At 41.9% G+C, this 72,089-nt stretch overlaps 2 long non-coding RNA genes across 2 annotated transcripts; both read left to right on the top strand.

Annotated features, from left to right (window-relative positions):
* Positions 1–18,790: 18,790 nt before the first annotated feature.
* On the top strand, positions 18,791–29,886 carry LOC134634984 (uncharacterized). The gene is made up of 4 exons (XR_010573835.1): positions 18,791–19,039; positions 20,600–20,705; positions 26,679–27,275; positions 27,514–29,886. It is a non-coding gene; the product is annotated as an uncharacterized LOC134634984 (long non-coding RNA).
* A 16,303-nt stretch (positions 29,887–46,189) lies between these two features.
* On the top strand, positions 46,190–55,411 carry LOC134635003 (uncharacterized). The gene is made up of 3 exons (XR_010094919.1): positions 46,190–46,446; positions 47,859–47,964; positions 52,560–55,411. It is a non-coding gene; the product is annotated as an uncharacterized LOC134635003 (long non-coding RNA).
* Positions 55,412–72,089: the final 16,678 nt, after the last annotated feature.

Raw genomic sequence — 72,089 nt, 5'->3', positions numbered from 1 at the left:
TTTTTTTTATTTAGACCTAGTTTAATTCTGGTATAGTTTAATATTTGTATATAATCCCCGCAGCTGTCAGACTCTATAACAGGGGTCACCAGCCTTTCTTAAAACTGAGAGCTAGATAAAATTGTAAACAGTTTGGTTCATCTTTAGTTATATCGCTCTATCTAGCACATTTTACCTTGATATGCTATGTCTTATCACAGGTTAATTTTTCAAAAATATTAAAAATGATTTAAGTAAGGAAAGGGCTACATGTCAACATACAACTCTTTATTTCTATTAATGTCTTACTTCATTCCTACCTGATTGACATGTTCAGGAATTTTGAGTGATTGGCACACTCTAGTGGTAAAAGTTGCTACCAATCAAATTATGATATGTTAAAGTTAAAACAAAACACAACTGACTGTTTTATATTATATCTAATATATATATTATGTAATTATCCTTATAATTACAAAATGTTTTATGTAATGATTTATGTTTTGTAATTTAAATCTGACATCACAAAAGTATTTTGGAATTTGAATAATGTATTTTGCAACTGCAGAACACATAATACTAATTTTGAACAATTTTGTCCAGGTTCCTTGCCACCGGGGACTCCTTCAGGACCATCGCGTTCAGTTTCAGAGTCGGTGTGTCCACGGTGTGCCAGATCACCGACCAGGTAGCGACGGCCATCTGGGACTGTCTAGTGGACGACTTCATGGCAGTGCCTTCACCTGGAGACTGGTGGTCCATCACAGAGGGATTCCAGGAGCGCTGGAACTTCTCTCTCTGCTGTGGAGCTCTGGATGGGAAGCACGCCCAGACAATGGCTCCCCATATATCATATAGGAGACACACACATTGATATACACTAAATATTTATTTCTAGGGATGCACCGATACCACTTTTTTGTAAAATGAGTACAAGTACGAGTACTTGCATTTCAGTACTCGCCGATACCGAGTACTTAATAAAAACATGATTTAAATTTACAGGTAACAGCTTTAGTCATATCATTTAACAAAAAACAAACAAACAAGGGATTAGTTTGGAATTAAGAACATTTATTTAAAATGAAAAGAATGTTGTATGCAACATATTACAGAATAAATAATTATGAAAAAAAAATTTTAAACAGTGACAGTGCAACTCAAGTATTTTTTTCAGTTTGTTGTAAACTCTGCCGCTTTGAACAACAGAAGGGGCATTAATAAACATCTTTGCTATTTAGTGCACAATATTTGAATAAACTAACAACATCCACCAACATAGAACTGTGGCAGTCAGTGCAACTGAGGTAGGTATTAACATCAAGTCTAAGACAACTCACTTAATGGAGCCTATTTAGAAAAAGTGAGTGGCAGGTTTTTTTTTTAAGAAAAGTAGCTTTTCTGCATTACCAGCAGTCAGACTGTTTTTGTTTTCATCTATAATATGTGACACTGAGCTAAAAAGCCTTTCACTTTCCACACTGCTACATGGGGCTGAGAGGTATTTACGGGCTATTTTAGCCAAAGTGGGAAACCTGATTTTGTTGACACCCCAGTACTTCAGAGGACTGTCTTCACGAGGGCTTGGGGCCTCTCCGAGGTATGTGTCGAGCTCAATAGCAGCACCTGCTGCCAGCGGCTGTGCTGCCTGGGACTGCTCCTTAGCGATTTCGTCAAATACAGTGTCCAGACTGCTGCTAGTGCTGGCCTGGGCCTTGAGGAACAGTTTAGCAGGAGGTTCTGCAGCTTCTGCCCGACTCCCCTCTGCCTCAGCTCTGGACATCATCTGCAGCTCCTGCTTCAGGTGCAGCTTGGCCTCCGGAGCAGTGTTGTTGGAGTAGAAGCGATCTTTATACCTGGACAAAATTCATGAATGTATTAATATGTGGAAAAATAGGACTGATTTTAGTTTCCCCTAACCAACTGTCACAAAGGCCAGCCATTTGACTTTCTGGTAGTACTAAGGGAAATATATTTCACATTGCATACATTCGTATTTGTGTATTTTAGTTACAAAAATGTGATATAATATTTTTAGATGGAAAATAATCTTACATTTAGTACTGTAGTTTATCATTGAATACCTATAGCACACAGACTTTACCTTGGGTCAAGTATGGTGGAGATGAAGTACAGTGGGTTGGTCTCGACGTCACTGAAGTGCTTCTTGACAGCTGCCAGTAAGGTTGCTTTCATTGTCTTGATGCCGTGGTTTCTCTGTTTAGAAGTCTCACTAGCACAGTCACAGCTGGGATGACATCAGAGGCTAGTGTGTCGTAGCTGCTCACTTTTTTAGGTAGTTCCTCAAAGGGGGCGAGGATGGCAACAGTCTTCTCCATAAGAACCCATTGGTGAGCAGTGAGATAGTCAGGGAGTTCATGCTCGGACACATACACCCCCAGCACTCGCTTTTGCTCTATGAGGGACTGGAGCATGTAATACGTGCTGTTCCAACAAAAAAGAAACCAGCCCCCACCGGGAAGGATGACGGGCGGATTATCCCAGCTGCCAGAGAGTCATTGATGTATTTCTCCATGGTTTCTCTTTCGGGCTGGGTAAGGCTGTAGAGGCGACCAGAGGGCAGAGGCGCCCCAGGGAGAAGATAGATGGCGAAGTCATAGGGCCGGTGTGGTGGGAGAGAGCTCGCCTCATCCTTACTAAAGACTGCAGCGAGGTCATGATAGACGGGAGGAACTGAAGATAACTCTGGCACTTTCGAAGGCTTCCCGGGGAGGGGTGAAGGGACAGATGGAGTGGCAGCCCGAAGGCAGTTCATGTGGCAGTCCGTACTCCACCCCATAATTTGCTCTTTCTTCCAATTAATGTGTGGGTTGTGTTGTGAAAGCCATGGATAACCTAGTACGAGCAGGGTCACTGGTGCCTTAAACACACAGAGACAAATGTTCTCAACGTGGTTACCAGAGAGGGTGAGTGAGACGGGTAAGGTGACGTGCGTTATGTCTGGCAAACGCTGACCCGACAGGGCAGACACACGGAGGGGATGAGGCAGTGGCCGGGTGCTAAACTTGGTGACTAGAGACGTATCAATGAAATTCTGTTCTGCACCAGAGTCAATTAACACAGAGAGGGAATTTGACGTCGACTGGATGGTGAGTTTAGCAGACAGCAAGAGACGGGCAAGAGGGTTTTTGCCAGACAGATCGCCCACCAGTACCCTCTCAATACTGGCGGGGGCGCCCCGTTTTGCCAGCGCCGGGCAAGCTGAGATGACCCCAGCTGCATGGGTACCTCGTCCTCTGTTCCAAAAGCTCTAGCCTCCCTTGCGTCAGGCTAGGGGTCCCGAGGAGCCAGGGGCTCTCGAAACGGTTGCCTTTGTCAGCTCTGGCGCGCCCGCAGGCGATCATCCACCTGAATACATAGGGACATTAGAGAAGCGGGAAGCTCACGCATCATTATCTCATCCTTGAGCTCTTCACGGATATTATTTAATAAGGTGGTCCTCAGAGCTTCAGGGCCCCACTCAGTCTGTGCAGCTAGCGTCCAGAAATCAACAGAAAAGTCAGCCATGCTTCCCCTACCTTGCTTCAGATTAATCAAATGATAGCTGGCAGCCTTCGTACTTGAGCCTTGTCAAACACAGACTTGAAGCGAAACAGGAAGTCATCGTCAGATATTCCAGGGCAAGCCTGCAGCTGGGCCTGGGCCCAGGCTAGGGCTCAATCTCGTAGTAGCTGGGTGACGTAAGCAATCTTAACCCAGTCAGTATCAAACACATGCGGTAATAATTGAAACTGCATGGAACACTGCAACAAAAATCCTACACATTTTCCCATCTCCCCAGAAAAAGCCTCAGGTAGGCAAAAGTTTATCCAGCGACACCGCGGAAGCTACTGAGGCTACCGCGCTAGCATGATAAATTTGGCAAGCGCAGGAGACACGACATGGAGGAGATTTATCAATTAGGCTGCAGAATGCAATGCTGTACTGTGCAATAAAAAAATCAGCGAAAAAGCGAGGCAGTGACGGATGAACAGCGGGACGACAGTGTGCTGTTTATTAATAAACAATAAAATATATTCCTATATGACAACATGCATAAAAGCAGAATGGTATTAGTACATCAGTGGAAAAATAGCGGTGGCTTGCTAGCTTTTGTGGGGCTTCCCCAGGTCAGTGAACAATTTCAAAAGAGAAATGAATGAACTTACCAGGTTGCCCGATCTCTTCACATATCTTTCTCCATGCTAGGTCCTTTATATTCCTGTCTCGGCACAGAAAGCAGCTGGTGTCGTACAGCTCCGGTTTGTTTGCTACGGCGTTGATTAGCCTTTCCTCCACATTGAATAAAGTATGAAGGGCTTTGGCTGGATCTGCCCCTTTGACCTAGGTCCGAGCCACGTCACCAGGCTCCTGATTGGTTGTCGGGGCGTGAATTGACACTGGAGTTCAGATTTTTTTCAACTCGAGCGGTAGACGCAATACGCGCGTATGCACAAAATGCAACACAAAAACTGACGCGCGTGGTTTTATTCGCGAGTCAAACGCGTGAGACGCGCTGCTGTGACGCGCGTTTCACGCGTTTTTGCGACACAAATCTGCTTCCGAATTTTCACGGGACCCGCAATCGCGCATTATCGCGCTTCTACATTGACTTTACATGTAAACCTGACGCTCATGTCGCGTCTATCGCATTCGGTGTGAACACACCGTTACAACAGGAGCTTTATCGCTCCTCTTTTCCACCCGCAGACTGTGTTTACATTGCAATCTGCCTTTATGACAGTCATTAGTGCCCTCACTGACACACAAAACAAAACAATGACTACAAAACAGACTAACTACACAAGACAACACAACACAACTCAATTGCTCTGTCTCTCTGCCGTCACTAAGATGAGCACTCAGCTGTCGGGGTTCGTTTAGCTAACCTGTGCAGGTGAATGAATTTACCCTGACTAAAGAAATCAAAAGAAACGGCCCAGGCTACTCAGTCACTAATTACTGTTACTCTACTTTTATTACAAGTATTATACTGTAAAGCTAACAGGCTGCACTCTGCGTCAGCTACTGTGCAGAGCTGATTAGTAAATATGTGCAAACAACAGCATGTTTTCAGTCTCTTGCCACATCTGTAAAGACAGTAACATCTTTTTCTTTTTTTTAAGAAGAGCCTGTACTTCAATTACTCCTCATTAATCAGTAACTATGGATTAAAATACTGTAGTGTACTGTAATATTGAAAAAAAATGTAAGAGAAGAACTTCAGATCCTGAGTATGTGAGGACAGAGAAGGATCAGCTTTATTTCAACTTTGAAGGATAAAATTTATATTTCAGTTTATGATGATTCTGTTCTCAGCCCCACCCAGTGACAGCAGACAGATCATCCAACATGTTACCATGTTAACTGCAAAATTAACTGATGAAAGCAGTACAAAGGTTTAAGTACCACATGTGCTGTCAGTGAAAGCTGCAGCTGTTTTATTGATAAATGTAGAGGCTAAGCCTACGCTTGAAGCCACTGAGGTGGTCGTTAATGGGGGTGACGCGATGTCACTGGTATGTATGAATTAGTTAAACAGTCCAATAACTCCAGCAGTACTTATCTTGTCCTTTTTGGTCTTTATTTCGCTGATCCTTAACATAACAGCGCAGCGGTCACAAACTGTTTGCCTTCTTACAATTAACGACACACTTGACACCAATTACGTGCGTCTACCTTAAATACCTTTATGTGAACAAACCAGACCAAAACAGAAAAGGGTGACCTCTAGCGGGCACATAAGGTATTAACCCCAAAATGGCTCCTACAATAAAGTTAAAGACAAAAAGTCAAAAGGATTAATCACCCCTGTAACTGTGTCACTATATATCAGCATTAGCAGGACCACAGTTTGGTGTTTCAGAGAGCTGCTGATCTCAGACCTGCACAGCTTCCGGTTTAAACACTTGATGTACTCAGCTGCATGAAGAGCATGTTTGAGTTTCTCTAACACAATTAAATAAAACCTGATGAAGGTCAAAGGTCGTCATTTGTATGTTGAACTACAAACTTGTGATCTGGAGTTCTTTCAGTTTTTTGCAGATAGTGTGTTATTTACCATAAAGTAATTCAGAGTTATTCATACCAGAGTAACCAGAGCATTATATATTTTTAAATATATAACTTTCTACAGGACTGAATATAATATCTTTATGTAAAAGTCTAGAGCCTCTGGGGAGTATCTGAGTATTTATAACATTACACAAACCAAAGGTCTCATCACAGTTCTCATGAAATGCTGGGTTTATCCATCTCTTGGGGCGGGCCTACAGAGGAGTGCTGAAGATTTCCCTGTGAGGGAGCTGCTGGTGAAGATCATGAGTCCTGCTCGATCAATGCAATGAGGTTCAGTCTTCCTGGTGTTTCTTAAATGAAGCCTCTGTCAGTGGTTCAGCAGAACATGGGCACAGGACAGCTGTGATGAAAGAAAGGGAAGAAGTTTCTCCAAAACTCTGGACCCAGAAAACTCAGCTTGGTCCTGATGGTCTCCCTCACTAGTTTCTCTCCAGGGTGAATGTAGCTGTTGATAAAATATGGACTCTATTATTAAATGAAAAGAACAAATTAGTCTACAATACTGAAACCTTCTGTTGATGTTTTTAAAGTTTCCATGATATCAGGATGTAGACGGCTCTGAAGATTTAAACAGTTTTAGATCCATTATACTCACAGTCTTAAATGTTAATATCTCAAAGGACAGCATTACATTTTTAATATTAATAGTAACTCTGGGTGTCGGTCAAGTGTGCAGATGATCTCATCGCTGTCTAAAAATGGATTAAAAAACCCTAAGAAGTGCTGAATCCTTCAATAATACAGACTATTAGAATAACAGGTGTGTAGCATCCCTAACTAGCTAGCAACAAGCCTCCAACACATTGCGTATGCTAGCGGCTAATCTAGCAAACAAATTAATAACAGAGTGATTTTAGAACTGTAAGATGATAAGCTGTGTGTCTTTTTTTATGTTATGTTGGTATTTACCTTATATTCACTGTTCACTGTAACTAGGCTCAAACTGTTAATTGCTATCTTATTTTAATAAACAACATAGTAATATGCAAAATAGGGTGGCACTTGGGGTGGCAAGAGATCATTTTAGTGTGGCACATGCCACCCCATGCCACCCTTCTAGATCCGCCCCTGATGGATAGCTATCTCAAAGGCTGTATCCCAATTCAGGGTCTGCAGCTTTAAAGGCCGCATTTTAAGGCCAATTACATCACAGCGACGCACCGAAGGCTGTCCCAATTCAAAGGTTGTTCAAAATGCGGCCCTCAAATGCGTCCTTCATTTCCCTGAATTTTAAGGATGTGGCGGTGTAGACTTCGTGGCCCAACATATCCCACAATTCATAGCGCGTGTAACAGTTGGTGAAATGTTAGTATTTGACCACTAGGCGGAGCTCTTGTAATGATAATGTAATTAACGCATTTTATTTTGTATATTTTATTTTTATGTTGAGCATGTTAACATTTTGCTTTTTTGCATACCGGATTGGTGTAAAGTTAATTTGATACATGGAAAATAACTGGTTAATTTTGTAAGTATAAGGTAAGGGCAGAGGTCACTTCCTGTTTTGGGAAGTAAGGTCAGAGAAGCTGCTCATGGTGACGGTCTAGCCGTGTAAAAGTCAAGCTAAGAAAGAAGAAATAAGTCCTAAGTTCCAATTACACCGGTTTGTCTACTTGCAGGCCAAAGTGGTATGTTTGTTTATATTTTGTGAATTTTATATTGCAATGTGTTTTAATGCTGAAATATAATTTACTTGTACATTTGTATTCACCAGTTCTACGGTGTACCTGTGTACGTTAAAGAAGCACAGTAAACATCAGTAAAGAAGAACTCTTGTGTCTCTCGTGTATGTGTACAAGCCGGCATAGCGCGGCAGTCGGTGTGGATAATTTTGCCGCAGACGGCAGAAGCGGAGCGGCCCAAGAGTAAACTGTCAAAAGTAAGTACTGAATAATATGTCACTTATTTATGCGCAAATGTTTAATAATGAGGAACATTAAAACATTACTGTTGGCCACATGTCGGCAAAGTTATTTGCCATTAGCGATGTTTTTACTTTCAGCGTTTACTTGGTTTTAAAGCTTTTAAAATATAATAATACAATAGTTGACCTTAATCTTACAGAGAATGATTTTAGTCATGATTTTATGGATAATTAAAGTCAGTCATATATCCACAAAGACAACAAGCTGAAAGTCAGTGAATGCTGCTCGGTTTGCAGTCCTGAATATCAGGGCACACCTGTCTGGTGGCCACCTGTCTCCACTGGAGGGTCCAAGGGGCCGCTTCAGCCACCTGTCTCCGATTGCCTGCAGCAGCCTCGCCTGGTGCAGCTTCAGCTTCGCCTTCGCCTGGTCCAGCTTCAACTTTGCCTGGTCCCGCCTCGTCTGGTCCTGCGGTTGCTACGCCACCATCCAATGTACGTACAGCCCCTCAACATCGCCGGCCGCCTTCCAGGCCACTGGCTGGGCGTCGTCGCCATCGTGGCCTCCAGACCAGCTCTGTCGCCACAATTTTTTTTAAATTAACCCACAGGGAGCATATAAATTGAGAAGAGAACTGGGCCGTGAATGGACCCCTTTGGGTCCCCACAAGAAAGTGAGGTTTTTGAGGATGATGAGCTACGGTATCAAAGGCAGCACTGAGGCCTAATAGATTAAAAGGGCAGAATCTCAAAGTCAATAAATGTTTAAAGGTCATTAAAAACTTTTAAAAGAGCAGTTTCAGTGGTGTGGTGTGCTTTAAAACCAGACTGAAATGGACTAATGCCATTTTTATCTAGAAATGTCTCGAGCTGAAGAAGAAAAACGAAATGGCAATTTTGAAATTGGTCTGTAGTTGGATAAAACTGCTGGATACAGGTTTTGTTTTTTAGGAATAGGTTCCACCACAGCATGTTTGAAGTCAGCAGGGACACACACAGACTGAAGACTGCTGCTGACAACTGAAGGCAAACACATACCCACAGTGTTAAAACATCCTTCAGTAAATGAGATGGAACAACATCCAGAGTACATCTTGTGGGTTTCAAGTTGTTGACTACTTCATTCAGTAATGGGGCACAAGTATTATAGTTACAAGTATAGTTACAAGTATTATACTAGTAGTAATATAGCATCCACCATCTCCTGCTTGCATATTTCTGAAAACATCTTAGTGGTGTGGCAGCCGTGCAAACCATGTGGATGGATGATTCAGTGGACAGTGGGAGGAAGCATTCTAAAGCTCTCTTTGCAGACCACCCTGTGTGATTCTCCACTCGCCGACCAGAAGGGACAAACTCCAACTCTCAGTCACAGCACCCCATCCATGTCTGATCTTGCTTCGGCAGATTCAGCAACACTGCCAGAGACTTCCTGTAATCTATTACAGTTTTGAAAGAAACGGTCCAGGAACAGGTCACTCAGGTTAATCCTGTGTAAACAACTGTAAATGTTGTTTTTTCTGCAGTGGGGTGACTGTCCCCTGCAGGCCCATCTTCTCCACAGTTGTCCTGATCATAGACAAAAAATAAGGGAAGAGGGAAAACCATGGCAACTTTGTTAATCCCTAAATCCAAACATCCAGACAAATACAGAATACTGGACATCACAGGATCTATACGGCATCAGCAACAGGTTAATGACCTAATATGGGATCCGGATCCACCAAGTTAAGATGGCCAAGTTAAGGGCCATGGCGTGGACTGTGGCACACGCTCCACCATGTGGCCAAAGGGAGAACTCAATCTTTGACTCGATGGTAAAAAATGAAGAATAGAAGGCATGAAGTAAATTTCAAGAAAGAAAAAGAAATGTTGACAAAGAAAGGGGTTAAGGCAGTTGATGTGAATTAGATGAATGGTGAAGAGAGATGTTTGAAAGTGTGGGTGGAGAGAAGAGAAAGCAGCTTTGAAAGGAAAAAAATTGGGAAAAAAGTGAGAAAGGAGGAGAGATGGAGAAAGCTGACATATGGCCCCATTACAGAAAGCTGAAGCTGACCTGGACTCCTGCTCTCCCCTCTACCCTCTTCAACGTGACCCTGACCCTGACCGTGACCCTGGCTGAAGCAGCTGGACCCACCACAACAGCATGAAAATGCCAACAGAGCTGCAGGAGGTGGACCTCAACCAGCAGAGATGGAGGGCTCTGAACCCAAGGCCTCCTCTCACTACACGGAAGGAAATCCCCAGACAGGCCAGACAGAGCTGTGACGTCTTGCCCAAAAGAGAGGCAGAGCAACACAATGCTGACATCTACAACGCTGCATTAAAGCTGTACAAGGCCCTCCAAAGTATGGAGGCCTATCTCCCCTCACCACACTCCCTGCCGGTGACTAATGCCCTCAGGGGTCGGTGCATTGGTGGTTCTTGGTGTCCGGGGCTGGGCGCTCAGGTATGTACCGGCTCACTCCCGGTGGCTACTTGGCGGGGCCTGGCGCCTGTTGCTCGGTCAGGCCTCTTCCGGGGCGCGGGGGGTCCTCGGGCCTCCGGCCTCTGGGCCTGCGGCTCAGTTCACTCTGGCACAGCTGGCTGCTGGCAGAGCTGGCGGGCACGCCAGTGCAGCCCCCTCTGGCCTCTGCTCTGTGGCTACTGGGTGACCACCCAGTAGCCACAGAGCAGAAGCCTCTTCTGGGGATCTCCTCAGCTCTTCGCAGGAGGGTGGCACGGATGCCCCTCCGGTTGTCCTACTTGGGCTCTTGCACTCTGGGGCCTCTGGATGTCTGGAGCCTGGATCTCCTCCATGTCTGCTTCATGCCCTGGGGGACGGGGCTATGGTCCTCTAAGATAAGATAAGATAACCTTTATTAGTCCCACACGTGGGAAATTTGTTTTGTCACAGCAGGAAGTGGACAGTGCAAAAGTTATATAGCAAAATTAGAATACAATAAGAATAGAATAGAATAGAAATAAGAATACTGTACACAACTGTAAAGAATAGAATAAAATAAAATAAAATACTATATACAGTAGAATAAATAGAATAAAATATACAATAGGATAAAATTAGAATGCAAATGCTTTATACAACTGAGTAAAAAATACAACTTTTTCAGAAAAAGAGTATTGCACTTAGTGTTATTGCACATGTGTGTGTTAGATCAGTTGAAGTCTTTGTTGTGGAGTCTGACAGCAGTGGGGAGGAAAGACCTGCGAAGTCTCTCCGTCCCACACCGTGGGTGACGCAGCCTGCCACTGAAGGAGCTGCTCAGTGCATTCACAGTCTTCTGCATGGGCTGGGAGATGTTGTCCATCAGGGATGACAGCTTAGCCACCATTCTCCTGTCACTCACCACCTCCACTGGGTCCAGAGGGCATCCTAGAACAGAGCTGGCCCTTCTGATCAGCCTGTTCAGTCTCTTCCTGTACCCAGCAGAGATGCTGCCACCTCAGCAGACCACACCGTAAAAGATGGCTGAGGCCACCACAGAGTCATAGAAGGTCTTCAGGAGTGGGCCCTCCACTCCAAACGACCTGAGTCTCCGCAGCAGGTACAGCCTGCTCTGCCCTTTCCTGTAGAGGGCGTCTGAGTTATGAGTCCAGTCCAGTTTGCTGTTCAGATGAACACCAAGGTACCTGTAGCTGTCCACAGCCTCAATGTCCATACCTTGGATGTTCAGTGGTTGCAGTGGAGGATGCTTGTGCCTGCGGAAGTCTACCACCAGCTCCTTGGTTTTACTGGCGTTGATCTGGAGGTAGTTCAGCTGGCACCAGTCCACAAAGTCTTGAGTCAGTCCTCTGTACTCCTTGTCGTCCTCATCAGTGATGAGGCCGACTATTGCAGAGTCATCAGAGAACCTTTGCAGGAAGCACTGGGTGGAGTTGTGGGAGAAGTCTGCAGTGTAGATGGTGAAGAGGAACAGAGCCAGAACCGTTCCCTGTGGGGCCCCCGTACTGCAGACGACCTTGTCCGACACACAGCCCTGAGTCCTCACATACTGTGGTCGGTCGGTGAGGTAGTCCAGTATCCATGCTGTGAGGTGATGGTCCACTCCTGAGTTTTCCAGCTTGTCCTTCAAGACCATGGGAAGAATAGTGTTGAAGGCACTGGAGAAATCAAAGAACATGATTCTCACAGTGCTCCCAGTGGTCTCCAGGTGAGCGAGGGAACGATGTAGGAGGTGAATGACGGCATCATCCTCTCCAATGCCAGGCTGGTAGGCAAACTGAAGTGGGTCCAGTGATGAGCTCACCAGGTGCCGAAGCTGAGCCAGGACCAGCCGCTCCAGGGTCTTCATCAGGTGGGATGTTAGAGCCACCGGCCTGTAGCTGTTGAGGTCCTTGGGGCGTGATGTCTTTGGCACTGGTACAACACAGGAGGTTTTCCAGAGCTGTGGGACTCTCCCCAGCCTCAGGCTCAGGTTGAAGAGGTGCTCCATCACACCACACAGTTGGTCCGCGCAGGACCTGACGACCCTTGAGCTGATGCCATCTGGACCCGCTGCTTTCTTGGCTTTAATCCTCCTCAGTTCCCTCCTAACCTGGGTGGTTGAGAGAGACAGGCTGGAGCCTTGTGTTGAGTGTGTATTGGATGCTGTTGTTGGGGGTGGCAAGGAGTGAGCAGGATGAGTAGAGGAGGTGTGAAGTGTCTGAGGTGTCAGAGGTGGAACAGCAGCAGTGGGGGTGGGTGAGTCTGCAGCCGATGTTGGAGACTGCCTCATGGCTGAATCAAATCTGTTGAAGAAATGATTCAGTTCATTTGCCCACCTCACATCCCTCCCAGGCAGAGAGTTCTGATGTTTGTGGCCCGAGATGGTTCTGAGGCCTCTCCAGACTTCACCAACGTTATTTTGCTGAAGCTGGTTCTCCATCTTCTGCCTGTAGCTGTCCTTCCCATTCCTTATCAGTCCCCTCAGCTCTCTCTGCACCCTTTTCAACTCCTCTTTGTCTTTGGATTTGAAGGCCCTCCTCTTCTGCTTGAGGACGGCTTTAATTTCTGGGGTAATCCAAGGTTTGTTGTTGGAGAAACACCGTACAGTCCTGGTGGGTGCGGTGTTATCCACACAGAAATTAATATAGTCAGTAATGCATGTAGTAAGGCTGTCGATGTCCTCTCCGTGGTCATCACAGATCACCTCCCACACAGTCGACTCAAAACAGTCCTTAAGAGCCTCCTCGCTCTCCTCCGACCATCTCTGTACTGTGCGGGTGGCTGGTGGCTCCCTGCGCACTAAGGGCTCATACACAGGGACAAGGTGCACCAGGTTGTGATCAGATCTGCCCAGGGGAGGGAGAGGTGATGAACTGTATGCCTCTTCTGCATTGGCATACAGTAAGTCCAGTGTTTTATTGTCTCTGGTTGGGCATGTCACATACCCTCTAGCAGACCGTTACATGGGGAAACCTTTTGAACACAAGCTCACTGATCCCCACAGGTGTGCACACGGGTGTTCACTGTTCGCAGACATAAACTACACCTTTCTTAGCTGCTACTTCAAAGCACATTGTGCGCTGTCTGTCCTGCGTGCTGCACAACAACATTCAATATTTAGTATTTACTGCTGTTTACACTTAGCTAGATTAATGCGATGGTGTTGTGTTTAGTATGTTGCTTTGTTTTTTTTTTTGCTTGTTTTCTATTCTTTTTCTCTCAACAGGTGATCCAGGAGATTTTTTCTTTCTTTCTCTTTTTAAGTGCCCTTTCTCACTGTCCCTCTTCCCTTCTGTTTTTCTTTTCCTTCCTCTCTTTCTTTCTCCCTTTCCTATCCCCCAGTCATGTCTGTCCCGTCTGTAACAACTGAAAATAAAATAAAATAAATAATAACAACAAAGGTCGATCAAATGGACCAATACGGCAAGGCCATGATGATCCATTTGACAAAATAAATCCATTGGGTATCCTTGTTAGTCTTCAGACAACAATTCTGATGGCTAAAGAACCAAAAAAAAAAGCTGTACAAGGCTGTGGCAAACCAGCACGGAGGATCGAGGCGATCGTGGCTCAAGAGTTGGGAGTTCGCCTTGTAATCGGAAGGTTGCCGGTTCGAGCCCCGGCTTGGACAGTCTCAGTCGTTGTGTCCTTGGGCAAGACACTTCACCCGTTGCCTACTGGTGGTGGTCAGAGGGCCCGGTGGCGCCAGTGTCCGGCAGCCTCGCCTCTGTCAGTACGCCCCAGGGCGGCTGTGGCTACAATGTAGCTTGCCATCACCAGTGTGTGAATGTGTTTGTGAATGGGTGGATGACTGGTTGTGTAAAGCGCTTTGGGGTCCTTAGGGACTAGTAAAGCGCTATACAAATACAGGCCATTTACCATTTACCATCGAGCAGCAGAGGGAAAGGGCGTGGCAGAGGCAGAAGAAGCAATTGAGGTCAAAAGCTTCCTCAAAACTGACAAAACACAGACCAAGACGTATGTTTCACCTGCAGCCAGCATGGACACTGGAGAAAGGACTGCCCCAATCACGGTCAGAACTGGGGTGGACTGCTCAGTGAGCAGAGGCAGGACCCCAGGGGACGCTTCAGATGGCTGTTTGCCCAAGACACCAGAACAGGGACGTGATGCACAAACACACACACATCCCCACACACACAGAGACTCAGTATGAAGTGATGCACACACAAACACATGCTCACACAGACAGACACCAGTGAAAATAAAGCAGGATGTGCAGTGATCACAGAACATCTTAACGTTGAGCTCATTATTATTTCACTATTTATCTCAAGTTGCTGAGCCGATAACACTGAAACAAGTGAGTGACATTACTTAAGACCAGTCACTATTTACAGTAATTCTGAATAAACATGTCAATGATTTGGGCATATTATGGAAACAATGTTTTTTTTCTACTATTTCAGGAAAATCTATTGCACATGACAAACTTGTGGCTGCTGTGCTGGATGCCTTAGTACTCCTCTGACCTACAATTATTTGTAAATGTGAAGTTTATATTAACTCAAAGATTCTGTTTCTAGGGTTAGGGTTTCTAGGCAATGACAGAGCAGATATGGTGGCGAAACCAGGAGTTAAGCAGACCTAACATGAAAACCACACTAATTTCATTTCCTAGCACAGATGTATAGGCCCGGAGCAAAGCTACTCCAGAGGAGAAGCCCTGATGTCGTCTAAGAAATAGTGTACCTGACCTTTTCCTTTTCCTCATTCTCCTAATTATGGTAAATTGCCACATGGACCACGTATCAAAAAGAGGGAATCCAGGTTTACTCTAAAACTATCTGGTGATTTTTCTACAGTTTTCTACAATTTTCAATAATTTTTCTATGATTTGTGTGACTCACAATTCATGTACAGGTATTAAACCCCCACAGGTGGTACAGATAAGTTTTTGATAACCTACAAGTAAAGTTCAATGAACAGAAAGTAAAATGCTGATTGATGATGGTTGATATGTTTTCAAAACAGTTAGAAGTTTTTCCTTCTAGTAAGGAAATACAGGTGCAGTAGCCAGAGTATTGCTGGGAGAAATCATCCCAAGGGTGGAAGCTCCAGACCGAGACTGGGTGCTGATCAGAAATCTCCAGAGAACCAGCGGGAAGCAGGGACCAGTCCGAGCACAGCTGACAGCCCAGACAGCGGTCAAGGTCCAGAGTTGTGTCGTTTGGGGTCCTGCTGCTCATCACAAGAAGATTCTAGAGCCACAGCAATAACCACAAAGGTTAAGAAAGATCCCTGCGTTAAGACGCTGAGGAAGACAACAAGGGTGTACGACGTGCTCTGCCCTTTCAACCCACAGCTGCGTTGCAATGAGAGAGTGAGGGGTGAAAAAGCGCCCTCCTCCAACAAGAGTGTGCCAACCTTTCAACACAGGAAAGGTGTATATGAATTGCTTGGTTTCAAACTTTTTCTAGTCCTGATGCGATTAAAAGTGACTAGGGTAAATATAATACACAAAGTTTGCAGCTATTTGACTAACAATGACTTGTGCACGCTCTGCATGACAGGTAGACTGCTTTGTGGGGTGATGCCAGTCCCTGACACGTAAGAAAGATGTCCATTAGATCCTAAATACCACAGTAAATATATCAACAACTGTTTGTTAAACAGTAGCTCCTTTGACATATCTAATTAGTCCTGACACATTATCTGACACCCTAAATAGGATTTTGGGGTTATTACACTTTGCTTGAGCATCTAGAGAATGAACTTGTTCTTTCAGAGCTAAATGTGATTGATTTGTTTTGTTTTCCCCAATAGCATCACTGATGTGGGGACAGTAAATGATAACAGTAAACTGTATAGATAAAAAAATACAGATCTATCACTCTGCTTTAAGAAAACAATTGATCAGAAGTGTTTGATGTATGGTGGCTGTTAGGGTGGGGAAAAATGTTAGACTTTTTTTTTTTCAAGTATTAGATAAAGCTGTTTTGTTATATACACAATGCAAATGTGCTCATAACTGAGTCGGTGCTCCGTATTTTGAGAGTTAAGAGCTTCATACAGCGTTACTGTCTGTATTGATATATTGCAGGATGACGTAGAGTGCAGAGGGTTTTTTGCAGCATGCTTACACATACACATGATAATGGGTAGAATAGACTCAGGGTCAGGCAGTCTGAACAAAATGTCCTGAACTAGCAGTAGGATAATATTAAATAATCAAAGCTAGAAGAGAGATGTTTTTCTTTTCTGTCTCTCACAGAGGAGGGGCAGACACGAGACAAGGTCAGGACGTGGACAGAAGAGGATTTGCAGCTGTGTGGAAACACATGGCTACTTGTGGTGTTACCTTAGACCAGGGGTCGGCAAACTCTCTGATGATGAGTGCCATCTAAAATTTCCTCAGAGGTCAATGTGCCATATGATTGCATTAGCAATTAATTTAATAACGCTTTATATTAATGATTACACACTATAAAGAACAACTTATCAGTGAATAGTTATCAGCTATTTTGAAACAAAAAAAACACATTTTATCCATAACAGCAATTGAACTGTACAACAGAAAATGCAAATGCTATTTATGGTCTCCTCACAACAATGATAAGAAAAATAAACTGGGCCAATATGGCATGTTTGTTAATACAGAGACACACATGTTAATGTGATCTCTGGTCTCCCACTCAGAGACACAGGTCTCCCAGTGTCCAGCATTCAGACGGCTACCTGAGGACACTCTTCATGTGAGAGAAAATATGCTCACACAGATATGTAGAGCCAAATACTGTCAATAAGGCCTCTGCAATGTTCTGAAGACAGTTAAACTTGTCAGGTAGTGATGTGCAGCAAGTGAAAATGCAAGCTCCATGAACACGCACAGCTGTGGATTCCAGCTGCGTCTGTAGTTCTGCAAACTTTGACCCCCACAGAGTCGAGCTTTTCATTTCAATCAGCTGCATTTCAATGTTCAATGATGGACAGTTTACAGTGTAGCCACTGTGAGTACAAGAAAACAATTATTACAATATAATGTGTTAAATTTGCTTAGATGAGAGTGTCCACCAGTAGATCAGAGCAATAGGGAAGGATTTTTCTGTGTGTTTTAATTTGGCTTAGCTGTAGGCCTGAGAGTGTGTGTAATTTTGTAGAGGGAAAGAAATTTATTGACACTGGGGGTCTGCCTGTCATAAAAGGAGACTGGAAGCTACAGTGGGGGATGCGGATGCTGATGCTTTAACCTGAATCTAATAAACGGTCGTAAGTGTTATAAACTTAGAAGTAGGTTTGCAGGAGACTCTCGACCTTATCTGTAAATGTAAGACAACAAGAGGCCAATGGCCCAGTGGATGAAGAGTGGGGGTCTCAGTGTTTGTAATATGTTAACTGTGTTTTGTGTGTTGTCTAAAGGAATTTGGTGTAGCTTGGGTGAGGAGATTACTTTTATGACCGGCAGGAAGTCACAGATACAGACACACACACACACACACAGTGCTTTGACTATTACAACGCACCCACACCTACACGCACACTCACTCACGTGCACTCACACATAGACACAGGTACGTGCACACACAGGCACTCACGTGCTCGTGCATACACACACAGACACAGAGTTTGCAGCACACCATGGGGGTTTTATGATGGGGTCACTTCTATAAAGCTGACTGTAACAAACAAAGGAGTGCAAGATCTGCAGAGGGACACCGGCCTTGCACGTCTCCCCTTCTAGAAGATGCATGCTTAACTGAAGATGAATAAAGGTTTTGTGAAATGACTACTGAGTCCGGTGCCGTCTCTGGATGCCTCGAGGAATAAAAAAGAACCGGGGTGAAACTGTTTCGTAACACCACTCAGAAAGTAGAGCAGATGTACTAACAGAGGAAGCCACAACACATGGGGTACTTGACCACCCTGACATGCTTTGCGGCAGGGCTGTCTGTGAGCAGTTCTACTCCTAGCTGCTGCAACCTCTGTTGCGCTGTTATAACCCATGCCAGATATACGTTCAATAAAGCAGCATCATAAGAAAACTACCGAGTGGTTATTCTACAGGGACGATGGTTGTACATGATTCAGAAGAGAGAAGGAGAAATGAGAAGCATAAGAAGGAGAGGAAGAGAGGGGAGGTGGTCATATCTAGAATAAGATTTGGACATACTGGTTTGAACTCTACACTATTCATGACAGGGAAATATAATACATGGAAATGTGATTCCTGTGGAGAAGAGGAAACTACAGAACATGATATATTACACGGATCCAAAACCTCAGTAGCATAAAAATGAAACTGGATCTTATTGATTTACTGCAAAGAGACTCAAGAAGTGAAAGTGATCAGGCCTTATTCCAGGTTTTAAAGGAGAGTAAATTGTTGCTGGTCGACGTTCCAGTTCAATCTCCACACCAGTTGGTGGCGGTAAGGAACCATTTTGTTATTTGCCAACAATATAAAGAAGAAGAGGAAGCATGCTCAGTGGTGACATGCCGTACACAGTTTGCACAGACGGAGCTACTTTTTCATCCAAAGCGAATAAACTAGTGAACTTAGAGGAGAAAACAAACTAAAGTATCGATCATAAACCACTACCAACGTTTGGATCGATATCGGCATCGATCTGCCCACCCTTGTCTCCTGGATCGTAGCTGAGATCAGCGTTTCCTGTGTTTGGAAAGAGTTCCAGCTTCATCACCGAGTTTCTCTCGGTTTGTGGGCTCATCTAAAGGTAAGCACCGAGCTAACTTTACTGTGAGTTCAGTTCATGTTGAGTTTAGCTCCTGAATGAGGTCTTCTGCTGCTCTCCTCGGTGTCTGTTCACAGTTTATTGTGAACACGTTGAGAGAAGAGTGAGAGAGTGTTTGGAGAAAAACACCAACTAATCATTAACTCAACATGCTACTGGTGTCAACCAGTTTCTGCAGTTTGAGAATTACAGTCAAGTCAGCCTCCACCATGTTTTGTGTTTCCTTTGTATTCTAAGTATTACGGCAAGATACACGGACACCTGATTTCAATCTAAAGACCAGCTTCGACTGAATTAACAGATATGTTAAGAACATAAAAAATATTATTTAGTCTTTGGTCAGCTGCTGTGGATGAACACATGAGAGGAAGTGAACTCCTACAAAGTCTCATTTTAATGAGTCTGGCTGCTGTAAAGTGATGCACAGGAAGATGTTAACAAAAACTAATGAAACAGAGATGAAAGTAAACAGTGTTCATATTTGAAAGAACAGAGAATAAAAATATATTGTGCTGGTTAATGTGCAGCTCTTGGTGATTTGGGAGAAAAATGTTTTTAATCATGTTGTGGATTGAATGTTGGGTTTTATTTATTTTGTCTACAGAAGTTTTTCCACTTGTGATCGTTCAGATTGATTTTTTTGGGTTGACTTGAATCATGTGAAGGTTTAAAGCTGCACTTCCCCCAAAAAGAAGGAAGTATAATCATGAAGAATGTAATAATGTCTTCCTGTGTCAAACACAGCTACAGTCAAAGCCAGGAAGGAAAGCAATGAAACCACTGATCAATGACCACGAGTACTGTGGGAAATATAAATGTTCAATAAATTAAATAAGTGCCATATTAATCAAGAGGCGATAGAAGGTTTAAACTGGAAGACATTTAAAGTAGTGTTTTGCTTGTAACTGCATACGTGCCTGCGCAGATTAGAACAGGATGGACTCAGGATGTGTCATATACGATCATGGGGCCTCACAACGAGAAACAGGAAACAGATGGAGGTGAGAGAGTGTTGAAACCGTTAGTGAGGAACAAACATCAATACTATAAAAGGAGTTGCAGACAGCTGTCACTCACCGTCACTGGCGCATGTTATGTTATCTGTTTACGCATGAAGGGGCGTGAACCCTGACATATAAAACTGTGTATCGAAGTGCTTCCTCTTTGAGATCTACTGGACTACGCTGAGGGTGGTGTCGTGTACATCTCCCACATATGTGCTTACAGCCTTACCTGTATCATAACAAAGTATATAAACCCCAATCCACCTTTAACATGGTCCTTCTCCCAAACCTTCAAATATGACTTTCTGGCCCTGTCATAGTAAAGGGCTGCTTAGAATATTAGAGCCAATGTCACAAAGTTCCTCCTGAAGTATAAGTGAGTGAGAGAGTTTCCTCACTTTGCAGCACAACACGTCTCACAAGATTTCTACAAGCAATCAGAGTGAAATTTGTACTTTGTGTTGTCAGATGAACATATGAGACACTTTGACTCTTCAGTGCAGTGTGGAGCCTAACAAAGATCTGTTTTGTGTCCCAGCTGATCAGCAGGAGGAGAAGAGTCTGACGGAGCAGCAGAGGAACATTTTCAGCCATCTGGACTCAGCTGAGTCACTACAGAGGAAACAATGAGCTCAACACAGAAGGTGAGGAAAATATCACAGTTTCACCAAATAATCAGTCACGTCTAAAACTCTCATACTCCCAACCTGTTATATGACTGTGTTGTATTTTATTATATATTATGTTGTTTTTTAGAGACCACACCACAGCACATGTTAAAATAAGGAAGGTTTATTCATCAAAATTAATAATATTCAAATGGACATAACAGTTTTACCCCTGATACTGCTGGATAAACAGAAACTCACTCAGGAACGAGGTCACACAGAGCTCAAGTTTTCACTCGCGAGGGGGAAGCAGTTGTCTCCAACCCACTTCAACTTGCTTTCCCCCTGCAGGTTGTTTTTATTCGTTACACACATGAATATTCATAAAGCTTGTTGCTGTATTACCTATGAGAAACTACTATAACTGGTTACAAAGTGATTGTACTGTGCAAGCGTGATTGTGCTGTGCAAGCATGATTATACATTGTGTGTGGTTATATGATGGGAGTGCAGCTCTCCCAGATTGTTGTTGGTAGAATCTGTTCTTCTCAAGGCTGCTTGTTCCACTTATCAATGTCATGCACGTAGTCATATGCGTAGGTTACCTAGATAGCAAACAGAAGCATTCTAGCTTTCTAAATGGCAACCTGTAACACATACATTAAACCTAACAGTTTTTTCATCACCCCAAACAATACACATTCAAAGCACCACAACAGCAGCCTGATATCAGACAGAACTGTCACATGATATTAAACAGAAGCTGTCAGCTGAGCTCTGTAGAGTGGGCAATTATAATAAAGCTCTTTATTATAATTTGTAGATTCAAGCTGCTCTTCATATTTTTGGCCAGCAGATGTCACCAAAGAGGACTGTGTTGAAAAGCTTTGAGTAATGAACCTTTTTCAATACAAGCTTCAGTGTTTCAGAAAGCTTCATTTGGCCATCACTGATATAAATAATATTATAGAAATTATCAGAGGAGGCAAAAGTACATTTACTCTATACTTAAGTGGAAGTACAGATATTAGTGTTAAAAATACTTCAGTAAAAGTATTCATTCACCTTCTTTACTCAAGCTAAAGTGAAAAAGTACAGGCTCTGAAATGTCCTCTGAGTAAAAAAGTAAAAGTAGCTCCTTGATGAACATTTTTACCACCTAATTTTATCCAAAGCTAACTGAACCTTGTGCTTTATTAATGTAATAATAAAATAAGATTAGTAAATGAAATACAAACTATTTATTTCTAATAAAGGTACTCTGTTTGAATCAGTTAAATGAAGGAAAATAAAACATGTGTATTTTCTGTTGCCTACACTGTAGAGGGTGACTTTGCCTCTAAACAGGAACATGAGCAGGGAAGAGGTTAAAGTGGGATTGAGCAGGTGGGAACCCTAAAATCAGCTGTAGTGGCTCAGCGTGGTGAAAAGAATCACAGCTCACAATAATTTCTATTGAGAGCTCCAGTAGATTTTCTTAAAGTACAGGCTGTGATCAGCTGACCCGCTGCTCTCTGTGGATGTACACAACTGAATTCAACCAGATGTCAGCAGATGTTTCATGAGCTGTCCTGGCTGATTTCCATCCTCTACACTGACAGTACACTGTCTTTATATTAGACACTATATAAAGACAGACACTATATTAGACACTCTTCCAACAACTGCTCACACTGTCTAGCAAATACACCGGACAATTACATCCACGCTCTTTGGTTCTGTCCACCAGTTCAGAAGTTTTGGCGTGAGATATGTGAAGACTTATCAAAGTGTCTGAAATGTAACATTCCAGCCTCCCCTTTAGTGTGCTTGCTGAGCAACTTGGATGAGGTCACTGCAGAAATAAACACAGCCCACATTGTTTTTACAGCCCTATGCATTGCCAAGAAAACGGTCCTCCTTAACTGGAAAAATAAAAATAATCTTAATTCTAATCAATATAAAAACCATCAAATAGATCACATTAGTCTTGATACAGCCTCTGCCACCACTTTTGATCAATCCCTTTGGGCTCCTTTGATCGGCTTCATCACCTAGTGGGGGTGGGGGGTCATGGTTTGGTCCTGCCTTCGCTATTGTGGTTGATATGGGGGTAGGGACGGCCTTAGGGCATCTGGGGAGTCCCTAGGGACGTTTTCCCTGGAGGGCCTAACCCGGGGGAGGTGGCCATGACCTGGTTAGGGGCTCTGATGGCTCCTAGATGGTGTTTTCCTTGTGGCTGCGTACAGCGGAGATGGGGGAGGGTCTGTACTGGCGGACGTTGGTTACTGGCCTGGTGGCCTGGTTGCCCCTGGGTGGGTCCGGGACGGGCGTGGAGGCTTGGGGGTCTGGGGGTGCTCCGCCCCCGGTCTGGGGTGCTGGCAGGGCCTTGGGGGCTTGGGTCCTGGCTGTTGTGTCGCCGGGGCTGTGGGTGGGTGCAGGGGGGCTCAGCCCCAGTGCAGGGGACCTCTGGTGCATCAGCCCAACTAGGGGGCTCTCTAACTGGTGGGGAGGCTGTTATATCTTTGCAGGTGGTCTCCTCTCTACAGGAGCTCACTTTGCAGGTGGGGGAGAGATATAGGAGAGGTAGAGAATGAACTCAACCTGGGTGTCTATTGTCTTGTGTAGTTTGGGAGATGATTGGATGATGGGGTGGGTGCAGTTTTCTCTGCGGTGGAGTCGGGTGGGCTACCCCGGACTCTGTAGGGCTGGGCGGTGCTGCTGCTGTGGGCCCCGGTCCGGATGGGCCTGGGCCCCCTTGCCCTGGTGGGTTCCAGAGTTGGGGGTGCCTACTGGGGTCAGCGGGGGAGCTGGCCCCAGGGAGGGGCCGCTTGCCCCTCCCTTTCTTCCCTCCCCATCCTCAGCTACCTCCCTCTTCCCGCTCTACCACACCCACCCACACACGCAGGGCTTGGGGTGCAGATATGTCACCAGGGTGCAGGGGAGGCACTCCCCCTCTGTCCCCTTCTGGCCACCTGTGCCTCAATTTTATTCTGCAACCTAGACATCCACATTACTCACACTCTCACATAACACATACATATAGGGCCTTGGGGGTGGGCACATTTTACAGCATCCAGAGGATGGTTGGTGTATTCCAACCCACCTCTGGCGCTGGTGCCCTACCCTCAATTTTAATGCATATAGACACTGAGGGTTTTCGGGAGGAGCCGTGCTGCTCTCTGGCAGGAAGCACCATGCCCTCCTGTGTTTTAAATGCACTTTAGAACAGCACACAGCAACACTACATATGAGCGGGCGGAGGGAGGTTTGGGGTCTTCACTCACCCCGGTTCTGTTAGCCGTCAGGGCTGGGGGGCTGGGAGGAGGTGCTGGCCGTCAGATTGGGGTCTGTGATGCGGGGCCTCCCTACTACTGCAGATAAGGAGGCGGTCCGCTTGCCTCCACCCCAGAGAGAAGGGTTACACCTCCTGGGTCTAGGTGCGGCTTGCCCCTCTGGGGGCGGGGGTACCTGGACCTGGGATATAGAGTATGTTTGGGGAGTGTGATTGTCTGTGCAGTGTCTATTTGTGTCTGTCTACACGTTGGGTAAGTGCCGAGTATTTGGTTGTGTATATGGGGGTGGGAATACACGTTTGAGTCTGCGTGCGCCTGTTCGTCTGTGTCTATATGTCAGGTTGGGTCTTAGACTCCACCTCTCTGGGAACATCTCAGGCCCTCCAAAGTACGGAGGCCTATCTCCCCTCACCACACTCCCTGCCGGTGGCTGATGCCCTCAGACGTTGGTGTGCTGGTGGTTCTTGTCGACTGGGGCTGGGCACTCATGTATGTACCGGCTCACTCCTGGTGGCCGATTGGCGGGGCCTGGCGCCTGTGGCCCGGCTGGGCCCCTTCCGGGGGGCGGGGTGTCCTCAGGCCTCTGGCCTCTGGGCCTGAAGCTCGGTCCTCTCTGGCGCAGCTGGCTGCCGGCAGAGCCCGCGGGCACGCCACTGCAACCCCCTCTGGCCTCTGCTCTGTGGCTGCTGGGTGACCTCTCGTTTGGGGCTCTACTCAGCTCTTCCCAGGAGGGTGGCACTGTTCCCCCCCTTTGGTGGTCCTCCTTGGGTCCTCGTACTCTGGGGCCTCTGGATGTCTGGGGCCTGGATCTCCTCCATACCTGCTTCATGCCCTGGGGGACGGGGCTATGGCTCCCCACACTCCCTAGCAGATCGTTACATGGAGAAACCTTTGGAATACAAGCATGCTTATCCACACAGGTGTACACACAGGTGTTCACAGACACAAACTACACCTTTCTTGGCTGCTACCTCAAAGCACATTGTGCGCTGTCTATCTTGCGTGCTGCACAATAACATTTAATATTTAGTATCTACTGTTATCTACTGCTAGCTAGTTTATTGTGATGGTGCTGTATTTATTATGTTGCTGTTTTTTGTTTGTTTGTTTTCTCTTCTGTTTTTTTTTCTCCATACAGGTGATCCAGGTGTTTTGTTTGTTTTCTCTTTCTTTCTTCTCCCCTTTCTCACCATCTCTTCTCCCCTCTATTTTTCTTTCTCTCCCTCTCTTTCTTTCATTCTTTCTCCCTGTCCTATCCCCCAGTCATGTCTGTCCCGACTGTAACAACCGAAAATAAAATAAATACATAATTATAATAAAGGTCAATCAAATGGACCAATATGGCAAGGCCATGATGATCCACTTGGTAAAGTAAATCCGCTTGGCATCTCTCTTGGCCTTAAGACAACAATTCTGATGGCTAAAGATCCAAACAGGACAGGGGAGGGAAAAAAAAAAAAGGAAAAAAATAAATAAATAAATAAATAAATAAATAAATATATATATATATATATATATATATATATATATATATATATATATATATATATATATATATATATATATATATATATATATATATATATATATATATATATATATATATTAGACACTATACTGTTGGTATGAAGGTGGAACTCAGTGAATGAATGTCAGCATCATGAGCTTCAGTTTAAATGAATCTCTGCTACACTTGATGTAATCTAACTCTGACATGAGCACCACAGTCACTGAGCACCACTCACACACTGTTCTTTACTTTAAATCCATCACAGTTCAGCAAACTAACCTGTTTATCCTGCACTAACCTGCAGAGGATCTTCATGCAGTCTTTAAATAACACAGTTAATCTGCCTCTGATTGTTTTGCAGCAAGTTTCACAACCTGAAAAAACATAATGTCACATGTACAGACCCAATATCTGATTTCAACACATGAGGACTTACATGTAAGCTTTAATCTGCAGTTGATCAAATCCCACTGAGCAGTCCTTCCCTTTAAATCTAACCTCTCTTCTTCCTCTCCTGTCCTGTGTGTCTTATCTTTCTCCATCTCTGAGTGAAGTTAGCTCTCTTTCTTTTCTCTCCCTGTGATGTACAGCAGCTGGACCTTTAGCCAGCAACACACTGTGAGACAAACTGCACACAAACAGTTTGTGTGTTTGCTGATGTTTGTTGATAGAAACGCTGCATTTGAAATTACCTGTTTGTTCAGGTGCTGTGCAAAAAAGAAAGAAGAAGAACGTCTCACTTTAACTCCTGACTATGACTCACAGTTTTGCCTCTTTCATCTCTTTTTATGTTTCATACCCTGGTGTTAGTACACGATCAGGATTGTCTTTCATGTGTTACTTTTCAGGCTCAAATTGGTTTGATGTTTGATGCCCTTAGTGATGAAATAACTCCCCTCAAATTCCTCAAACCAAAAGTAACAAGACTGTTTTGAAAATGTAATGAGTAGAAAGTCCTTTTTTTTAAAATGTGGGGAGTAAAAGTAAGGAAAATAAGGCAAAATGATTTTAGAGTGTTTGAACAGTCATGAGTTATTTTTAAGACCTGGTTGGATGTAATGTGTTACTACTACCAGTAGGTGGGGATAAGAGACCTTTAAGGTGTTTGGTGCCACACTCCAACTTCAGGTTTAAAACTAGTGTTAACTGAGGAAGTTTGAAGGTTCAGTTTGTTCCACGACTGCATTTCACTCACTGCCTCTGTTTGTATCTCTGTCACTGCAGGACCAACATGGACCGAGAAGTCAGCGCTCTCAGGAGGCCGACAAACCTCACAGAAGAAGGAGAGAGAAAACATACACCTGTGACGAGTGTGGGATGGGTTTTATTGGGAAGGATTCACTAAAACAGCATCAGGTCATCCACACTGGAGAGAGACCGTTCAGCTGTGACTTGTGTGGAAAGACTTTTTCCTGGAAGGTTGCTCTGAAACAGCACCAAGTCATCCACAGTGGAGTTAAAGCGTACAGCTGTGATCAGTGTGGCAGAGCTTTTACTCACAGTAGCCACTTACAGAGGCATCTAGTTAGTCACTCTGGAATTAAGGCATACAGCTGTGACATCTGTGGAAAAACCTTCAGTCGGATAGAGTACCGAAATATACACCTACGCATTCACACCGGACATGATGTGTACTTCTGTGATCAGTGTGGCAAACATTTTACAACAGACGCACAGTTACAACGCCACATGTTTACCCACACTGAGGAAAGACCTTATAAATGTGATCTGTGTGAGAAGACTTTTAAATCTCCACATTACCTGAGACGACACCAACAGATCCACACCAGAAAGAGACTCTCCAAGCACAGTTACTGTGAGGTGTGTATTTATATTTTTATCTTGTCATTTTAGCCTGACTGTTTGGAACAACTCTGCACATTAAACTCTGTTAGCATGTTAGCAATTCTACTGCATGGAAAAGCAGCTCTGAGTGATTATTCAGATTCTTATTTCATTTATGATTTTTGTTTGTTTTTCATTTGCTCTTTATTTCAGGCGATGTTCAGGATAAAAATGTTGAAGGACTGACTTACACTGTCTTTGTGTTTTTGTTTAGAAGCAGAGTGACACAGATGGATCCAGTTCTCAACCCTGTCATCACTGTGGTGGTGGGAAAGTGACCTGTGTGGAAAAACTTTCAGTTACCAAGAAACCCTGCAAATACATCAACGTAAACACACTGGAGACAAGCTGAACTACTGCAAAGAATGTGGGAGAAGCTTCACCACATCAAGTGGATTAAAACCACATGAACTCATTCACAGTGGGACCAAAAAGCACCTCTGTGATCAGTGTGGGTCATCTTTCATTACTGCAAGTGGGCTTAAAACACACAAACGAGTCCACACAAGAGAGAAACCATAAAAGTGCAGACACTGTGACAAAAACTTCTCACGGTCAGATCCTTGGAGCCGTCATGAACGTACACACATGGAAGGAAACTACAGCTGTGACCAGTGTGACAAGAGCTTCAGGAATCTCAGTTCATACTCCAAACACAAACGATCCCACGTTACTAATAAACTGTTTCACTGTTACCAATGTGCCAAAACATTCACTAAATTATCTGCTCTGTGCAAACATCAGCGTGATCACTCAGGGCTGAAATCACTCCCATCACAGTGAATCTGAAGAGACAGAAAGATCCTCTTCTGGTTTCAGGGTCAGACTCAAAACCCTTGAGATCAGGCTCCACAGAGTTCATGTGGAATCTCCTGTAAAGATCTGATGAGGCAGCTATGAATGAAAATGGTTCCCTAGTCTCATTTTAAGCTTTCTAAACTGTTCTGCTTCAGTGTCCGTGTCGAGTGGTTCGCTTTGTTCCAGCAGTTGGATGAAGACGTTTGAGCTGTGATTTCATTTCCTGTATTTCAGAGTAAAGACTGAAGTGACAAATGGAAACATGTTTACAGTCAGAGTCAGATGAACTGTTTTCAGTTGCACATATGAAGGTTTATCAGAGGAGGAGACTTGGCTGTTCTCCACTCACACTGAACAGGGTTCCTGCAGCTTATTAAAAATCTGACCTGGAAGTTATTAAAAATTTCCTTGTAACACTGAGTTACAGTAGGGGGGCTGCTCCGTAATCCAGTTCAATAACACATCTCCTGACATTAAACATAAGCTTATTTAATAACGTGGATCTCTTTTTGTCCAGAGTTTTATTCAGAGGCAGCAACTGTAGTAAGAATTGACTCAGATCTTTACAGATCTTCAAGTTCATTTTCTTGATATTGCAGAGCCCAGAATTTAGATATTTTTAGACAATCTCATAAAAGATGCATGTATGTCAAGAGATTTATTCTAAAAGACACTTCTTCAGCTGAGAGTCTGAGGGTAGAAACAAACACACACGCTGCAGTTTTTTCTTGCAAGGGTGGCCACAGAGCACTCATACGAGAGTGGGGGCCCTGTGATGTGCGCTCTGTTCTTGCACCTGTCTGTATTTATATACAAAAGTAATACAATAGTGAATACGTCTGTTCATAGACAGAGGAATGCGTGTGTGCGTGTGTGTGTGATTCTGAAGGACGCGGCCCCTCTTCTTGTTAGGAAGCACAGATCAGAGTGTCCAGCTCTCCTCTTCCTGGTAGGGAGTGAAGATATCACTGTGGGAAGAAACTTACAAAAGAGAACAGAACAAGTCTTGTAGTGAACAACAGTCTAAGTCATCAAAAGGTCATTATGCAGTATTTTATCATATGCAAACTTATATCATTAAAAGCTTATACTGACTACTAAGTACAATTCTCCATTGACAATGTAAGTGCAGTCTGTTGTTTTATATTTGAGAAAAAAGGTTGAAAGAGCTTTAAAATCCTTTATTTTTCCTTAAACTTGCTGTAGGTATTAAAACTTATGATTTTGTGTTTAAGATGTCAAAACTATTAACTTTGGGAATTCATTTTTTAAAGTTGTGGTTTCATTTGCTCAGAGTTCATCAACGTTTTCCTCATACAAGGTGGGATGGATCCATGCTTTTATGCTGTTTAAGACAAATTCTGAAAGCTGAACGTGTTAGGTTTTGTATTATGATTGTCATTTATGCTTAGAAATATTTACTCATATATGCTTAGAAGTATATAATTATTTGTAGATTGAAAGAATGTCTCATCCTAGGAGGTCTGTAACAACTCTGTGTAGCATGAAGAGGGGAGTGTGTTCACTCCTCCTCAGAGTGTTCTGGTATAGATCACACGTCTCCTAGGAGAGGTCGTATCTTCTCTTGCTGATATATGGTATAGCAAACACACGTATATCTGTTTGAGTCTAAGAGCCTTTTGTTTAGATGGACCACTAGACTCCTGGCACCAGCTTTGGGGAGTCACATTACACACACACACACACACACACACACACGGTATTCTTTGTTCACATGTATACCTATGTAAGATGTCATATGTTAATGAACCTATGCATATTCATGTAACCACAATAAAAGGAGTGCTATGGGGAACCTGGCTGAGAGTCTGACGGAGGTCAAGTGGGTGGAACGACACTTGGCTCCAGACAGGCCTCCCCGTGCACGGAAACATAAAGAACTTTGCCTACTCGTGTCTTGCTTTGCTGTGTAATTACATTGTCTTCAACGTTCCAGCGAATCGGGTTAAGCTACAAACCTATCATTAATTGGTCCTTCGACGCCGGATCCCTGGAATCGGCATTCATTGAGTAGAGAACCCTGACGTCAGCGAGACGTGAGAATTTGTCATCGGGCCGGTGGATTAGCTGTCTGTTTTTTCTCCTCGACGAATGACGATCGGCGGGATCCGAGGCTGATATTACACGCTAAGCAACACCGAGTAAGTTTAGAGTACATCTCTATAACTGTACGTCTTCGCCGGCTGCGTGGGGCGATGTTCGTGGCCGCTCAGTGGGGCTAAAATTCACCGTCTTAGTGGGGCGATGTACAAAACCGCTCAGTGAAGTTGTTGTACAGAAGCATTAAGTCGCAGAGTTGCGCAGTTCGAACTTTGTGGTGGACAGTAGGCCTATTTTGTGTTGTTGTGTTTGTGTTAATGACTGCGGAGCAGGCGCGGTCTGTGACGCGGTTGTTGTTGTTATCATGGGTTCCCGAGCAAGTAAGACTGCCTCACAGGGAGATGACACATGTATGCAAGAACTCACTCCCGGCAGATATTTATATTCTCATACAAAACTGTGATCTTGAGGGTAAATTGGTTGCTGTACAATGTTTGGATTCAAATCTTAGAAATTTCCAGGAAAACAGCAGCCTTGAAGAGCGTGTGGAGAAGGCCAGCCCACATCAGCAGCAGTTAAGATATGCTCTGGTGAATGGCTTTCCCCCACCCCTTGCTGACACAAAATGTTTAGATGATTCTTTAGATTACGCTGATCAACAGCAGCCTGTGCTCCAGACCATTAATTTAACCAGTTGTTAAAAGTAATCTGCATTAAGCTTAGGGTTGCTCAAATTCAGTACAATGACATATGAGATGAAGTAAAATAGGCAAATATTTAAACTAATGAAGTGCATAGAGGCACTTGACTTGTTTGAAAACTGTCATCCTATTATGAGCCATTGTTGAGATATAGAGCACGCCTGTGAAAACAACTAATATGCTCAACCCTGTATGAAGTAGCTGAAAACTACATGATGGAGAAGCTGAATTGAATATGAAAGTGTAAGTCTTTGCCACTGTGGGCAAAGCACGCAACCACTGTGTGAGGTTGCGTTGCTGTCTCTTCTGAGCTGATGAGCAAGCTACACATTATCAGATCAGGAGCTGGCTGAGAACTCATCAAAGAGAGAGAAACAGAACTATGATAACTCGAGTATGTAGCGTATCTGTGAGTTCAGCTTCTTCTTTCAGATGCGCAGCAGTTTTCCTGGATCTTGACTCATGTGTGTTCATAGCATCAGCATCATGTTTTTGTTTATTTGTTTTGTTGGGTTGAAAACTAACTAAATAAACTTGTGATCATACTTATGGATCACCATGGCACATATCATCAGCCATATGATTTATTTACGCAGATGAAAAAAGTGAGTGTGAATGTGCCTGATGTCGCAGTGTGTGTGTGCGTTGTGTAAACGTAATTGTCACAAATTGTGAGAGCAGTGATTCTGCAGGTCACCAGCTAGTGTAAAGAAAAAAAAAAGAGTAAAAAAGAGACAAAATTTACATTGTGGATAAAAAATAATCATAGGAAAAAGGTTTTGTGTTTATCAGCCAAGAACAACTACAATCTCATTTTCTGCTTTTAAGAAAGGAGAGTTCACGAAAGACAGAGAGAGAGTTCTGTGTGTTGGTTAAGCAGTGATGATAATAATAAAATGTCTTAGTTTGTCACTTTCAGATGAAAAGCAGACCTGAATCAATTTTCCACATGTAGCAGTCGGAAGAAAGTTATAGTTTAATATCATTGGAAACGTTCAGGCCAAGTTTCTGGCTAACTTTACAGCACCATGTGTCCCTCAACCTCACAAGCGAGCTCTCACTCCTCCCTGAAGACAAGGAATGCAGTTCCAAAGAGCAATAACATGGCAGATAAAGAGACAGCAGCAAAGTCCTGAGCAAAGAGACCCAGCAAGCAGCAGCAGTGTGGACAAACAGCATCAGAGAAGAAGAGCAAACCATCATCCTGACTGATTGGATGAATGGCACTGTGTTTCTAACAAGCTGCAAATTCACTGTGCTTGTGAAAAGAACGTTTGAGGAGACTGTTGGAGGTTGACATTTGCCACCTTTGGAGAAAATGGCAAGAGGAGACAGTGGAACACAGGACAAAGCTGAAGAAGAACTGCCGGCTATTGGACTGTTGAAGTGGGAGAGGACAACAGAGTGAGAGGAGGTAAGAACACAGAGAGTGCTGTTGTTTAATGTGGGAAATCCAAATTTGGGTTAGCCAACCTGGGGAAAAGAAAACTGACTGCTTAAGTTGGAAAATTGTAAAGGAATCTGAAACACTGCAAAAAGAAACATATACAAAATAACACACACAAGCAGAACATGCATTAACCCTACTAACACAAACACAAGAGAGCTCATGAAGATTAGACAACATCTTGAGCATGTGAGTTTGTTTATCATCTTGTCCAAGTCACCTCGTGTGATGAAAAGACCAGTGGACTCATAGCACATTAGTTAAAAAATGATCAAATTATAGCAGAGAAGTGTGTAGGAAAGGCAGCTTTAAGAACATGCCCTGCTGGAGATGCAGCTCCACAGACATTGATTAAACCTGCCTAATAACACAAACACACAGGCAATGAAGATCAGCTTGTTATCTCTCATCAGTGTTAAAGTAGTGTCAATTTAACAGGCACTTGTTATCAAATGCTTAATTTATCCAATGCTGACAGTTAACTCTCTAGGTTGCAGGACAACAGTTTAATTTTTGTGGAAAAAAAGAGAAAAAAAAAGAAAAGATTCTGGTTTGACCAACCAGTGATCAGACAATAAATTTGGTTGTTAATATAGTAAATTGGGAGATGCTTTCTGCCTGATTGATGCAGCACAAGTAATTTACTGTATGAGGAAATTCTATTTTTGTGATAATATTTTGAACATGCATTTCTCTTGTCCTATCAACTTGGTGGGTTAATAGCTGAGATGCAAATTAGTGGCTCGTTCTTAGATTAATGAAAGGTGATTGAATTCTAGCACGAGTGAATGGGATGTGTTGGAGTTTGTTGGCGTGGAGACTCTAAAACACTGAGTTTCCTGTTGTGATGTGCGACTGAATCCTGCACTCAGATACACAACTCTGAGATCAGCAAACATATGGGCAACTTTTGGACTTTTGTTATGAGAATGACTATAATCATTTTATACACAATTGCATTTTGTGCTTATTAAAGAGCTGTGGCTCCGTGGTCAAGTGAGGGTCAAGAGCTTTTGGCTGGCGTTATGATCAGCCAATCTACTGTGATATTGACTAGAGCTGTGGGAGGAATTGCAACACCTGCTTACAAGACATTTATACTAGATTATTCTTTATTATTATCTTTTATTTGTTCATATTCTTTTATTGAGTTTTAAGTAGTACCAGTCAAGTAAGACATTTATTCAATATGTTATGGATAGGGTTTCAGTTGTGTACGTGTTGGCCTTTTGTCTGATGAAAGGTTATGAGTGGAGGTGCGAGGTGAGACAGGGTGCAGCCGAGGTCATGACACATACCCATCACGTACACACTTAGTAGTAGACTCATTATGTAGGTAAAGAGTTCAGACTTATTTTTGCTGTAACTGCAAAGTTGTGCCTGCGTACGTGTCAGTCTGTTCCAGGAAGTGCACTAGATGTCCCAGAGATAAGCGACAGCGAAGGCGAGCTGTGGGAAGACATCTGGATGGAGACGACGGCGATGTTCTTTTTAAATTATGTCAAAAGTCAACTGAACGTCTGTGGTTTTGGATTGACGTATGCTGTATTGTGTCTGCTTAATGCAAGAGAGGGGGGGTTGTATCACCCCAACCCTATAAAACCTTTGTTTGAGTATTGTTAGACAGAGATCAATGCTGTCTGCGTACAGGATTCATCTCTCCGCATGTGTGTTATTAAATCATCGTCTGACTCCACCTGGCCGGATCAGTGTGTTATTTTGGAATTCCTCCTGTAATCTCTCCTTAATTTCTGAACCTTAACACGGGGAAAATGAAAAACTGAATAAGATGGGTCTGTGGCCTAAATGAGTAAAAAGTACAGATTAAATTCATAGCTAATAAGACATGAGGCTTATGTTGTGTGTTGTGCAGCTGATGGTTGGTTTGGAGTTTATCTGGCTGATGATTTTTCTTTTGTTGTGAAGTTGAGCCTGCCAATTAGTATGATGGTATGATAAATCATGCTAATGGTATGATTTACCCTCCTGAGATGAGGAGCGTGTGTCATGACTTAACGAGGCCTTTTTATTTTGATACTTTCACAGTGCACTGAAAGTTTTGTTTGATGATCTCGTTTGGAGCAGATCTGCACGATTAGAACAGAAGCGCTATACGACACGTCGAGAAAATTGTTGCAAATGAGTTTCTCCATTAAAATGGGCTCAGGAGAAGGTCACTTAGTTGGGACAATTAGAAAATAGGTCCCTGCCCAAAAAAGGATTAAGCGAGGTAATCTGATCAAAAATTCTTCTTTTTCTTTTTGAAATGACGTCATTTTGCTCAGAGTGGAAATGAAAATGCGACGATAGGTTCGCTATCAGCAAAGAAAGAATGAATGAAAGAATGAATGAAAGAAGGAATGAAAAATGAGTGAGAGAAAATAAAACTGACTGACTGGTAAAAGCTGACAAAAGCTGACAAGACTTTACTGATGTAACATGACTGTGCGAAGTTAACCCCCACCTGATAAAGGTGCGGATGAATCTATGTGTGTTTCTTTTTACAGGAGCAGGAAGATGACAGCAACATTCGAGGTTGCGTGAGCTTTGGCCATACGATTTAACCTTTTAAATGCCACTTTTTCTTTCCACAGCTATGGATGGTTAACTTTATGGCCTTTTACGGCACCTCTGGAACCTGTCGACCTGTGCCTGACTACCAGGATTGTCCATGTGTGTTGTTAATGTTTGTTTTTTCTAAGAGTGCATGTAGAGGATTCAGCAGAGACGGACAAGTAACATGAGAAAGCAAATAAGAGATGCAGTGTTTATGGAATAGTTTAATATGGGGCTCATTAGCTGGCCACTACTGAGCTCCTAGTGTTAAATACATGGAGTGACTTTGCTTAAGGGAAGTCACCGATTACATTAATGTTAACTGAGTACATGGGATGATCCGTGTCTGAGGCAAATTATGGCAATAATTGTAGTTTACTGATTTGAGAAAACCTGCACATGATACTTGTCCTGCTGATGCTGAATGCTTTATTACTCTTATGATACAATTGTTTATAAGTGTGAAGTTTGATTTCACTTCCAGATCTTGTTTTCCAGGCCATGATGGTGTGTATGCAGGCTCCAGACAGAGCCAGGTTTTAAGCAAACTTAATATGCAAAACACACTAACATCTTTTATTGCAGGGTTACGGAGCTGCTCCAGAGGAGACGCCCTGATGTTGCCTGGGACGTGATCTAGCTAACCTTTTTCTTTAAGACAGGAATCTGGTTTTGATGAGTTGACTCATGGGAGTGTCCATGCGTCAAGAGGAGGGGTCCAGAATTACATGAATTACATGAATTACATGAAACAATGTTTTCTATGTTTTCTAAACTATGTTTTTATGATTTTTGGAGTGATTTGTGTGATTAACAGTTCATTTACGGGTATTAAACCTATGCAAAGTGGTGCATCTATGTTCAGCTGAGGCTTTGATGGTCCATAGATGAAGCTCACTGAACTAAAGAATGTGGTTTGTTGATGGTTTACATGCTTTCCAAATAGAGGTTTTTCCTCCTAGCAAGGAAATACAGGTGCAGCAGTCAGAGTTTTGCTGAAAGGAATCTCCTCAGAAATCTTCAGAGGCCCAGTGACAAGCGAACCCATTCCAGGCATAGCTGACAGCCCAGGCAGTGGTTGAGGTCAAAGGTCGAGCTGTTTGGGGCCCATCATTAGATCAGATTTCGGAGCCACAACAAGGACCACGAAGCTGCGTTGGAATGAGAGCTGTGCCAAGGGGGCTTTCCAGAGGCCAACAGAGGAGATTGTGGACGACAGACGGGCACCTGAAGGATGAGGGGAGCGTGCCAAGCTCCAAAAGTGACAACGCAGGGGGAGTCCAAGGATGGCATCATGATTCTGTGAAAAGCACAGGAACCAGAAGCTATGGTGGCGATGACAGCAGTTTCCTATGAACATCACCTAATGCTGTGTCACTGTACTGTGCATACGATGACACTCTGAAGACTGCTGGGATCATAACAGCAGTAAGATAACTGGATCCAACACCCTTTCCACAGAGGGTTTTCCTGCAGAGGATGGACAATGGAGGAGTCATAAATATCCCCCACAGGACAGAGGCCTGAAGTCAGGTGATGGTAGTTGGTAGAGGCCATAAAACTAGAGTGCTGAAGAGGTCTGCAGCTTTCACGATAGCTGAGACCCATGTTGACAAACAACAAACTCAACTGGTATGTTTGAATGTCTATTCTACATACATTTGGACTCTGGTCCTATGGACAGTGATGGAAACAACTGGAAGAGACATTTATGACGCCCTGCAGAACTCAAACCACTCTGCAGAGAGACGTGTGATTTACATGTCTTGCAGAGGAGCACAACCAAGCTGGAGTGTTTTTGAAAATGTTAATTTCTCTTTTGATCATTGACAATTCATTTGTTCACTTGTAGGATGCAGTTTACCATTGAATGAGATTAATGAGAACTTGGATAACTGCTAATATATTTGTCAGACTGTGTACGTTGACATATGCTGAGTATAAAAATGTTTGTCTTGACACTGTCAGATATGAGGTGATCATAACTGGGTACTTTTCTAGCATAACTGCCAAAAAGGGGGGAATGTTAGGTTTTGTATTATGATTGTCATTTATGCTTAGAAATATTTACTCATATATGCTTAATTATATAATTATATATGCTATAATTATTTGTAGATTGAAAGAATGTCTCATCCTAGGAGGTCTGTAACAACTCTGTGTAGCATGGAGAGGGGAGTGCGTTCACTCCTCCTCAGAGTGTTCTGGTATAGATCACACGTCTCCTAGGAGAGGTCGTATCTTCTCTTGCTGATATATGGTATAGCAAACACACGTATATCTGTTTGAGTCTAAGAGCCTTTTGTTTAGATGGACCACTAGACTCCTGGCACCAGCTTTGGGGAGTCACATTACACACACACACACACACACACACACACACACACACGGTATTCTTTGTTCACATGTATACCTATGTAAGATGTCATATGTTAATGAACCTATGCATATTCATGTAACCACAATAAAAGGAGTGCTATGGGGAACCTGGCTGAGAGTCTGACGGAGGTCAAGTGGGTGGAACGACACTTGGCTCCAGACAGGCCTCCCCGTGCACGGAAACATAAAGAACTTTGCCTACTCATGTCTTGCTTTGCTGTGTAATTACATTGTCTTCAACGTTCCAGCGAATCGGGTTAAGCTACAAACCTATCATTAATTGGTCCTTCGACGCCGGATCCCTGGAATCGGCATTCATTGAGTAGAGAACCCTGACGTCAGCGAGACGTGAGAATTTGTCATCGGGCCGGTGGATTAGCTGTCTGTTTTTTCTCCTCGACGAATGACGATCGGCGGGATCCGAGGCTGATATTACACGCTAAGCAACACCGAGTAAGTTTAGAGTACATCTCTATAACTGTACACTGTGTTCACTGTGTTACAGTGAAAAAAAAACAAAAAGCAGCCAAATTTTCATCTGAAAATGTTGAATTTTAGTAAAAACAATGCTCTGTAGTTTGATACTTTCGTTACAGACAAAGCGGATGTTTAAAGCCTTTGGACGCACGGTGGAAATGCACTCATTCTCCTTATCAGCTGGAAACATTAAAGCCATAAAATGACTTTTTCGAACGGATAAAAACTGTTAGAGTGAATTGTTAAATGTTTGTCATTTTTATGCTTACCATCTCTACAAAAGGAATTTCACTGTCCCCCTCCCCGGATTCTCGAGGTTCTGGGTGAGGGGCTGTAATGTTTTATTGCAGATACATCCTATCTGGAAGATCTGCTTCTTTTGATGTAAGCTTCCTGCGTTTACGACCCTTTGGTCAGCAGGAGGCCCCACACACACACACACACACACACACACACATGTCTGGTTTGCTATCCTCGTGGGGACATCCCATTGACATAATGCTTTCCCTAGCCCCTTACCCTAACCCTAACCATTAAAAATGAATGCCTAACCCTAACCCTTACCCTAAACCTAACCATAACCTAATTGTAACCCTGACAGTAAAACCGCATTTTGAGTGTGAAAATTGCTTTCAACCCCGAGGGGACCTGGATTTTGGTCCCCACGGTGCAGAAAGTCCCCACCAGGATAGTAAAAGTCAGATTTTGGTCCCCACCAGGATAGTACGAACCCGTACACACACACACACACACACACACACACACACACACACACACACATTCCTACTTGCATATAGAAGTTCACACATATACATACAAAGCCTTGTCTTAGAACCAAGTGGGCGTTGCTTTGCTATGACGTGTTTTGTGTGAACTTTCTCTCAATAAAAAGGCAGCAAGGGAGGTCGTCGTCGAGGTCATTTTCGTGGTGGACACAGGCCTCCCTTGCGCAAGTGATTGATCGATCGACTGTCTTGTTTTCTTTCATGATGAATAAGTCTCTAGAACTAGCGGGGTTTGTGGGAACAGACCCAACAAAAACTATTGAACAAACAGCAATGTTGAGCCTGTTTCAAAATTTGAATGTACATGTGTTGAAGGTGCGGGTCTTGTTGAACTATTAAACATATTTTCTTTAATTTTTCGAGCCACAAAAACAACACCTTTTAATTTTCTTCTGCTTGAGTCTCGGCCTCGGGTAGCTCTACTCATCATTGCTGAGTCAGTTGTCTGTTTGTGCTACTTTTTTCAAGGAGCAGTGGATTATTGGTAAGGGTGACTTTATGTGTTCACTTACTTACTTAAGTGGAAGTACTGTGGAAAGTTTTACCGTACATACATAGGTCTGACAGTACAGCTTCTGAGGTAACTGTTTACAAAATGTTATATTCTATCCAAAAGTTCTTTGCAATTTACATTGATAAACATTATCCTTAACATATTTGACCCTCATAAAGTACTATGGCCATCACACTGTCATTTATAATTGTTTAAATAACTCGTGTCTTAAGTCATTCCATCACACAGAAAATAAAAAAAAGCCACATGGTTCACTTTTACATCACAAAATGTTAGAAATATAAGTCGTTCATAACAAACTGAAAGGCTGGGAGTTTAAGATGCTTAACTTCTTAAGACATATGAGACATATGCAGGTGAAGTGGTCTTTATCAAAAGTAGTAGTTACATCTGTGGCTAAACCATTGTACCCAAAAACTTTAAAAATCTACTGTGTGTGAGGCTGTGTAAGTAAAGCTTGTGAAAGTGGGGAAACATGCTTCTGGCTGAGCATAAGATTTCTGCTTACAACTTAGAATCTCAGTTCTAAATGAAATTCAGATTTTTTTAAGTATGGCTAATGTATTATTTGACTCCTAAGGCATACACACACACACAAGAACAACAGCAACACAGAGAAGAAGAAGAGGGGGTAGTTTTACTATGCATCATAAAAACGCAATCATTCATCTTCCAACTGTATCTTTCTGTTCTGGCTTTAGAATCATTGGTTGTTTACTGATCCGTACTTTGGGAGTCATATTGTTGTGATACTGGGGAGAAAAGGGTAAGGTTTGATAGACTAAACCATTACACACAAAACTTCAAAAACCTAAAGAGTGAGTGAAACTGCTAGCGGTGTCGTTCAGCAATAAACTTATCTACAAATGTGTTAGTAAAGAGTGACTTGTACTTCTGTCCCATTAAGCAACGGTTAACACATTTCACTGCAAGCTATAAAAGGAATCTGGATTTAAATAGAACATAGTAGTGATGGATTAAGTGCAGGAAACACTAGTATAAGGTGTCTATGGAACAAATCTCCTTCAGCGTTCAAAATGACCAAAGTGAGGACTACAAGCGTTTCTCTCAGTTGATTGTGTTTAGGGAAAAAGCAGCTAAATACACTGAGACTGCTCCACATTGTTAGTGAGTTAACTCTGGATATCTGTAGGTTTTGTCAAACTTGGAGTGAACAAAAGCAGAAAAACAGTAAAAGATGCAGACAGTGAAAGTCTGGTTTATTTCATGAACACAATGAAACATTTTACAGTCCACAGAGAAAAGTAGCACACATGATAAATAGATACACATAACACGGACAGTGAGAAGTAAAACTCGTCGTCTTACCACGTTATATTCTGTAAACTTAAAATAAACCACAGAAATTAGAGTTTAGTGTGTTGGGTCTGTTCCCACAAACCCCGCTAGTTCTAGAGACTTATTCATCATGAAAGAAAACAAGGCAACAGTGTTCGATCGATTACTTGCGCAAGGGAGGCCTTTGGTCAAGAACCAGCTCTTGGAGCTCACGCTCCTAACCTGTCTCCAGCCCAAAGTCCTTCAAAGAGCAGCTTCCCTCGCAGCTATTTATTGAGAGACAGTTCACACAATAGTTTACAACACGTACCTCCCCTCTTAACCCCCCTTGGTTACAAAGACGAGGCACTGTGTGTGTGTGTGTGTGTGTGTGTGTGTGTGTGTGTGTGTGTGTGAGACCTCCTGCTGGGCAGGAAGCTTACATCAAACAGACCTTCCAGATAGGATGTGTCTGTAAGCAAACCTACAGCCCCCTACCCAGAACCCCGAGAATCTGGGGGGAAGGACAGTGGAATCCCTTTCATCAAAGTTGGCAAGCATAAAAATGACAAACATTTAACAATCCACTCTAACAAGTGTTTTGAAGTCATCTATTAAAAAACATGAGTCAACATTACTGAAGTGACACTTTAACAATGCTTCATATCACAGTGTTTATGATGATAAAACATGTTCTCTCATTAGTAGATGTCTGCGCTGTCACTTGTCATGAAAATGTCCAGAGCCAGGGTTCAAGCTTCCTCTTCAACTACCATTGATCATTAATAGGGCACACAAAAGATTTGTCACATTATCCCCATAAACAACATGCTTTTATAGAAATCTGTCACGGCGAGTGAGATGAGCCGTGTGGAAGTAATAAAGGAGGATCCAAACGCAGGCACTTGTAAAGGTGTGAAGGTGGTTTATTAAACACAAAATAAAAATGGACAAACGGCAAACGGAGAAAGAACTAAACTATACTGGGAACAACTAAACTACTGAACACAAACCAGGACCTGAACATGAAGGATGATGATGAGCAGAGGTAAACGACGACAGACAGCAGGGAGAACACACGAGTGAAACATGGTGGATACACAGATGGACCAGCAACTACAAAGACAGAAGACACGACTTAAATACACACAGAGAAACACAGGGAGATTATAAACAGGTGGGGGACACAGCTGGGAGTAATTAACGAGACGAGAGGTAAAACTGAACTCATTCACATGAGACGCAGACCTTCACAATAAAACAGGAAACTAACAGACACAGAGAACCAAACAGGACACAGAACTTGACAGGCAGACTCACGAGCAGACACAGTGACACCATGGACAGACAGAGGGAACACAGGCAGGCATGAAACAAAAACACTAACACATAGCAAACTTAAACAAAAGACAAAACAGAATAAACAAGAACATAGAACAATATAAAGAAACACAAAACACAGTCCTCAAACTCAGGACCATGACAAAATCATTGTGACACAAATATTTAGATTCTTGTTTCACAATGTACGTGAACTCAAAATCTTTAGAGTTTCATATTTATAAAGTATTGTAAATAATACATTTATACCATTGTATGAGCTATGCTTCTTGTAAAAAAACTGACTGGAAATGCGTGACCCTCCCTCTGTGAGGGCACGCACACACACACACACACACACACAGAGAGAGAGAGAGAGAGAGAGGGGGGGGGGGGGGGGGGGGGGGGAGATCATTAATACAAAGGATTGGAGCCGGTTTTGGATTTTCACTTGTTGTTGGCTTTAATATGAACAGTCACATAAAATTCATTCCAATTTTTTGCCTTTGCTTCAATTAGGATGTTTCTTTAAATCTACAACACCTTCCTTTTCAAACAGTTTACTGACATAGTAAGGAAGTAGCTAGGGAACTCAGTAAGTATGAGCAACAGTAGCTTTAGGACACTATCTCCAATAAAGAGGAATCTGCAGTTCGTAAAAAGTGCCATATTAAAAACAATTCAGCAGACCCTCAGAGTGCGGATACAAACTGTTTTCAGCTATAGAGGTAGAGGTGCACTTCATGTACTTATCAACATACAGTTCAGAGGCTTGCATTAGAGTGCACTGGTGCTTGGGCAGCATTTATTTAGCATGGTTATACCATTGTGAATGTAGCTATATAAATATGCTCAAGAGTCTATCATATGTTTGACATGCAACTAAAAATTCGAAAATATATTTTTAAATCAGTAACTTTGCAAATTTAGAGGAAATGTTTTCGGACAACATATGTGTCACATTTTAAACAGGGTTTGAATAATCAGCACTGACATACAGACATTTATGCACTGGGTATAACAGACATGCTTACCGTGTGAAAGGCCCGCTGATGTCTTGGAGCAGAGAAACACGCTGTATTGTTGCTTTTCTCTATTGTATAAGCAACGCCCGACTGTCAGAAACGCTCTGTGCAGGTAGCAAAGTCGGCTCCAACGCACATCCAGGCAACCGTGTGAAAGAAAGGTGTCGCTGCGGCTAGGCTCTCAGGATAGTCAGGCTTTTATTTCTATTTGCATTCTGGTGCGTTAAAACTAGCAGCCTCTGTGTCCCGCTTGGATCATCATTCCGAAAATTCTGATATTTGAATAATATGGTGAATCGGCTAGTGATGAGGAGCCACTTAGATCCGTAAAATGAGGTTTGATTAAATTAAACTCTTATGAACAGCGATGAATTCTACCTCTCTGCTGATGTGTTCCAAACAAACGATGCTTTCTACATGGCCAAATTGTGTGCTAACTACCTCACACCGCTGTGTCTGGGATCCGAAAAAATAAAAAGTTAAAACGATATACCTTGCGGCTGTTATGAAGTGCTGAGGAAAATACTGTGTCTGATGGGGTGTTTTTATATAGGTGGATTTGGTTTCAGTTGGCCTCTGAGATGCAGATATAAAGAGCAGGTTGTAAAGCAAACAGTGGAAAAACTATGGAGGTTCGGTTAGTCAGTAGGAGGTGTAATTGCCAGATAAAGGAGCAGTTTGTAAAGAAAAAAGGTGGAAAACTATGGAACTACAGTTGGGATGTGTGTGCTGGGATGCTCTTGATAAGGAAGCCGCTTTTATTGTTTTATGACTTCTTATGCTGACTGTTGGGGGCCTACCTGTAAGCTCCTCTGTCTAATCATTGAGTCTTACTGTTGCAGTGTGTGGCTAGTTAAGAATATGCGGTTTTTAGAAATATCACAAGAAAAGTTTATTTCTAAAGGAATACATGTTGTTTGTGATGCTCTATTTAAAAACTAGTGGCCTCTGTCTCTTTCAGAGCGCTAAAGAATGTGAAATGCTCCTAAAGCAGTTAAATTAAATAAATCATCTATGTGTAAATAACAGAGCACTGAGACCTATACAATCCTTAAAAACAGTTTAATTAAAACACATAGTGGTTTCATTAAATAAAACGCTGTTAAACACATGTGAACTCACATGACCCCTGAACTTACATGCACGTGCAAAGCCCGTACACGCATACACGGACTCACATGGACGCGCAGGGTGGTGGGGAGGGGGGGAGGGTGTGGGGGGTGAGGGGTGTGGGGGTGGTTGGGGGGGCAAAAATGCTGCCTCTATATTACTACTTATGTAGTCTCGGTTGCATACAATAAGATAACCTTTATTAGTCTCAAGCGGGGGAAATTTGTTTTGTTAAAGCAGTGGACAGTACAAAATTGCATAGAAAATTTTGAGAAAAAACACTGGAATAATATATCCATAAGATACTGTACACCAGGGGTGGGCAAACTTAGGCACGCGAAGGGTTAACTGATGACACGACCATAGCTGGACTGGCCATTGTATCATTGGGTATACTGGGCATTTGCTCAGTGGCCCGATGATTTTCTTTCTTCTTTTTTTTTTGTAACGGTAAAAACCAGACCTTCCCAAAGTGTGGGGCCCGCCCCCTGGGGGGGGGGGGGGGGGGGGCGCAGAGCCATTGCAGAGGGGCGCAGCATGAAAAGGGAAAAAATACCCAACGCTTGGACACTGCTAGCACGGGGCTCCCACACAAACGCAAAGCAGGAGATGAAGCATCGCTGAATATGTTTCCAAACCAACTTCATTCTAAGCCAGAGACTAGAAAATATGGTGAAGCATATCTTCCCTTTGGTTTCACCTGCACAAGTGCCAAGGTAGGTGCCGAGGTGAAAGGTGGTGGATTGGCCAGATGCTGGCCGGTGTGTAAAAATAACTCAGTTGTTTGATGGTGGCTATGGCGTAGCTTCCACAGATTCAATAAAATTAACAAGTGGTGGATGCCAGCAGGTGGATGAGGAAGAGGGGAGGCAGGAGGAGAGACCCGAGGCAGCCGCTGGTCCGAGTGTCAGGTGAACTGAACTTCAGGTAAGAAGTTATGACAGCAGTCTATCTGGGTCAGATATAAACCAAGTTTAGGTGTAGTTTATTTTCGTTGTGCTGAGCTAGCATGACGGAGTTTCTATACAGCTGGGTGGGTGCTATGATGTTACTGATGTTGAACTTTATTTTATTCATAAGGTTAGTTAGTGGAGTTGCCAACCGTCCGGTAAAAAGACGGAACCGTCCCGCATTCAGAGAAATTATTACGCATTTCGTGTTGAGCTGAGAAGGGACGCAGTTTGTCCAGGTGTTCTGGGAATCCATCCTATCTGGCAAACCATCCTACCCGTTCTCCAAAAGTTGAATCTGTTCATCTGGACGTAGCGTTTTGTGGGAGAAACGTTTCGTCACTCATCCAAGTGACTTCTTCAGTCTCAGCTGACTGCAGGTTTCCCCAAACCTTATAACCAGTACATTTGCATAATGACTGAAACCAGCCCACTGAAGGAACAATGGGCTGTGAGGTCAGTTCCTTAATCATAATTATGCAAATTCCCATGACCATTGAAAAAAAAGATAAAAAGTGTCTTTTTTTGTTTCAAAATAGCTGATAACTATTCGCTGATAGCTGCCAACATCTGCAAACAAATATAATTCTATAAAGTGGTTCTATATATTGTGTAACTGTTAATATAGAGCGTTATTAAATTTATCGCTAATGCAATCATATGGCACACTGACTTCTGAGGAAATTTTAAATGGCTCTCGCCATCAGAAAGGTTGCCTACCCCTGCACTAGAGAAATGCTTCCAGTACTGTTAGCTGTTCAGTGGGTAGAAGATATGTGTCCGTTACAATCAGCCATTTGTTCAGACTGAAACTCTTCATTGGCCAGTTTACAGTGTAGCCGCTCAGAAAGTAGAGCAGATGTACTAACAGACATTCAGCAAACATTTTACAAAATACACATGATGGGACTTATAGTTGCCTTTTTATGGATTCCAGCTCACTATGGAGTCAGAGGAAATAAAACGACAGAGTTGTGAAGAAAGCCACAAAACATGGGTTAACTGACCTGGCTATTAACTTCTGTCAGACAGAGATGAAGAGTATAATAAGGCCAGAAATAAAGGAAACATGACAAAAACAGTGGGAGGAAGAAAGGAGGGGACGATGGTTGTATAAAAATTTAAGTAGGGTAGGAGAAATGAGAAGCACAGGAAGGAGTAGGAGAGAGAAGGTGGTCATATCTGGAATATGATTTGGACATACTAGTTTGAACACTACTATTGGTGACTGTCAAACCTTTGAGTCGCAGAGAAGCTGAATAGGGGGATAATGTTGATGCGCCCGCTGTTCAAAATGTACGTTTCCTGCAAAAGGGCTCAAGAAGTGAAAGTTATCAGGCCTTTTTCCAGTTTTTAAAACAGAGTATGCATTTGGGGAGGACTTGGGTGTCGACGTTCCACTCCACACCAGTTGGTGGCGGTAATGCACCATTTTGTTGTTTGACAACCGCCAATAAACAATACAAAGAAGAATAAGTCTGTTCCGGGATCATATGCTGGACACAGTTTATGCAGACGGCGCTACCGTTTCATCCTAAGCGAGTAAAATAGTGAATTTGGATGATAAAACAAACTAAACCAACGTTTGGATCGATATCTGCATCGATCTGCCCACCCTTGTCTCCTGGATCGTAGCTGAGATCAGCGTGAACCACGTGGGTCTCTGCTCCCTGATCTGTTTCCTGTGTTTGGAAAGAGTTCCAGCTTCATCACGGAGTTTCTCTCGGTTTGTGGGCTCATCTAAAGGTAAGCACCGAGCTAACTTTACTGTGAGTTCAGTTCATGTTGAGTTTAGCTCCTGAATGAGGTCTTCTGCTGCTCTCCTCGGTGTCTGTTCACAGTTTATTGTGAACACGTTGAGAGAAGAGTGAGAGAGTGTTTGGAGAAAAACACCAACTAATCATTAGCTCAGCATGCTGGCAGAAGTTGGAGCAGAAAAGTCTTTTCATTGTCCCTGCAGCTGTTTTTCTGCCTGCACCAAACCTCTACAGCCTCATTTCTATTTGAAGTGATAACAGGAAATGAATGAGAGCGATCTGCTGCAGTATCAGGGTCACAATAAACTTTATTGTCCAGCTGCTGTGGATGAACACATGAGAGGAAGTGAACTCCTACAAAGTCTCATTTTAATGAGTCTGGCTGCTGTACAGTGATGCACAGGAAGATGTTAACAAAAACTAATGAAACAGAGATGAAAGTAAACAGTGTTCATATTTGAAAGCACAGAGAATAAAAATATATTGTGCTGGTTAATGTGCAGCTCTTGGTGATTTGGGAGAATCATGTTTTTAATCATTTTGTGGATTGAATGTTGGGTTTTATTTTAGTTTATCTACAGAAGTTTTCCCACCTGTGATCGTTAAGATTGATTTGTTTGGTTAACTTGAATCATGTGAAGGTTGAAAGCTGCACTTCCCCCAAAAAGAATAAAGTATAATCGTGAAGAATGTAATAATGTCTTCCTGTGTCAAACACAACTGCAGTCAAAGCAGGAAGGAAAGCACTGAAACCACTGGTCAAAGCTCCTTAATCAATGGCCATGATTACCGTTCACAGTGAGTGAGTTGCTGCAATCACAGCATTTGATCAATGAGCTTTAATCAGTGGTTGTTGGGGAATAGTGGAGGTGGTGGGACTGAAGGAGTTAAAAGTGTGGGGTGGGGGAGTAACAGGTCTGTCCCTGTTTGTGGAAACCACAGGAGGAGCTGTTCAGGCTGTTGCTGGGTGTGAATTGTTGATGGAGTCTTTAAACTTGTAGTTGCTGTTTTCCAGACTGAAGCAGAGTCGTTAGCTGAAAACTGGTTTTAGAGGTTCATTCAGGACACCTTCTCAGGCTCTTACAGCCTTACCTGTATCATAACAAAGTGTATAAACCCCAATCCACCTTTAACATGGTCCTTCTCCCAAACCTTCAAACATGACTTTCTGGCCCTGTCATAGTAAAGGGCTGCTTAGAATATTAGAGCCAATGTCACAAAGTTACTCCTGAAGTATAAGTGAGTGAGAGAGTTACCTCACTTTGCAGCATAACACGTCTCACAAGATTTCTACAACCAATCAGAGTGAAATTTGTACTTTGTGTTGTCAGATGAACATATGAGACACTTTGACTCTTCAGTGCAGTGTGGAGCCTAACAAAGATCTGTTTTGTGTCCCAGCTGATCAGCAGGAGGAGAAGAGTCTGACGGAGCAGCAGAGGAACATTTTCAGCCATCTGGACTCAGCTGAGTCACTACAGAGGAAACAATGAGCTCAACACAGAAGGTGAGGAATCTATGGCCCTTTCTCAAATCTCAAGTATGATTTGTACAATTGGAACACCAGCATACTTGATGAGTTTTTTACAGAGTTTTTACTGCCGTCCCCTATTATTTAACTGTGCTATAATATGTTATGAGGCTTAACTTTAATCTCAGCCAAACCGATTTACTCAGGAACAATAAAACAGTGAAATAAATCTAAGACACTTATATATTATGTTTAACCTGCGGGGGGTTTGAAAATGGTTTGTGGGAGTCCGCTGTTCTTGCCGGGCTCAAATGATCCTCGTCTGCTATCGAGCTGGTGGGTAACAGACGTGTTTGAAAACATCTGAGCACTTTTGTAAATATGCGATGTCTTCTCACCTAAAGAAAACGTATAAGTTTATTAGTAAAAGTTGAACTACTGATTTAACATCTTTACTAAGGAGCTAAAAGTAGCTCCTTGATGAACATTTTTACCACATGTTTTTATCCAAAGTTAACTGAACCTTGTCCTACATGAATGTAATAATAAAATAAAATTAGTAGATGAAATACAAACTATTTATTTCTAATAAAGGTGTTTGAATCAGTTAAGTGGAAATTAAAGGAAAATAAAACATATGTGTATCTTCTTTTGCCTACATTGTAGAGGGTGACTTTGCCTCTAAACAGGAACATGAGCAGGGAAGAGGTTAAAGTGGGCTTGAGCAGGTGGGAACCCTAAAATCAGCTGTAGTGGCTCAGCGTGGGGAAAATGATCACAGTCCCTCCCATGTTTTAAATGCAACTTTGAACAGCACATGTTGTGGCCATTTTGTTGAATGTTTATAAAACGCAATTTGTATTCACTTTTATTTGTTCTTTAAAGTTGTAAGAATATGCTGACCTAGTTTTGTTATGTAAATTCATAATTGATTTTATTTTTGGAAAAGTTTTTGGAAAGTGGTTGATTTATTAGCATATGGACCCTCCCATTAATCAAGGGATTAGGAGCACCCTGGAGGGGTGTGATAAAGATGTTTTTTGTTTGCCAAATGTCAGATGGGATGACGGGATGGTTTAAATATGATTTTTTTGACCACTTTTGAAGTTGTTACTGGCTCACTCCTGGTGGCTGCTTGGTGGTGCCTGGCACCCGTGGCTCGGTCGTGCCCCTTCCGAAAATTTTCTTTGGCCTTAAGACAATAATTCTTATTGTTACGGTGCCATACTGGACAGGCAAAAAAAAAAATTACTGGGACTCAGAGGCGGTGGGTTACGACACCAACTGGCTGCCATTTATAATCCAGTTTTCAGATCCCTTCGCAGACGCCTTAACACCCACTCACATCCTGGGCCTTTTGACCTCAGGAAATCACATGATAGGGTGGGGTTAGAGCTGGGCGATAGAACGATAACGATATGTATTGCGAAATAACTTTTTCTCGATAGAAAAATTAAACTATTGTGATAGACCTCATCTCTCTTGCTCTCTTAAAAAAAAAAAGAAAAAAAAGAACAGCCAATCCAAATTAAGTAGTGCAGAGCCGAACCAATCACACCCGCAGCGTCACGTCACATGACTTGTTACGTACAGCACAAGTTCGAAGCCGCACATGTGTATTTGTTTGGGAAGCAGTCAGCCGCCGTGCCGCCCAGGTAATGGAGGAACTGAGTGTGCCGACTAGAGAAAAATCAACCGAGAGCGTGACCGAAGAGAAAACAGATGATGGTTCCAATGCCGGAGAGATTGTCGAACGGAAGGGCCATAGAAGTTCCGTAGTGTGAAGGTATTCGGCTATTTCAAGTCTGACAAAAAACAGAGTAGTGCGCACTGTAAATTGTGCCGAAAGCAAGTCTGGAAATACAATAAACCGGTGCATGCTCAATCTCTGACTGAAAGTGCTAATTCGTCATTCGGTTTTTGTCAGACTAAAGTTTATTTATCTTATATATATATATATATATATATATATATATATATATATATATATATATATATATATATATATATATATATATATATTAGGGGTGGGCGATAGAAACGATATACGATAGAAACGATATAGATTTGGCCAACGATAGAGATTTTGACTATATCGCTCTATCGCGATAGCGCATGTTGATGATGTCATCAAGCTGCGCCTGTTTTGGTCGAAAGCATCGCAGCGGCTACAACCATTATCATCTGCAAATTATGTTCTCCTGACTGAAGTTTGGCCCATGTATAGCATCCTGCTATGCGATTGCATTTGTCCCTGACCACCAGAATCCCTCACGTTAACTTTTATCGAGTGGAAAAAAAGTTGCCGTTCATCCACCAGCTTCACTGTGCCAATGTTATGCTAACATAGCTGTGTCGCTAGCAATCACGTAGCACAACATTATATACCAGGTAGTCCAAATTCAGTAACCCTGCAAACGCCACTGCTGTTTAGTTTTGTGTCTTCATTTCGGTTGGAAGTGATAGCAGAGCTGTACGTTTGAATTAGTTTCAAAAATCTTTCAGTCAGAACATGGTATGAAATGTTTAGGTATAAACTAGTGAGCTAACTTCCTGTTAACTTCTAACGCCGTTAAATTTAATAAATTCTGTTTTCATGGATGTTAAACTTAATTGTTACACCTGATAAAGCAGCAACGCTGATGATTTAATTAAAGATGAAAGAATTTAGACCGTTTTTAACTCTCAGTGTTCGTTTGACTTTGGGACCTGAAGTGGACGGAGTTTTGGACCCAGATTACTCCGCGAAGCTCCTAACCACGGCAGCCGTAATGCTCTGACAATCCATCAAGTAGTCCATCAGCAGGCTTACCAAAGTTGTACTAAAACATTTTTTAACAGATTTCTGCACACCAAAATCGGTTCAAGGTCAGTGAGCACAACCAGAATTCATACATAAGGCACACTCTCGATTTTTGAGAAAATTAAAGGATTTTAAGTGTGCCTTATAGTGTGGAAAATACGTTATACAGAAGAAAAGAATATATCGCGATATATATCGTTACCGCACGTGCTTCAAATTATATCGCGATATGAATTTTAGGCCATATCGCCCAGAATATATATATATATATATATATATATATAGATAGATAGATAGATAGATAGATAGATAGATAGATAGATAGATAGATAGATAGATAGATAGATATATATATATATATATATATATATATATATATATATATATATATATATATATATATATATATATATATATATATATATATATAGATAGAGATATAGAGATATAGAGATATAGATATATATAGAGATATATATATATATATATATATATATATATATAGAGATATAGAGAGAGATATATATATATATATATATATATAGAGATATAGAGAGAGATATATATATAGAGAGATATATATATATATATAGAGAGAGATATATATATAGATAGATAGATATATATAGAGATATATATATATATATAGAGAGATATAGATATAGATATATATATATATATAGATATATATAGATAGATATATGAAGAATGTTCAGTTAGCATCTTTATTTTAAAACTGTTTGAAAAGCTAAGCTATACAACAAGGAGAGATTGAGAATTTCCTTTTAGTTCTCAGTTTATTTGATATTGACAAAAGTTTGTCTGTTCTTCTGTAAAACAAACTAAGATTTATTTTTAGAATTAATATTTTGTTTCTAAGTGGAATTGACAATTTAGTAGTCTGTTTTGTTTGTTCTATTTTGAAACTTAAACGCTTTAGCGGCTGCCTTTTGTGTAGTTTGCAATATTTGCCTATTTATCTGAAAAAGTCTCATGTTCCTTAAGTACATCTACCCTGTTGAACTTATTATGGGAAATAAATATTTAAATCAAAACAAGCTGCTGATTATTTCACATTTTACTTGTGAGCAACGGACCATTTAAATCTTACAAATATAGTTATTTGGCTTATATCGTGATATATATCGTTATCGCCTGAAATGAAAAAAACATATCGTGATATGAAAAAATCTTATATCGCCCAGCTCTAGGTGGGGTTAAGTTTCATAATAGGTTCATCTGAAACCTTGGCTGACTGTGACCCACACCTGTTTTTACACCATGGCTGGTGTGATTAGGTAGAGGATCAATAGGGGGTCCATGGCCCTTTTGGGGGACACTCCCATTAAGAACTAAAGAAGATTCTGGGATGAGAGGTGAAAACGTCTTCAAGCAAGCTTGAACATGTTTGCCTTCCAAGCTCCTTAGAGTACGATGACCTGAATGACTAAGAACCTGTTAACTATTACAATGGATCTGTTATCATTGAACAAACTAATATCAGGAACGGGAAATATAAAAAAGCATAGACCTGTAAACATTTTTTACTATTATGAGTGTGTTAGCATGTTAGTATTAATATTTGTGTACAAGCAGGAAGGTTGGGCATGATTTTACTGTTTGAACAGTCATGAATTATTTTTAACAGCAGGTTGGATGTAATGTGTTTCTACTACCAGTAGGTGGGGGATAATAGACCTTTAAGGTGTTTGATGCCACACTCCACCTTCAGGTTTAAAACTAGTGTTAATGGAGGGAGTTTGAAGGTTGAGTTTGTTCCACGACTGCATTTCACTCACTGCCTCTGTTTGTTTCTCTGTCACTGCAGGACCAACATGGAGCGAGAAGTCAGCGCTCTCAGGAGGCCGACAAACCTCACAGAAGAAAGAGAGAGAACAAATACACCTGTGACGAGTGTGGGAAGGGTTTTCCTGCTAAGTCTAAACTAAAACGTCATCAGGTCATCCACACTGGAGAGAGACCGTTCAGTTGTGAATTGTGTGGAAAGACTTTTTCCTGGAAGCGTTCCCTAAAAGCACACCAACTCATCCACAGTGGAGTTAAAGCGTACAGCTGTGATCAGTGTGGCAGAGCTTTTACTCACAGTAGCCACTTAAAGAGGCATCTAGTTACCCACTCTGGAGTTAAGGCATACAGCTGTGACATTTGTGGAAAAACTTTCAGCCGGATAGGGAGCCGAAATACACACCTACGCATTCACACCGGACATGATGTGTACTGCTGTGATCAGTGTGGCAAACGCTGTACTACAGACACACAACTAAAACGTCACGTTTACCCACACTGAGGAACAACCTCATAAATGTGCCCTTTGTGGAAAAGCTTTCACTCAGCAAATGGCCCTAAAAACACATCAACATAAACACGCTGGAGACAAACTTAAATACTGCAACGAATGTGGGAGAAGCTTCACCACATCAAGTGGATTAAAACAACATGAACTCATTCACAGTGGGGTCAAAAAGCACCTCTGTGATCAGTGTGGGGCATCCTTCAACAGTGCCGGTAGCCTTAAAACACACAAACGAGTCCACACAGGAGAGAAACCATACAAGTGCAGATACTGTGACAAAAGCTTCTCATGTTCAAGTAGTCGTAAAAAGCATGAACGTATACACATGGAAGGAAACTACAGCTGTGACCAGTGTGACAAGAGCTTCAGGAATCTCAGTTCATACTCCGAACACAAACGATCCCACATTACTAATAAACTGTTTCACTGTTACCAATGTGCCAAAACATTCACTAAATTATCTGCTCTGTGCAAACATCAGCGTGATCACTCAGGGCTGAAATCACTCCCATCACAGTGAATCTGAAGAGACAGAAAGATCCTCTTCTGGTTTGAGGGTCTGTTGGGTTTAAGTCAACCCTGCTGGTTAAGGCAGAAATGGTTACTAAGAGAAACCACACAGACACTGTTAGATTTATCTAGTTACAAACCTATTGCTGGAACAGCCGAGACAACCTCCTGCAAATAGCAAACATAAGCCACCAGGCGGAACTCTTTGTGTGATCTCGCGTGCAGGGAGCCAACTGAGGTCAAGCGTTGCTCCACCCACTTCAACGAGAGTTAGACTCTCAGCTGGCTTTTTCCTAGCACTGCTTTTATTGTGGTTACATGAATATGCATAGTTTCATTAACATGTGACTCTCAAACAGGCATATGTGTGACCAGTCTGTGTGTACATGTAGATATGCGTGTGTGTAAATGCCTCCCCAGATAGCTGGGCCAGGGAGTCCAGCAGTTCACCTAAACAAAGGGTTCTTATACTTAAACAGATACAGATGTGTTTGCCATACCATATATCAGAAAGAGAAGATACGACCTCTCTCATGACCTTAGGATGTTTGTGAGGTATGCCACAAAATCCTGGAAAGGGAGTGAACGTACTCCCCTTTTTATGGTACACAGATGCTGTGTCCCAATCCAGCCACTGCACGCTTTCTAATACGTGCAGTTCGCGTACTAGAAAGTATGAGAAGTGCGGAAGTGAGAGGCTCGTGAAATGGGACGTCTGGCCTTTGTCGCGCTGCTCAGGTTGCCTAGCAACCATGATACTAACCGCGAGAAACGTTTCACACAGCATTGTGTGACAGACATGTAGGAGAACAAATTTTTTTTTGTTCTTTCAGTTTTTTTATGACATCACTTTGGTTGAGTATCTGAGGCTGAGACCACGGGACTGTAACAACATGATTGTTGGGTTTCATTTCTGTACTGAACAGTATTGGGATTAGAGAAATTATTTCACTGTTATTGTTCATAGTACCATGGCATTAATCACATAATCTCCAAGTAGGGATAGTGCATTTAGATGTTTAAACATATTGGCACCCAATTAAGCTTTTATTACAGGTCCAGTAAGAACCACTTTAAACTGTTGAGTTGAATCTATAATTTTAAAGGCTTTTTGAATGTGGTTTTATTCTTACACTGAACCTGCACAGACTTCAGTGAGTGAGAGACTGAGTTGCAGGCTGACAGGAAACGCCATGCTTTGCAAAAGTGAAACTGAAAGCAGAGTCTAAGTGCAAGCTAAGAGCAGGTTATTTTATTATGCATTTATATCTTTGATTAAGCTTTGATTAAGTTTTAAGTAGTTGTATTAGATTGAAACATTTGTTTTATATATTTTATATATATGTCAAGATTATTACACACATACACACATACCGACACATATAGTTTCAGCTGTGTATGTGCGGGCCTTATGTCTGAAGATGACTAGAGGTGCGAGGTGAGACAGAGTGCAGACGAGGTCATGGCATATACACACACACACACACTCAGTTAGAATCATTTGTAGGTGAAAGTTTAAGCATGTTTTGCTGTGACTGTATTTTTGTGTATACGTGACTGCTTGATGAAGAAGCAGGTGCAGGATGTTCCAGAGATAAGCGACAGCGGAGGCGAGCTGGGGGAAGCACCTGGCTTCGAGCTGAAGACGATGTTCTTTTTAAACTATGTCAAAGTTAACTGAACATTTGTGGTTTTGGATTGACGTATGCATGTAACTGTGTCTGCTTAATGCAGGAAGGGGCGTTGTATTACCCCCAACCCTATAAAACCTTTGTTTGTGTCGTTGTTGAGCAGAGATCAATGCTGTCTGTGTACAGGATTCATCTCTCCGCGCGTATTCATTAAAATGTCGTCTAACTGCACCCGGCCGGATCAATGGTCATTATTTTTGGTCTTCCTCCTCAACTTCTGAACCCTAACAACAGTCATTTTAAGATTTGTTAGTAAATAACAATTAGCTAACATGGCTCATGAGACTAAAGTCATCTCACTTTAGTAATGTAAATATAATATGGCCAATATTATATTTATTGTCAGATTATTATGATATATTACAGCAGTGAGCTTGAACTCTGTGTCAAAGATTCAAGTTGCAGTTATTTACATTTCCTATCATGTTAAATCTTCACTCAAAGACAAGTACCTTTGACAGTGTGTATATATACAATGGGATGCAAAAGTTTGGGCAACCTTGTTAATAGTCATTATTTTCCTGTATAAATCATTGGTTGTTACAATAAAAAATGTCAGTTAAATATATCATATAGGAGACACACACAGTGATATTTGAGAAGTGAAATGAAATTTATTGGGTTTACAGAAAGTGTGCAATAATTGTTTAAACAAAATCAGGCACGTGCATAAATTTGGGCACCACAAACAAAGAAATGAAATCAATATTTAGTAGATCCACCGTTTGCAGAAATTACAGCCTCTAAACGCTTCCTGTAGGTTCCAATTAGAGTCTGGATTGTGGTTGAAGGTATTTTGGACCATTCCTCTTTACAGAATATCTCTAGTTCAGGTTTGATGGCTTCCGAGCATGGACAGCTCTCTTTAACTCACACCACAGATTTTCAATAATATTCAGGTCTGGGGACTGAGATGGCCGTTCCAGAATGTTGTACTTGTTCCTCTGCATGAATGCCTTAGTGGATTTTGAGCAGTGTTTCGGGTCGTTGTCTTGTTGAAAGATCCAGCCCCGGCGCAGCTTCAGCTTTGTCATTGATTCCTGGACATTGATCTCCAGAATCTGCTGATACTGAGTGGAATTCATGTGTCCCTAAACTTTGACAAGATTCCCAGTCCCTGCACTGGCCACACAGCCCCACAGCATGATGGAACCACCACCATATTTTACTGTAGGTAGCAGGTGTTTTTCTTGGAATGCTGTGTTCTTTTTCCTCCATGCCCCTTGTTATGTGATAATAACTCAATTTTAGTTTCATCAGCCCACAGCACCTTATTCCAGAATGAAACTGGCTTGTCCAAATGTGCTTTAGCAAACCTCAAGCGGCTCTGTTTGTGCTGTGGGTGGAGAAAAGGCTTCCTCTGCATCACTCACAGCATCTCCTTGTGTAAAGTGCGCCGAATGGTTGAACGATGCACAGTGACTCCATCTGCTGCAAGATGATGTTGTAGGTCTTTGGTGCTGGTTTGTGGGTTGACTCTGACTGTTCTCACCATTCATTGCTTCTGTCTAGCCGAGATTTTTCTTGGTCTGCCACTTCGAGCCTCAACCTGAACCGAGCCCGTGGTCTTCCATTTTCTCACTATGTTCCTAACTGTGGAAACAGACAGTGTAAATCTATGAGGCAGCTTTCTGTGTCTTTCCCCTAAACCATGATGGTGAACAATCTTTGTCTTCAGGTCATTTGAGAGTTGTTTTGAGACCCCCATGTTGCTACTCTTCAAAAAAACATTAAAAGACGGGGGAAACTTACAATTGACCCTCTTAAATACTCTTTCTCATTATTGAATTCACCTGTGTATGTAGGTCAGGGGTCACTGAGCTTATCAAGTCAATTTGAGTTCCAACAATTAGTTCTAAATGTTTTGGAATCAACAAAATGACAATAGTGCCCAAATTTATGCACCTGCCTGATTTTGTTTAAACAATTATTGCACACTTTCTGTAAATCCAATAAATTTCATTTCACTTCTCAAATATCACTGTGTGTGTCTCCTATATGATATATTTAACTGAAATTTTTTATTGTAACAATGATTTATAAAGGAAAATAATGACTATTAACAAGGTTGCCCAAACTTTTGCATCCCACTGTAGATGTATCATATATAACAGACAAATATTGTTAGTTTAATTTGTTGGCATTATTACATTTGGCTCATTGCTTACATATATGTGTAAAAAGAAAATGTGCGAGCTGTGATAACTGTTTCTGATAGAATGAAGAGTAGACTGATCTATTAAATATTCCTTTATTGGGTGAGAAAATCAGACCATGTCATAACTGCTTTAAGTCATACAGAATAGATATCAGAGCCTTAAACAGGCCGACTTCTGCTAAATGGGTCAAACTGGGCAGAAAGTACACAAACACATAACATCCTTATAGAATATGATGTAACACTATAGATCAACTTACCACAGAATATATAAAGCATATAAACAATTACTGCAATATGATAAAACAAACACAGCAGTGCTGCTAATCCAAAATACTCAAAGCTTCATAGAACTGAAACAAACATTTATTTTTAGCTCCATTCTGCTGCTGATACATACTTTAGGTTTCTGAATATTTAACTTGTTGCTGCCTTTCATAGTGTGTAACTTGAAGGCTCTGAGTACTTTCTCCCACACTGAAAACACTGGAATGATAACATTATTTGAACATTACCTAATAAGACTGATTCAGGACAGACAATTAGTTATTTTAAACTTTCCTAGCAGTCCTTCACAAACAGGGAACAGTCTGTCTATTCTCTCCATCTGTCAGCTGCTGCTAGCTCTTCCTCCTCCTCTTCCTCACACACTGCTGAGTTTGTCCTGGTGGATCATCAGGGGTGCAAAGCCTCACAGATGATGTGCAGCAGTGGGTCCCTCAGTCTGTCCTCACTCTGGACACTTGCAGTTGTCACACATGGAAATCAAATGTGTGATAAGCTGCAGGATTCAAACACAAGTGTAACTTATAAATACATGTTCATACTTTTATTCCACAATCAGAGAGAAAGAAACAGAGAGAGAGTGCAGGACAGACAGACAGGTGACAGTCTCAGGTGTATACACTGCTACAAAACAGCACAAGAGAAGGAGGATTTAGTGTTTGTGTTATTAAGAGTGCTAAACAAGAAGAGTTCCCAGATGGTACAGTGGACACATGTGTGACTCCTGTGATTAAAGCATCTTTCTTTCAGCTTAACAAGTGAACTGTCTGTAAGTGTCACATAAATGGCTTATGTATAAAGAAGGTTAATAGTTGGTTCCAACAGTTAAAATGTTCTTGCTTGTACGTTTCTGTGGACAATATTGTAAAGGTGCATTTTATCTTGTGTAGGAGAGGAGACATGTTTATCTATTTTTTTAAGCACAAGTGTTACTTTTAATAGACTGAAGCGCTTAAACCCTTTGTGTTTTATGTTTGTAGTTTTCACGGCGTGCAATAAATGCAGCAAAGCGCCCGTCTTGAAGAAGGCGTGCCTGTGTTGTCATTTCGGAGTAACACCGTCAGCTCATTCAAACACACGTTAAAGTCCGTTTGGCTCGACACCACCGAAGAGGCAGCAATATAACATAGCTAACATTAACAGTGCAGTGAATCCTGCTTGTGCTGTGATATTCAGGACTGCAAACCGAGCAGCATTACTGACTTTCAACTTGTTGTGTTTGTGGATATATGACTGACTTTAACTATCCACAAAATAATCACATCTCTGTAAGATTAAGGTCAACTACTGGACGGCGTATATTTTAAAGTAAAGGCTTTAAAACCAAGTTAGTACACATGTAACGGTCTTTTGCGTTTGACGTTTGTTAAGCTGTATGTCTGGATGTTGTTCTTTTGCGCCCTCTGGTGGGGAACTGTGTAGGGTACAGTTTTGCTGTTTGGGTCTCCACCCAGCCACTTTTTCTTTTGGTAGCGCAAAAGGTGTCTGCATGCTTCAGCTCACAGTTAGCTCCACACATGGAGAAAATATCGTTTAAAGAGTGGAAATAATTGAGAAAGAAGAAGGAGGATAAGGCAATAAGGCCATAAAGGACTATTTAGCACCTCCTGGATGTCAGCTCACGAGGTTTGTGTGTTTTAAATGTTTTATTTTCTGTAATTTAGGGTTTTTGATTGATTGACACTACGTACAAGAGCGCATTTTGTTGTGATATTTTTGTTTTATTGTTTTGTCCGTGAGCAGTTCTCACGGGTTGCCAAGACCAGAATAAACCCTGTTCTATAACTACATCGTGCATACGTCAATCCTTGAGGGTGCTACAACACACATCGCTAATGTCACATAACTTTGCCGACGTGGCCAAGAGTAATGTTTTAATGTTCTTCATTATTAAACATTCACACATAAATAAGTGACATAATATTCAGTACTTACTTTTGAAAGTTTACTCTTCGGCCGCTCCGCTTCTGCAGTATTTTTTGGCAAAATTATCCACACCCACCGCCGCGCTATGAATTGTGGGATATATGGGACCACGAAGTGTACACTGGATCACACTTCCAATTTGGGAAAATCGACGGCGCATTTGGAGTACACTTCAGATTGGGACAGCCGTCGTCGCGTCGCTGTGACGTAATAGGTCTCAAGATGTGTACTCCGGAGCATGCGGTCACTGGATTGGGACACAGCAGAGTCTTTGCAGACTACTAAGGATCAGACATTCTATCAATCTACAAACGATTATATACCTCTAAGCATAAATGATTATATGTTTCTAAGTACAAATGACAATCCTAAAATCTCACCCAACAGACACCACAATATTTTTACTTGCGAGGGGAGCGTCAAGGAGAGCAGTGCTGCTCTGTTACTTACATTTTAAGCTTTCTAAACTGTTCTGCGTCAGTGTTCGTGTTGAGTGGTTTGCTTTGTTCCAGCTGTTGGATGAAGAAATCTGTTTCATGTTATCAAGTTTTTATTGAATGTATTTTGATCCATGTGTTCTGCAGATGTTATTTTGTTCACGTTATTTGTGTTATGAAGTCTTGCAAATATTAAATAAACATTTAAAATGTTACACAAAGAAATAGTTTGAGCTGTGATTTCATTTCCTGTATTTCAGAGTAAAGACTGAAGTGACAAATGGAAACATGTTTACAGTCAGAGTCAGATGAACTGTTTTCAGTGTCACAGATGGAGGTTTATCAGAGGAGGAGACTTGGCTGTTCTCCACTCACACTGAACAGGGTTCCTGCAGCTTATTAAAAATCTGACCTGAAAGTTATGTGATATAAAATCTTTAAAATCTTCTCTCTCTTTTTTTTTTTAGTTTTTATTTAGTTTTAGACTGTAGAACAAAGAAAAAAAGGAACTGCACATACACACCCAACACACACACAACAAAAACTGAGCAAACAAACTTTCAGTAAGTCACATACATAATCCCTCATATAACAGCGAAACACACGTCCTATCTTTTCCTTTGCATTGAACCTTTTCCTCTCAGGATACTCTCTCTCTCAGATCGCAGGGCAAGGACTTCACCAGAGTTCACCATATGTCCATGAAATTATCATTATTGTCTCATAATTTCGCACTGAGTCTTTCAGATAGCAGAAACTTAAACATTTCTTTGTAACACTGAGTTACAGTAGGGGGGCTGCTCTGCTCTCGTGACGTTAAACATAAGCTTATTTAATAACGTGGATCTCTTTTTGTCCAGATTTTTTTCAGAGGCAGCAACCGTGGTAAGAATTGATCTGAATCTTTACATATCTTATAATTTAGTATCAAGTTCATTTTCTTGAACTTGATACTAAATTATCAAGATGCATAGCCAGAATTTAGACATTTTTGGACAATCCAATAAAAGATGCATATAAGTGCCATCTGCTGTTTTACGTTTGAAGCAAAAGGTTGAAAGCTCTTTAAAATCTTTTATTTTTTCTTAAACTTGCTGTAGGTATTAAAACTTCTGATTTTGTGTTTAAGATGTCAAAACGATTAATTTTGGAAACTCATTTTGTAAACTTGTTTCATTTGTGATTTATCAACGTTTCCTGATACAAGGCGGGATGGATCCATGCTTTTGTTCTTTTGTTCTGAAGACAAATTCTGACCCAAAAATCTGAAAGTTGTAGAGATTGAGACCCATCAGACCAGGCAACATTTTTCAATCTTCTATTGTCCTGAACTGTAGCCTCAGTTTCCTGTTCTTCACTAAAAGTTGAACCCAGGTGTGGTCTTCAGCTGTAATCTGGTCCATGGACCCCCCTGTCCTGCAGGACCAGCACCTGCCTCTCTCTCTGTCCTGTTTGTATGAATGTGAGTGTGAATGGAAACTAGCCAACCTCTTTCAGTGGTTGGCTAGAGACCACTGCCCTGCTGGAGACCACGATCTCCAGCAGGGCAGGTGCTCCTGTTTCCATCTGCAGTCAACGCACTATTTAAACTGGTGAGAGACATTTTTTCTAAACACTGAGTCTCTTTAGCTTTCAAACCCCAAAATATGCTGTGCCACAAATTGGTCGACCGGAATCTGCTCTCCGTCCATTGTTTCAGATGCGCTGACAAAGTAGATCGTAAACCTCCTTACGGTCAATACTGCTGCCCATTTCTTTGATTGCCGTTTTTAGACTGAATTCTACATGTCCTACATCTAAGAATGATGTCATTCCACCACTGCGCTTTGCATTATTTGCTGCGTGGAGGTTTCTGCTGCCCCGGGATGGCTACGTATGGTCACGTATACAGAGACACACACACACACAGTGCTTTGACTGTTACGACACACCCACATGCACACTCACTCACGTGCACACACATGCACACGGGTACGCGCACACACAGGCACTCACGTGCTCGTGCATACACACACAAACACAGAGTTTGCAGCACACCATGGGGTCACTTCTACAAAACTGTGTTACACAGACAAAGGAGGGAAGATCTGCAGAGGGACACCGGCCTTGCACGTCTTCCCTTCTAGAAGATGCACGCTTAAATGAAGATGAATAAAGATGAATAAAGGTTCTTGTGAAAATGACTACTGAGTCCGGTGCCATCTCTGGATGCCTGAGGAATAAAAAAGAACCAGGGTAAAACTGATTTCGTAACATTCCCTATTAATGATCTACGGTAATTTGTGATATTGCCCCCATAAAAATAATATGATTTTAATGCAGTAATTGTGATACAGAGATTTGGATTCTTGTGCATGCAATGTGCATGAAGTAGATAAAAAGTAATTTTGTCAAGACTGAATGCACTCCTGTGTTTACCAACTGCTCGGGAAGTCCTCAGTTCAAACAGACTTTATGGTTCATAAGTGTCAAATCAGGGAACTCCTGTCATGACCTCCCCTCTGTGAGCAGACACACACACACACACACACACACACACACACACACACACACACACACACACACACACACTCACACACAGAAAGAGAGAAACAGAAAGATCATTAATGCAGAGGATTGCAGCAGCGCTTGGATTTTTCACTCTGCTGGATTTCAGAAGAACAGTCACATAAACTTCATTCCAAATTTTTCGCCTTTGCTTCAGTTAAGATGTGTCTTTAAATCTACGACACCTGTCTTGTTCAAATAGTTTATTCACATAGTAAAGAAGTAGCTAGGGAACTCTGTAAGTAGGAACAGCGATAGTTTAAAGACATTTTTTAAAATAAATAGGATTTCATCATCCACAGTTTGTGAAAACTGCAGTTAAAAAAAATCAGTAGATTCACAAATGATGGACTCTTTTCAGATGTACGCTTCATGTACTGATTAGCATACAGTTCAAAGACATGCAGTAGGGTGCACACTGGTTATGCCATTGTGGATTTTGCTATATGAATATGCTCAAGAGTCTGTTTGAGCCAAAAACTTGAAATATAAATATGTATATTTTAAATCAGTAACATAGATAAAATGTTTTTGGATAACAAACGAGTCACATTTTAAACACTGTTTGAATAATCAAAGAGACATTTATAAAGTGCAAGCTACAACAGACACGCTTACCGGGAGCAGAGAAACACGCTGTATTCTCTTTTTTGCATAAGCCACAACAGAAATGCTCTGTGCGGATAGCAAAGTCTGTGCTGTGGGAGTGTCTGGACCCTCAGCTTCCACGCTGAGATCTGCCGCACAACCTCGCACCGGTCCACAGGGGCACGCCAAACTTGTAAGCCCTAGTTCAGCTCCAGAGAAAAGATGCTCGAGTTGTTCTTGTGTCCAACAAAAATGAGTTCTACTATGTTTTATTTTTAATGTTACTCCAGGCTGCGTTAAAGTTAGCACAATTTAAATTCAAAAAAATTATTAGTCTCTTAAATGAATGGCATCTTGACATAGCTAGACCGACACCGGGGACTCGGTGAATGGCTTAAAAAACGAATACATTGTTTTCCATCTTGTGCACTTGAGCACACTCCAATGAACTCAAAAAGTGGGACACACAATATAGAGATGATGACTTGGCATTTCTTAGGGAGGAGTGTAAGTATAAAGAGGAGGAATTCCTACTTCTCATTCATGTACTCTGTAATGTGCATTGTGTCGAAACTGTCTATATCTGTCCTTGTAACATGTTTACTTCTTTTCAGAATAAATGGCTGAGAAAAGAAAAACATCAAAGTTGAGGTAAGTGGTTACCACACCTAAACAGTATTGTGTTTTTTTTATTAGTTTAAAGGGGTCAAATTTCTCTTTGGGTAAAAATTAAGCCAACATCCAAGTGTCAAAGGTCGGTTCTAAAAAACAAGTCAGTCCCTGAAGCATATTTGTCTCACAGATGCTAATTTGGTGACTGTGGGAATGTGTAAGGAATGTTTTGGGACTGTACCCCTGTCTGATCTTTAAAAAACTAACTTTGTTGTTACATTACAGCAATATTGAGGAAACATATAATGGCTGATCATGGAGCAGGATGAAGGTCAAAGGGAAAATCCCTGGGATGCTTCCGGTCTTGCGCCTGGTACGCTTCCGGTTATGCTTCAATCCGGCGTGGTCATCTGACCCGTCCGTGCTATATCGCCCCTTCTGACCCGGAGTGGTATTACATGTTGTAGAAAAGTTTGATCGATTCACTCTCTCTCTCTTAAAAAATAATAATTTCTCCGGGAGGTTTTTCTCATACGTTTATGGTACCCGACGGAGGAAGTTGAAGCATAGCGAGCTCTTGGAGGTAATTGAACGGAATGAACTGACAGTCGTCTGACTCCTTAAAAGAAGGCTGTTTTCTTTTAGGGTTTCTGTCTATCGAGCGTTTTTCTGCTAATGAGAAAACCTGTTGTAAAAGTAGCTCAAAAAATGAAGAAAAACTCTTTACCTCACAAAACCAAAATACCTCATCCGAGGGTGTTTTAATAAAAGTATTTAGGGCAGAGTTCTATGTACGGGGTGCTTTTTTTTAACTAAGGGTTTTTTTTACACGTACAAGGAGTTGAGTCGGAGGCCTGTATGAAATTCTTTGCTAGGTTACAAGCATTAAGAAATACTAATATTGATTAGAGGAGGTGTTGACTCCTTCTTGATGTGCTTAAAACAAGGCCGTTTTCTTTTAGGGTTTCTGTTTTTCTGTCTATCCAGAGTTTTCTGCTAATGAGAAAACCTGTTGTAAAAGTAGCTCAAAAATTTTTTTAAAAAAAACCTCTTTAACTCACAAAACCAAAATACCTCATCCGAGGGTGTTTTAATAAAATTATTTAGGACGCTAAATAGGTCCGATTTCTAAATATGTGCGCAGCGCTTTTTCACTAAAGTTTTTTTTTTTTTTTTTCCCACACATACGAGGAGATGAGTGGGACGGCCTGTAGGTAGCAATAGAAAGTCCTTTTCATTACAAGCACTGGTGTAGCTTGCCTCCATCAGGCGCTATATAAATGCAATCCGTTACTAGTCAGATAATCTTAAAGGTTTTTATTTTATTGCTTCTGAAATAAGGTTAATATAAGAAAGTAAAATAAACCCGCTATTGTACAAAGACATAGCTCTCAGTCTTTAAAAAAAAAATCTTTGAAAAAGTAACTGCCGCGATCATTCTGTCTCTCTATACAGCACTGACTCATCAGAAATCTGCTGCGTTACCCCCTCTGAACTTTCCATGCTCCTGGAATGACCCCTCTCTGATCAGAATTATCCCTGAACTTTTCCTCAGCCATCCCCCCAGGAACCACCCCTCCCTCTCCGGACAATACATTTCTTTTCCCGCCGGATGCGATTAGTCACACATATGGATCATATTACTCACACATCTAGAATCGATAAGTCACTTCTGGAGTACTTCCGATAAGGTCAAAAAGTCAAGGCTAGGGTAATGAATCAAACTCGCATTCTTGAGTGACACAAGCAGGGTATGTTCTTTTTTTTGCTGAGTAAATTGTTTTTATGAGTTGAAATGCAAATATAAATTGTATAGTTTGCAAACTTAAGCACACGTTTTGTAAAGATATACAACTATTTATCTAAAAATGCAGCCAATACACCTGTGGTTTTTTTTAATTTTGTACCACCATTTAAAAATATTACTATAACTAAAATGAGAGAACAATCAAGTCTCACAATAAGATGCCCCAGAAATTATTTGTGCCAGTAGAAAAAAAAAAGAAGTTTGTCCGCCACAAGACAGAGGAGAACAGCACGGCGATAAAACCTGCAGGCCTGGTCATCTTAAATCAGTCATGTGACTTGGAAGTGCCAAGTGTCCGTGGACCCCAGAGGGTTAATAACACTCACCTATGCTATGGGCTGAACCATTTTTTATTGGTGGAGGGGAGTAACACGTGTCATGTATTATGTATAAGAGAGGGCAAGCTTTGAGTCTAGGTCGCAGGCTGACAAGAAGTTGCATGCTTTTGCAGATCATATGAGGTGCAGACAGAGAGTGAAACTAAGCTCAGACGACATGAGAACTATGTTAAGGGTGACAGGTTGCCCTGGCAACAGACTTTAGAAAAAGTGCAAAGTTGCCCAGGAAGTAAGACACAAAGAAAAGAGGAACTGAGTAAACGGAGTTGTTTGTATCGAAACTGTGTGTGACGTGCTGCAAAATATATAGCAAGATGGGCTGCTGCTGCCCCAGGCTGGAGCTGAAGCTGTCTATCTGCTCAGTCTCCGTTCCCGGGAATGTAAAATTAAAGATCATTTTTTGAGTTAGACCACTTTGAGCTGTTTGTCTTTCTTCGCCGCCGAAAGAATGTAAAGAACCGAATTTAATACACGATGCAATATATTCAGTTTAAGAATTTATATACACTGTTAACTGTAACTAGTCTCAAAGTGTTAATGCTATCTTATTTTAATAAACAACACTGTCATATGCAAATTTGGGGTGGCATGTCACCCAAGGGCGTAGATTTGGTTTTGGCATTGGTGGGGACGGTTGATTCAACCACCGAACCCTGCCCTGTTTCTTTTTTTTTTCCTTTTTGTCTTTGCTTCTTGATAAAAAAGGAGAAATATACTTCCCTATATATGCTATTCTACATGCCTTAAACCATTTAAAATTACAATTCATAGTTTTATATGTGAATTATATGATGTTAAATTACTATTAAACAAATGACTGACTAAAGTATTTTAGACTTTAGTTTACTTCAGCCATATTCCATATAAATCAGGTATCATACAAAAATAAAAATAGCTTCAAAAACAGTCAAGACAATAAAAGAATATGACTTTAAGGACTTAACAACATTACTTCAGTTATAGTACACCAACATGTCTTATACATTAGCACTAAGGGAACACTGAATGACCTGGTGAGTTTTGTCCATAAACTACTCATCTAAGATTACTACAAAATTATCAATTCCACCTGTGATCTTGTATCACCATTGCTCTCTTAGCTTTGTGTTGTTTCTTCTGTCACCTGACAAATAGGACATACATGACAATAAGAATAAAATGGGTAGCTGCTTCAGTGTTTCTGTCCATTTGTGCAGATCTTGACTTTTGACAATTTGTGCAAACTGCACTACAAGGTGGATTATTTGCAAAATCATGACTACCTCATGATATTTTGTCTCAAAAATTAACCCTATAAAAATATCAGTACCATTAGGATGAAATTATTGTGTCACCAACATTTTAACGTTAAACATATAATTTTAACAGCCTCTGTAAACTAATATCCTGGCTTGCTCGAGGCTGCCTTTTTCTCTGACAGTTTTAATCAAAATTAGAAATGCTACTCTGAGACTGAGAGAACTAATAGTGCTGCCTGTTGTGCAGTTAGTTTCCAAAACACGTTATTCATGGTTGCATACAATTTTAGACTGATGTGGGCCAAAGCCTAGCATAGCCTGTAACGTTATTATGACGGACACATTTTATGAGTGAACTTGGCTTTAAGTGACTTACAGGTTTCTTTGAAAAATACTTTCTTGTATCCAGGTTCTTCCTTTTTGCTGCCATCCTCCTCTCCTCCTTGCAGGTCCTCGCAGCGCAGGCTTACCACTGCTAAAACTAAACAGAGCTCCCTGAAAGGCACAGCCAGTCACATTGACCATATTTGTCACATGAGGTAGGACTCCAGTAGAGAACGTAATGTAACTCTTTGTGCACCACTAGGTAAATGAGACGTTGACTGATCGTTTTTTTCTTTCTATCGGGTTTATTTTTCTTTACTCGAAGAGATCAAATTATTAGTGGGGACATGTCCCTTCCATCCATGGCAAATCTATGCCCTTGATGTCACCCTTCTGGATCCGCCCCTGATGGATAGCTATCTCAATGTTTCTAAAGCAGAGACATGGCTTGACTTTTGCCAGTAGCCAATTACTATATAAAAAAAAGGGTTTTTTAAAATAAATTTCTAAGGGGCCAAAGTTGTTGTAATCACAAGGACCAAACACAATCACCTCTGTTTTCTGTTCATTTAAGGTAAGAAAGTTTAAAGCCATCCATGCCTTCACATCCTCCAAAATATCTAGCAAACCCTTCAGGGGACTTGCAGATTTACATTTCAGTGGCAGGTAAATCTGTGAGTCATCTGCATAAAAATGTAATGAGATGCCATGTTTTTTTTTTTTGTTTTGTTTTTTTTAAATTGAACCCACAGGGAGTATATAAATTGAAAAGAGAACTGGGCCAGAAATGTCCCCTGGGGGACCCCACAAGAAAGTGAGGTTTTTGAGGATGATGTATCCCTCACACCCCCGTTCTCTGTGGCCTGTTGGGGCGGGGAGGCTGGGAGGAGGAATTGGCTGTCCGATTGGGGTCTGGAATGTGGGGCCTCCCTGCTGCTGCCGAGTTGGGGCAGTCTGCTTCTCTCCATCCCAGGGAAAAGGGTAACACTACGTGGGTCTGGGTGCAGTTTCCCCCTCTAGGGGCAAGGGTACCTAGACCTGGGGCTAAGAGTACGCTTGGGGAGTGTGATTGTATGTACAGTGTCTGTTTATGTCTGTCTCCATGTTGGGTGAGTGCTGAGTAATTGCATATGAGAGCATGAGGGTGTGAATGGATGTTTGTATCTGTGTGTGCCTGTTTGTCTGTGTCTATATGTCAGGTTGGGTATCAGACACCACCTCTCTGGGGACATCTCAGGCCCTCCAAGGTATGGAGGCCTATCTCCCCCCTCCACTCCCCCTGCCATTGGCCGACGCCCTCAGAAATCGATGCGTTGGTGGTTCTTGGTGTCCGGGGATGGGCGTCCAGGTATGCACCGGCTCACTCCTGGTGGCTCGCTCGGGCCTCTTCGGGGGTGGGGCGCCTTCGGCCTCTCGGCCTGGGGCTCGGTCACTATGGCACAGCTGGCTGCCGGCGGTGCTCACGGGCACGTCACTCTCCTCAGCTCTTTCCGGGAGAGTGGCACGGTTGCCCCTCCATCGGTCTTCCTTGGTCTCTTGTGTTCTGGGCGCCTCTGGATGTCTGGAGTCTTGTTCTCCTCCATACCTGCTTCATGCCCTGAAGGATGGGGCTGTGGCTCCCCACACCCTCTAGCACAGCGGTCCCCAACCCCCGGGCCTCGGACCGGTACCGGTCCGTGAGTTGTTTGGTACCGGGCCGCGAGAGTTGAGGCTCAGGTGTGAAATGTATGGTTTTCAGGGTTTTTATCGGTTTTCAGCGTTATTTTGTTATCGTTTTTATCGTTAACTCGTTTTCCTGGGTCTTTTCACGTGTGTTATGAATAAATCTTATTTTTTCCGGTACCGGTACTAGTTTTATTTTGTTGTATTTATCCGTGACACCTTAAAGGCCGGTCCGTGAAAATATTGTCGGGCATAAACCGGTCCGTGGCGCAAAAAAGGTTGGGGACCGCTGCTCTAGCAGATCATTACATGAAGGAACCTTTTAAATACAAGCGTGCTCATGCTCACAGGTGTACACACGGGTGCTCACAAACACAAACTACACCCTCCTACCTCAAAGCACACTGTGCGCTGTCGATCCTACGTGCTGCACAATAAAATTCAATATTTAGTACTTACTGTTATATTCACATATATTATGGCAATTATGTTGTTTATTATATTGCTCTCTTTTTTTTTTTGCTTGTTTGCTCTTTTTTCTTTCTCAACAGGTGATCCAGGTGATTGATATATGTATTTTTTGTCTGTTTGTTTTGTTGGTTTTTGGCTTTTGTTATTCCTCTTCCCCACTGTTTTTGTGTAGCAAGTGAAATAAAATAAAATAAACAATAAGAGTAAAGATGAATCAAATAGACCAATATGGCAAGGCTGGGATGGTCCATTTGGTAAAGTAAATCCGTTGGGCATCTTTCTTTACCTTTAGACAATAGTTCTGATGGCAAAAGAACCAAACGTGACAGGCGGGAAAAAACAAAACAATTGGCCCTTGGGGATAAATAAAGTCTCTCTGCCTCCTGCTTGCATATTTCTGACAACATCTTAGATAACATCAAACCCCAACTCTCAGTTGCAGCACTCCATCCACGTCTGGTCTTGCTTCATCAGATTCAGCAACACTGCCAGACACTTCCTGTGATCTATTACAGTTGTTAAAGAAATGGTCCAGGAACAGGTTAATCCTGTGTGAACAACAGCAAATATTGTTTTCTCCAAAGGGGTGACTTTCCCCTAAGGGCCATCTTCTCCAGAATTGTCCTGATCACACACAAAAATAAGAGAGGAGAGAAAACCATGGCAACTGTGTTAGTCCATCTACAATCTGGACATCACAGGTTCTGTACAGCATGAGGGTTAATAAACCCATACTCATATGAATATGATGTGTAAATTTATTTATTCTTGTACCTCCATGCACCAGTGGCCGAATTCTGCACCCCAGTGAAGAGGTGATTATTATCTCCTGATTTTAATAAATTGAGCCGTTTGCTCTTTGGCCCCTACAACATATCATTAAAAAGTTAATTTGAAAAAATCTAAATTAGCTGTATGTAAACGGCAATACCGCGGGACCCACCATACAAGCTAGTTTATGGTCACTTTTTACAAATATTATTCTAATTACAAAATAACCATATGCAAATGCCCAAAGCCTAACAACACAACCACTACAAAAATTTAACTTTTGTGGCATCAGATTTTCATATACTTCATTTAAAACGGTATTCCTCTCCAGCATTAATTCACACTTCTTCTGCAATTGTTATGAGAAAAATTACCTGCAGAGTATCCTGGAATATACTGAGCCACAAAGAATACACCCGACCCATCCTTGAAATCTGGGCAAAAGTAGGACATATTCGTCACCACTTTCGGAGGACTGTTTGAATTTGGGCAGCCTTTGTTGCATCGCTGTGACATAATTGCCAACAAATACAGCATTTTAAGCATCATTCCCCTAAATTTTGGACACAGCCCTCCTCTCCTGGAGCATGCTCACTTTTTTGGCGGTTGGCAAACAAGGATGTGCTGCATTGCCGCCACCAACCAGTGTGGACCAGAATTCACTCTTTTCTTTTTTCTTTTTTTTTCCACACTACTTGGATGTTTATTACATTTAATGTAAGAGTACAAAGTATCTTCATTAACAACAACAGGAAGTGTGTTCTTTTTTTTTACATAAAATATAATTACCATTATATAAAAAAAATCACATATCTATATCTATACATACATATTTATATACCTAAATGAGTATATACAAAGGAGGGAAAAGAAAAAAAGAAAAAAAGGAGAAAGAGAGAGAAAACAAACAAACAAAAAAATCCCCAAAAAGAACAATACACCTGCCCAGACCAATATATATAAACTTGAAGCAGATATGGGAGGAGGTCATCCCTCCCACTTTACTTATTAAAGTAATCTATAAAGGGTTGCCAAATTAGGTAAAACTGTTTAACATTATCTCTCAATGAAAACTTAATTTTCTCCAACTGTAAACGATACATTGTGTCTCTTAACAAAGCAGAGTGAGTTGGGGGGGGGGGGGGGGGGGGGGGGGCTTTATTTTTCCAATTTAGAAGTATAAGGCGTCTTGCAAGCAATGTTATAAAACTCAAAACATGAATTTGTTTGTTATTTAAGTATTTAACTGTAGCTACACCGAAAATTGCCATTACTGGGTCTGGGGGGAGCTGTTTTTTAAAAATATCAGACAAGGTTTTAAATATTTTAGACCAGTAGGGGGCGATATTGGGACATGTCCAAAACATGTGTGACAATGAGGCAGAATTCTGGCCACATCGATCACATCTTGAGTCCGCCCCTGGAAACATCCTTGAAACCTTCAGTTTAGACAAATGGAGCCTATGTAGGACCTTAAATTGTAGTAGTCTGTGCCTGCAGCAGACAGAAGTGGAGTGAACCAGTTCTTGTGCTTTAGTCCATTGATCTTCAGTGATGTTAGTGCCCAGTTCCTCACTCCAAGCATTTCTCAAGTGGTCCAATGTAGTTGTACTGTCTATTTGCGAAAGTTGGTTGTAGATCCTGGAAATAACTCCTTTCTTTAGCGGGTTCATCGGGAA

The sequence above is a fragment of the Pelmatolapia mariae genome, linkage group LG9 (assembly GCF_036321145.2).
Source record: "Pelmatolapia mariae isolate MD_Pm_ZW linkage group LG9, Pm_UMD_F_2, whole genome shotgun sequence".
Taxonomy (NCBI): domain Eukaryota; kingdom Metazoa; phylum Chordata; class Actinopteri; order Cichliformes; family Cichlidae; genus Pelmatolapia; species Pelmatolapia mariae.
This window is presented reverse-complemented; position numbering and strand designations above follow the sequence as displayed.